Genomic DNA, 71087 nt, shown 5'->3' on the forward strand with positions numbered 1-71087 from the left:
GCCTCTCCAAGACTACATGGTGGTTTTTGCGACTGGTGACTTTGCCAAGAAGAGAGACTACATACTGAGCCATGCAACTGTCTGCTGGTTGGCAGGGAATCAGCCGCGCACTGAGCCACAATAGCTCCTTGACGCTCTCACTGAGGAGTTTGGGGTGCGTGTGGGGGACTGTCAGATCGTCAGGCACCACATGGAGGATTTCTTTGTCATCTTCCACAACTTGAGCCATCGCATGCCTTACAGGGGCAGGGATTTCCGGTTTCAAGAATGGACCGAGCGAAGGTACACGAAGGCTATGCACTTTGACTTTCATGTACGCCTGCGCATTGAGGGCTTGCCGATCCACGCCTGGAGTGAGGAGGTGGCAACACAGGTCATTGGTAGAAGTTGTGCCATTCATATTGTGGAGGAGCACACCAAGAGGAGGGAGCGTACCCGCACCTACGACTTGTGGGCATGATGCAACAACCCAAGTGTGACCCCAAAGATCATATGGCTCTCCATTGCAGATGAAGACGCTAAGTTGTCGCCTACACAAATCCCTCTTCCTCAGGTGGCGATACACCATGAAAAACCCACAAGCATAAAGAATGGATATGTATACAAGCTATTCATCTATCTGCACGTCATTCAGGACCTCACTTCCCTCACCCATCAACCCCGGCAATGGTAGCCCTATTGGATGCTAGGAGCGCATCCTGGACTGGCACTATGGGGAGCCTGATGGCGGGGTCGAGGCTGACCATGCACCAGTGGCACGCAGCTATAGGCCGAAGAACACAGCTGAACGTGATAGGGACGATGAAGATGGTGGGCACAAGTGCCACCAGAGCAAATCGCTCTGGTCCTGGCTCACACGCCTGTGCCACGACACCAGAGAGCTTATTGATGGGGGCCATGGTGAGCATGACAGGAGTGACACCACACAATATGGTCGTTGTTCCCGGTACGATAGTCCTTCACCGTCGAGAAGCCCCAGGATTAGGCGCACCATGGATCTAGTAGTTTCTCAGGCACATCATGCTCTGATGAGCTCACGCCGGGTGAGTTTAGAGCTCACGTAGGGTGCATTTCGTCTCTCTGGTGATTGTGGTGTGCCAACCCAATGGAAGCAAGAAGAACGAGCCCTGCCGAGAGGGCAACATGAAGAAGATGCTCCAGGACAGCAATGCTAACGTCCAATTCAAAGAACAACAGTGCTTCCAAAGAGGAAGTGATCGTGGCCGCGAGCACTCGCCAAGAAGGGAGTATGGAGAGGGATCCTCCAGGGACGATGGGTAGCGTCGGGCCGTCCGTGACGCCTCCCTTAGCCCGGCGGTGCGTCGCACTCAGGACTGCTCCTTTGAGAGGTTGGCACACCGCCTGTTTCACCCTCTGTGAGGGACAGTTGGCCAGGAGGGCAGTACCCCTCGAATGAGCACAAGACGGCCATGTTTTCTAAGCAGGGCGCCTCAAAGAATGATATGATGGAGGCGGGCAGCCAGAACATACCGTTCTCTACTCCGACACCTAGTGCACCAGAACGAGAGCATGACCTCCACCTGTTGCATGAGACCACTTTGCAGTTGAGGTCTAACAATCCTATGTGTATGGAGGCAGCCTTGGGTGTAGTGGTGCACTGCAATGTTTCCCCAGATGCAGTGGATGATTGGGCTGCTCCCCTAGCAACCACTGCCTCGGCCGAGTAGCTTAACACGCATGGTGCTGCCAGTGCGCTAGTGCAGGGAGGGGTCCCTACCCTAAGTGACGAGGAGATGGCCCCTGTGCATCACCTGGTCTAGGACAAGCTAACCAAATTTCTTGTCTCTATGCTCAAGCCAGTGCAGACCCCATTCTTTGCAATGCCAAACCCAAAGAAGACTGCAACAAGAGACGGAGAATGGTACTGAAGCACGCAGAAGTAGCTGTCTAGCCAACAAGAGAAGAGGCAACAAGACTGTTGAAGAGCTTGCCTAGGAGGTGCTGGCAAAGAAGACCAGCGCCCTCTCGCCCACTAAGAAGATGGATGAGGAGGTGTGACAACGCTACATCAAGACCTATGATGCTCCCCTATTGGAGATTGTGATAAAGGCCTTTCAAGAGCTGATCAAGGCAACCTACCACGGCAAACCACCGGCTAGCATAACCCTGGAGGAAGAGCGCTTCCAGCCTTGAAAGTGATAGTAGCGTGTGATGTCCAAGAAAGGAGGAAGCATCGCCCTGTGATGATTAAAAAGTGGCCCATGTTATGTTGTTTCTTAAGTTTGTAGCGTCACCCTGGGAGGCCTAGTATCTCTCAGGGATGCTTTGGTTTCTATTGTTGGTGCGTGAAATGGTGCCATGGTGGCAAAATTTCACTTGTCTGTGCCATTCTGGTCATGAGAGTCCTTGTACCAAAAATCTTATATGGGTGTTGGGTTCAGCTGGTAGTTAATATGGTATGGCAGGGTTCTGGTTTGGTGTACCACTAGGGTACCAATGCCTGTTGTCGATGGCTGCTTATTATTTGATGGCACAAAGAAACGCGAAAATCCTAATTTAGAATGTCAGGGGACTAAATGGCCAGGTGAGAAGAGATGCAGTCAGAGAAATGGTGCAATCAACACAGGCTACAATAATCTGCCTGCAGGAAACAAAATTGCAGTTTATAGATGATGAGATTGTGGCACAAACCTTGGGGATTCAGTTCACTAGAAACTACTCCTACCTGTCAGCTTCGAGAACCAGAGGGGGTATTCTCATTGCCTGCTCAGATAATTTCTTCGATCTGATCGCTTCGTCCAAATCGGCCAATACACTTTCAGTCACCATACAAATGAAAAGCAAATGAATGGAATGGGTCCTTACTGGAGTATGTGGGCCACAGGGAGACCAATAGAAGCTGCTCTTCATCGACGAGCTCAAGTCAATCAAACCTCTTGATAACATAGAGTGGCTACCAATTGGAGATTTTAACCTTATATATAAGGTGGCTGAAAAAAAACAACTCGAGGATCAACAAAAGGCTAATGGGTAGGTTTAAGGCGGCAATTGATGACCTGTAGATCAAAGAACTGTCACTCACAGGGAGGAAATTCACTTGGACAAACGAGCAGAATACATTGACCCTAACAAGAATCGATAGAGCTTTCAGCTCCACTGAATGGGAAGATCTTTATTGGTATGTTCCATATCAATAATCAGTACAGACCTCAATCTCAAGCCCTTGTTCAGCGCTCCAACTATCAGTCACCTCGTTCAACTCCACCATCTACTCTCAGGTCAAGAACAGCCCCGCTACTGCCACCTCAGGCAAAGAATGTTTTCACTATGGAGAGTTAGGAAACTATGTGAATTGATGTCCTAAGAAGAATCTAAATCAGTCCAACACCAACACCCCGAAGTCCACTCAGTTTCAATTCCAGGCGCGTAATGGAAATCCGATCCCTGTTTAGAACAACCGTGGATAGTAGAATTTTGTTCAAGGGAAGGTCACTCATGTCATCGCAGAAGAAGCTAAAGATGTTCAGGATGTGGTGTACGGTATGTTCCTCGTCAACTCTCAGCCTGCATCAGTTTTGTTTGATTTTGAAGCTTCTTATTTTTTCATAACTACCCAGTATGTTGCCAAGCATTGTTTACCTATGGTTATGATGAAACAACCTATGCTTATTAGCTCTCCTGGAGGAGAATTGAAAGCACAATATATGTGTCATAAGATGAAACTTAAAATAAGGGGGTAGACTTTCAAGCAAATCTTGTAGTTATGGAATCTAAGGGTATAGATGTTATCCTCGGAATGGATTGGTTATCCAAAATTGATGGAGTAATTAAGTGTGCCAGAAGAGCAATCCACCTGACCAATGGAGATGGAACCAAAGTTGAGCTCTTAGCTACTACCCTAGCAGTAGAGGATTGTTCTCTCAATTTACTTGAAGAAAACCCCATTGATCAGATCATAGTGGTTCATGAATTTCCCGATGTTTTCCCTGATGAATTTCCATATATGCCACTAGATCAAGAAATTGAGTTTGTCATTGAATTGGTGCCCGGTACGGCCCCTATAGCTAAAAGGCCATATAGAATATCTGTTAATGACCTAGCTAAGTTAAAGAAGTAAATCCAATAATAATTAGGTAAACGTTTTATTAGACCAAGTGTGTCACCTTGGGGAGCCCTAGTTCTTTTCATGGATAAGAAGGATGGTACTCGAAGAATGTGTGTACACTACAGAGCGCTCAATGATGTGACCATTAAGAACAAGTACCTGTTACCCCAGATTGAGGTATTTGTTCGATCAGATGAGAGAGCCCGAGTGTTCTCCAAGATTGATCTAAGGTCTAGATATTATCAGTTGAAGATTCGATCATCATATGTACCCAAGACCTCCTTCAGTACTCGATATGGATTATATGAATATACTGTTATGTCTTTTAGATTGATCAATGACCTAGCTTATTTCATGAATCTCATGAATAAGGTATTTATAGATTATCTAGACATGTTTGTAGTGGTGTTCATTGATGCTATTCTAATTTTCTCTAGGAGTGAAGAAGAACACGAAGAACATTTGAGAATTGTGCTATAGACACTCAGAGAGCATCAGCTATATGTCAAGCTTAGCAAGTGTGATTTTTAGTTAGATCAAGTCACTTTTCTCGGCCATATCATAACAGTTGGAGGTGTAGCAGTAGATCCAAGCAAAGTGAAGGATGTGTTGAATTGGTTACCGCTTACCAATGTGTCAGAGATCTGAAGTTTTCTCAGTTTAGTAGGATATTATCACCGCTTCATACAAGGATTCTCTAAGATAGCTCAACCTCTTACCTCTTTGCTACAGAAAAATATGGTTTTTAAGTGGATCCCAGCTTGTCAAGCAAGTTTTGAAGAATTGAAGAGGAGATTAACTATAGCCCCAGTGCTAGTTCTACTAGACATCAGCAAGAACTTTGATATCTACTGTGATACTTCGCGACAAAGACTTTGATGTGTTCTTATGCAAGAAGTTTAAGTCATAGCTTATGCGTCAAGGAAGTTAAGGAAGCATGAGGAGCATTACCCTACGCATGACCTGGAATTAGCAGCATTGGTTCATGCACTGAAAATTTGGAGACACTATCTCATTGGAAAACAATGTGAGATATACACGGATCACAACAGTTTGAAATATATATTCACCAAACCGGATTTAAACCTTCGTCAGCACCGATGGCTAGAGTTAATCAAGAACTATGATGTGGGAGTCCATTATCACCCAGGAAAGATTAATGTGGTAGCTGATGCTTTGAGTCGAAAAAGTTATTGTAACTCGATGATGGTTCAAGGTAGTCAACCCAAGTTATGGAAAGAGTTTGAGAAGCTTAACCTTGGTTTTGTGGCAGATGTAGAAGCAACTATTATGGAAGTTGATTGCACATTAGAGCAAGATATTCATAAAGGTCAACTTGAAGATGAAAAACTCAAGGAAATAAGGCAACTTATTAAGGATGATAAAGCACCAGGCTTTACAGAAGACAGTCAAGGTATTATGTGGTTCAGAAAGAGAATCTGTGTGCCCAATCAGAAAGCCATTAAAGAGTTAATTTTAAGGGAAGCCCATAATTCAGCATATTCCATTCACCCTGGAAGCACGAAGATGTATCAAGATCTCAAGGATCGTTATTGGTGGTATGTAATGAATAGAGATGTTGCAGAATATGTAGCCCTATGTGATACTTGCCAGAAGGTCAAAGTAGAACACTAGAGACCAACAGGATTGCTATAGCCCTTGAAGGTACTTGAGTGGAAATGAGAGGAAATTAAGGTCAAAGGGAAGTTATCACCAAGATTCATTGGACATTTCAAGATACTGGATAAAAGAGGAGAATTAGTTTATCAGTTGGAGTTACCATCTCAACTGGCAGATATGACTGATGTATTTCATATGTCTTAGTTGAAGAAGTGTCTTTGAGCGCCCGAAGAACTGTTGCCAATGGAAAACTTGGATGTTCGAGAAGATCTCTCCTATATAGATTATCCAGCGAAGATCATTGAAAGATCAGAAAGGATTACCAGAACCAAAGTGATACCAATATGCAAAGTGCAGTGGAGTCACCACTCAGAAGATGACGCAACATGGGAAAGAGAAGAAGATCTGAAGTCAGAGTTTCCTCATCTTTTCTCCAATCTGTTCGAATCTCGAGGGCGAGATTCATTCCAAGGGGGATAGGTTTGTAAGACCCTAATTTTCAAATTTGCAAGTTTCTAAAATTGGCTAGATTTTAATTTGATTTGAATTAAATAGCCTAGGTTTAAAATCTAATTTACAAAATTAAATTCCAGATGAACATAGGTTATATTTGATTTATATGCATTCATGCTGAGTATAGACATGTAGGGTTTATTTGGCTTTGTTTGAGCTAATTTTGCTTTGAATTTGAATTTCAAATGGATTTAGAAAGGAATGAAATAGAAAAAGAATAAAACTCTTCCCGAGCTGCTTCCTCTCCCTTTCGGCCCACCCAGCCAGCTGGCCCGGCCTGCCCTGCTCTCTCCCGCTCTCGGCCTGCTTTCCGCGCCCGACCCAGCTCGCCTTTGCGCCAACCCACGCATAGCCACCGTCGCCTCCCTCTCCAGAGCCTTCAGCTAAGCCGCTGACATGTGGGTCCCACCCGTTGGAGCCGTCTCCTACCTCTAGTCGGACTGCGGTGCCTTCACGAGACCGCCGCCGCGTCGAATCCATGCCTAACCCGAACCGAGGATCATCTAGAAGCTTGCCCAATCGAATCCTCATGATCCCCTTTATCTCTTGCCCCCTTATCCCCAAGAGAATCATGTTTAAACGAAGAGTTCTACTCGGGTATGTGTTCGCCACCGCCAGCTGAGTCCGATTCAATCTCCGTCACCGCCAAGTAGTCCTAGCCCTCCCTGACTCATTTTGGCCACCAATAACCTTTGCCCTAACTTAATTTCAATCTATGCTTTGTGCTTTCCATGGTGGTGGTGTATGAAGGAAGCAAAGAGAAGGATCAAAAGGACCACTTTAGGAGTGCACTTATTTGAATGCCTAGTTGAAGTTAGATTTTCTTTTTTCTATGGATGTTTGTTTCACGAAACCTATGGATGTTCTTTCTCAACCTTCCATGTATGCATTAACCAATATGTACTTCTGAATATTTGCTTTCAGCATTGTTTGATTAAAGAAATGGTTAATTTGGAGTTTGGGCATAAGCAACATGTTAATTGCTTGAAGCATTGTATGATATGTGATGAGAATATTCAGTGTACAGTAATGTTAGAAGCTGAATGCATGTATATTACAAATATTAGTACTATTTTCTTTGTGGCAAAAGGCTATCATCATGAAAATTTGGTTGTTGCATTAAACTATTACAACAAAAATAAATTGTTCTCATAAGCTACTGCCACAAAGGAAATATTGTTGCAACATGATATTACAACATTCAAAGTCATGTTGGAAAAGGTTGTTGCCATGAATTATTTTTATTGCGATAGCATATTACAACAAAAGTGTTGTTGTCAAGATAATTTCACCATCGCAATAGTGTGTTACCACAAAATAGGAGCTGTTGCAATGTAATATTACCACAAAAAATGATAGTTGCATTAGGCTATTGTAGCAAATTATTGCTTGTTGCAACTGGATGTTACCACAAGAAAAATGGTGTTGCAATATGCTTTTTCAACGGAAAACTCTTGTTGCAATATGGTATTGCCACGAAATTTTAATCATTGCAATAATATGTTGCCATGAAAAACAGCATTGCTATAAGAACTTTGTGCAACATTGATAGTCATGGAATTAATAGCCTAAAATTGTTGTAGTATTCCTATTTAAGACAACAATCTAAAAATCGTTGCAACATGCTATTACCACACCATTTATTGCAACAGCTCGCAACGAAGTTCACTTCGTCACAATAGATACCTATTGCAACAATATTGGACCTATTGCCATGAAAAATTTTGTTGTAAAAAGTAGGTTCCCTTTAGTGGGAATTTGACCCTCCTATATAATGGGAGAAATATCTCTAAGTCCCTCAATGTGGTTGGATTAAAAAGTGCATGTCCATATCAATGTGATTAAAGAGTTAATCATGAGTTGAGTAATCCACTACAAGATTGAGTGCATGGTTAAGCTATCACAAGGATGGCACGTGTCTCGCATTGAGCTTGTCTGGTATCGTGAGGCAAAGAGATTGGTGCATGTATATATTAAGATTCAGTTGATATTATCTTTATGTATATTCAGGAGTCAATAAACCCTGCTAGGGACCGATTTTGATATCAGTTTGAAAATGGATTTTCGAGTCATAGCTGTTTGTACATGAACCTAACATGTCACATACTTAATAGGTTAGAATAGAACACATAGATTGGATCCGTAAGAGGGTTTGATCGGATTGTGATCCATGAGAGACTAGAGTCCTAATGGGATTCTAACGTAGGAGCCTATAGTAGGATCTATATAAGGCAAGGACTACGGAGGGGTGTGTACGGTTGAGCCACTTTGAAATACTAGCCACGCCCTCTCCACCCAACCTCTCGAAACCCTAAGTCGTACGTTCAGTGCTAGCACATTGGTGTTCGACGTGCCACCCCAGTATGTGTGCATATCTAGAGACGTTGCAGCTATTGCGACGCTGATCGGCTCGACGGCAAGAATGTGAAACTACCGTTGATTTGACTCATGTTGGATTCTTGGCTGGAGATGAGAACACTCCTGATTAGGTAGTCGGAACGCTCCCGACAAAGAAGTTGAACTCGGAAGTTGATCCTGACAAGGAAATCGATCGTCTACGACAACCCTGTTGAGTTTGACTTCTTCTTTCACATCGGCGCACAAGAAGTTGGACTGATCTATTCCAATTCTTCTTTTGTTGCACTACGGGTCAACTGGTAACGATCAATGATCTCCTACTCATATGTTTTTCTGATTGAACACGATAGAAAATTTTATTTTACGTTATTATAGCTTACCTGTTCTCTAACATTTTTCTTGTGAAATCGCCTAAGTATAAAAGAGTTAATTAGCTGAAGATTCCGCAATGCCAGCCGAAGATACCCGGGTGATCTTTTTTGGCTAACATCATGTCGGTGACTGACATATATATGCATGTGCAATGCAGCTGGTCAGTCACCAATTCACGACTGCCTTGTAACCTTCAAGATGTGATGAGCTCGTTTTATGGAGAAAAAGCACATGTCTCTTTTTCCCAGAGTTCTCATCGGTCATTCATTTTTTGCAAAAAAAAACCTTAGATCAATGCGAACGCATATTTGTACTCGGTATTCTTTTCTAAGAAAAGAACGTGAGAACAACATTATGAAGAGATGCATACGGGTTCATCTGCATACCTAACTCTCTCTGATCACGCCCCAAGCCATAGAAACCAATCGAACGTATGTTTCTCGTGCACAGGCTGCTTACGTTCTTGCGCCACGCGGGCTCAATGGGCTCTGGATTTTCGATTTCGATTATACTCTTCTCCGGCAGCAGCCAATTGTTGGGCTGGCTTCCTTCTTTATCCCGCTGAAGCTGTACCTTCCTCTCGAATCTTTTTGCCTAGTACATATGTGAAGATCTCAGCGTGTTACGGAGTCATCCGTGCATGCATGAAAAAGTGGGTACGTGTGGACACGCATCCGAAGAAGATCAAAAATATGATCACAAGAACCAATTGGTGGTTGCGCATGGCGTTTTTGGGTCCCTCTGAGTCGTGATCCTCGTAGTAAGAAAGGTAGGTCGAGGCATGGACATGCTCGATTTGACGTCGCGTGCATGGCTTAAGAAAATGATGGATTGATGATGCAGACCTGCTGCTACTCCCACCTGCGTTATCTGCTACTCACCCTTTTCTGATTCCGACGGCCATGCATGCAAGCAGATCAACGCCGTGAGCGGAGGGGACGGCCGGCCTATCGAGGGATCATATGCTCGCTCGCTGGATGCTCGGGCTGGCGTCTGGCTGGTGTCCCCTGGAAGGGACTGGCCGGCACATCAAGGAATACGGCTACAAAAGGGAAACAGGCAACAACAGCTCGGGATCGAACAGAACCGGCCTTCTTCTTCCCCATCCCCTTCTGCTAATATGTATCTCCTACTTCTAAACATCTTCTTCTTCCTCTAAACCCCCTCTAGCTCCTATTACCCAGCAAGGCATCAACTACGATGGCTACATGTTGCTGCGCAGGCTCAGTGTATCAGACAGGCCCGTCAGGTGCACGAAGCAGCACCGAGTCCCTGCGGTGGCATTTCCCTATCGCTGATCACACGGACAACTTCTTCCGCGGCATGACGGATGTGATGATCCCGTTGTTCCTGAAGACGGCGCACCTCAAGGGCGAGATCCAGCTACTGATCGCCAGCTACAAGCCGTGGGAAGAGTCCATCTTCATGGCGCAGTCACAGCCACAGTCCGGGCTCTTCATGGGCGTCAACAAGGGCCACGTCGTCACCAAGCGCGAAGCTGAGACGGGAGCTGGCGAGTGTGCACCCTCTCGGGGCGCGCGCGCTCATGGACTAGGCACACGTGAGCCGCGACGAGGCTGGCAATGGTGAAGTTGGTCGAGGCCGAGCGCCCTGTCGTCGTGCCGGAGGTGCTCGTGTGCGCACTCTTCAACATCGTCACGCAGATCACCCTGAACAAGCGGGTGTTCGATGTGCAGGGGGACGAGTCCAACAGCTACAAGGACATGATCGTGTCGCTGCTGCCGGGCGCGGGCTGTTCAACATCAGCGACATCGTGACGGCGCTGGCGCGTCTAGACTTGCAGGGCGCACAGGCGAAGCTGCGGCGGATCCACCACCAGTTCGATGGCCTCATCACCAAGCTTCTGGCGGAGCACGCGGCCACGGTCGAGGACAGCGCGCGAGGACCACCATTACTTCGTCGACAAGGTCCACGCTAGCATGGACACCGGCGCCGACGACAAGAGCAGCGAGACCATCGCCAAGGTCAACATCAAGGGCCTCATCTTCGACATGTTCATGGCGGGCACGGACACGCTGTTCGGCCGCCGTGCTCTCCTCCACGCCAGTCACACCGCCTCCGGACACAGTCTTCGCTACTGGGCTGGCGTCGGCGTCTGCAGGCTGGCGTTTTCCCCTCCTCCCCTGGACGGGACTGGCCGGTCCATCAAGGAATACGGCTACAAAAGGGAAACAGGCAGCAACCGCTCGGGATGGAACAAAACCGGCATTCTTCTTCCCCATTCCCTTCTGCTACCGTGTAGCTCCTACCTCTAGACGTCTTCTTCTCCTCTAGACCCTCTCTAGCTCCTATTACCCAGCAAGGTCTGTGACACCCGTTCGTTCGTCAGGCAAACAGCCCACGTACTTCCTTGCGCCTTTTTTCTATAGCTATTTCTGATTGATTTGGCTGGCAGACTTTCTTTGCAACGTATTCCATACGAGGATTTAAAGTCCTAATTTTAGTTGGTTACCCCATATTTCAACTCAAATACAAATTCTTTTAAATTAAATCTATATCGTTATAATTAGGTCCACGACAATCAATGACATAGATCCTTTTCTTTTACCTTAGATTAAGGTGGTAATTTCAAAGTCTTGAGAACGAATGTGGAAGCTCCTTTTAACACTCAAATATTAAGATAATGGATAGATGATTGTGAAATTATTTACTTCCTCCGGGTTTGTGATTGATCCTTGGAGCGAGTGACCTTGCAGCTCATGCTGCCGGCGTTTTCTGCGTGCTGCGAAGAGCTTGTCAGCAGATGGACGCAGTGCCTTGATTCTGAAGGTTCGTGCGAGCTGGATCATGGATGTCTGGCCGGAGTTCCAGGCCCTCACCGGAGATATCATTTCCCGCACCTTGAAGGAAGAAGGATCTTCCAGCTGCAGGCCGAGCAAGCCGAGCGCTTCATAGGCACCATTCAGAAGATTGTTATTTATTCCAGGTTACAACTTACAAGTGAGTTACTCACTTACTCTATGGTTCCTTCCTCATACTCTGCTGCAGCTGCACAAATTCTGTTCTTTTTAGTGTATTCTTTCTGTAGTCATCTATTATGCAAAGTTCGAGATGTTGTTGTGCTTCCTGGCAATAGACACGCAACACATCACACTCACACAGGTATTGTACTTTGCTTCGCTTCCTGCCGGTTCTTCCGATTCTTTTTTTTATTTGTTTCTTCTAATGGTAATGAAATGAGCATCCTCCTGCTCTTTCGTCAAAAAAAATCTAAAACAACACAGCATAGACACACTAGTATCATTGAATGCGTTTGCATGTATGCAAACATGGGCACTTAAACTTGAACAATTGTAAGCAAATAACCATTAGGTCAGCTACTAGCCATCCCCTCTCACAAGCCCCTATTACCAGCTACGTGAAGGATAGTTTGAGAGGTTGTGAGCTTGTAATCATCGCTTTGTTGCTTTCCTATATGCGCGCAAAATGGAGTATGCCACTTCACAGTCTTATGTTATGCATGCCGTGTAAATTACGAATAGATCGAACCCTTTGGGCAATCTATCTAATGGTTTTGCTATTATGATATGTTGGTATCACCTCTTTAACAATATGTATGATTTCAAGCTCCATTTGTTGATGATTGCTTGATCTGATTTCCCTCTCTGTCTAATGGGTATTTTCCAATTCGTAAAAATAATTTTTGCATCTTCATGTCACATTGCCGATTGAAATTACTGTTGAAATCTGATTGTCCACACAATTTTGTGCGTTTGGCTCCTTTCCAGTTTCTTTAAACTAGCTGGTAAGCCTCTGCCAACCTGGGGAAATTTCATGAAGACCACTTCAATGAATGGCAGTTCGGAGAACGCCACTCTAAAGGTTGGTCATCAGAAAATATCACTCTAACGAGGTGATTGGTTTGTGAACTGCCATTGTTCCCTCTTTAGCCCATTTGCATTTTTCAGCCTAAAACCAATTGTGATATGACCTTTTTACCCCTCCCTTGCACAAGGGACATGCGAAGCACTCAGTAATTTGTCTTTTTTTAATTTCTTATTGTACAAGTAATTATTTGAGTTGAAATTTTTTTAAGATCTATATTATAACATCCTCTACATCATACATTTTTTTAGAATTTTTAATGACTATTTTGGTAATGTTGTGATTTTTTAAGCAATGGAACATAATATTTTTTATTTTTATATTATCTGTTGGAAGAATAATATGTTTATTTTTTTTAACCTGTCGTTTATTAGAAGAACGACATATATCAACCGGCAATATGTGTCTAGATGTGCGATTTTTTAAAACGGATACCTATTTTTACAGTTTTTTATTAAAAAATAAAAAAGTTTGGCAGGCACCCGTAGGGGAACGGGCCTGTTTCTGGTGGGTCCTCACTTTTTCTCCCATGAGGCCTATGTAACCATGCTTCTTCTCTTTCTTTTCTTTCTTTTTTGTTGTTTTTCTCCTTTAGGTTTTTTACTAACCATGGTAAATTTCAACAGCTAGCCGATAAGTTTTCTCCACTACAATTAATCATTAAATTATGCTATAAGCCATCTCAAAAATTATGTTGTAAGCATGTGAATCAGTATTTCATCCAAATTTTAGTGTACAATCATTTTCCTTTTAACACGACAGGAGGTACGAACTTTTGAGGCCATGTAATTGCATAAAAGTGGAATAAATAAATGTTTTAGTATGGTAGTTCTAAGTACCAGAAATTCTCCAAGAGATATAAAATAACTCCCATCGACATAGTGGGCACGTATAGAAAAGATAATTTCTTAAATCGAAAAAAAGAAAAACAGCATCTAACTTTAATTATAAAAAGTAAAGCAAGCTGTGTAATTGCATGGACAATACTACAGCTTACAACAATATAAAATTCGAAGCCAAAGTTCGTATAATATGCGGCCACCTACGGCGATACAGCACTGTCTCCAGATCTTGTCTCCCTCCTCCGCAGTGTAAACTTGGCCAACTGGGCCCGTATCCTCTGCCAATCCTTCAGGTATTCCGAACTCATATCGCCTTGGACACCGCCGACGGTGGCGACGAACCTCCGCCGCCGCGCGCGTGCGCGCTCCGAGCAACCGCCCGCGCCAGGCACTGCATGGCTGAACCTCGCTTGGCTAATTGGTTGCGTTGGTTGTGATGGATGGCGTCCTTGCGATCGATCGATCTGTTTGTTTCCGTCGTGAGTTATTGGATACGCACTCCGCTCCGTATAAATGGAGATTTGCCATTGAAAAGATTGATATTTGATTATATGTCAATGAAATGCATCGCCCCTTGCCCGATTTATAGAACCAGAGAACAAGCAAAGTAGCGTCCTTCGTAGGAACTGGACAGCGAATATGAATCGGACGAGTTGCCCGCTGCCAGCCTCGTCAGTGGAGGGACTCTTTGCAGCGCGCGATGGTGCTCGCGATGCCGTTTTGCTTCTCGATGAGGGAGTCTTCACGGCGCCGCGGACGCCGAGTTGCTCTTTCCTTAGGCTCTTCCATAACGCCCGCAGAGTGTTTGACGATATGCCACAAACAAATGCTTCCTCCTTTGACTTTGCCCCAGCACAACTACTTCATTGCCGTGCGCCTCCTCCACCTAGACCTGGCCAAATGGGTCTCTCGGCCGGGCTGGTGTGGATCTAGCTAGACATGGCCCAATTAAGCATGTTTAACTAATCTGATCATGTCGTCCCGACCTGCGTGTCGGAGGCTCAGCCCACAGCACAGCCTGTGAGAAACTAGGCTGGACGACGATGTGGTGAGGCGGCGACGTGTGGGCGGACAAAACGGGGCTGGGCAGCAGCAAGGGGCAAGGTGGCTGGGTTTTGCTGTACCGACATAGCGTACCTAAGTTGTGTTTATAGTAACAGATCTCGAGGCAACCCAATTGACCAACTCTACCTCCACCCTCACTGTCCCCTGGCCGAACTGCTGATGCGAGCCATGAGAGAGAAGGAAGCCTGCATGTGCAGGGCCACTCAAACAAGGCCTAGATACAAGCCTTCAAGCAAGGCACTAGAGTTGAATTTGTGCGAGGCCCGTGAAGAGAGAGAGTTGGGCAGGGGGTTTATTTTCCTGCTGCTTCACAAAGTGGGTTGCTAACATGTCTACCATGTCATGCCCACGTGTCAAAACCACTGTAAACTCAGACCAAAATCAGGATGGATTGGCTTCATGGGGGTATTTCACCCGATTTCGATACCTAATGGATGTCCTATGTCTGTATTAGAGTTAAAGGTTGAAAAAGACATGGCTAAATATTGGTCGTGCATGCTTTTGACTTCCCACACGATCAGTCGTTTTTGGAAATTTGAGTTTAATTAAATTATCTTTTTTGGAAAGCTAAAGTTAATTAATCTTTTTCCCATTCACATGCGAGCAGAACAAGCGCATATGGCCTACACATGTGTTTTTCCATTTTGAGCCTTGTGGGTGCATGTAAAACCAAGTGCAAGTGTGAACACATGAAAAGTATGATCTAATAAACTTGGAATGTTTATATTTGCTCAATTGTATATCTGATTTATAATCCGTTTGAACCATGATAATCCTTGTATTTTTTTAAAAAAAATAAGATCTGTACTTCCTATATTTTGACGTAAAATTCTCGAAGAGACACATGTTACCTACATCATGGTTAAAAAATGCCAAACTAATCCAATTAAAATACTTCAGTGTCTTGTTAAAATTGCCTGCATCAGATAATGAAAAAACATTCACTTATTCAGCTTAGATATTCACCATCATTTTAATGCATGTTCACCACCTGTTCACACCGTTCATACTCTCTTCACATTCACGTAAATAGTTCACTTATTCACCTAAGTTATGTAAGCAAGCTTTTTAAACATAGAGAGCAAGTATTTGAGAAATTGTGAGCAAGTATTAATGAACTTGGAAGCATTTTTTCAACCAAGTTGCTTTTGAAAAAAAGAAATCATCCAAATATATTCAAGTGGGGTCTGGTTTTGAAGCACTCATCTCAAGGAACACAATAGGCAATCGGATTTTAATTTGAATGCTTGGTTTGAAAACTACAGTATTTTGTAGTTTATAAATAGTGTTGCATGTGAATGACATTAGTAATTTTATTATTTTTCTTTTTCATATGCATGCAGCACCGCAAAGCAGTGCGTTTTAGTGCTTGCTGTGTTGCACCATTAAAGTTGTACGTGAGATAAAAAGGACGCATTGCATGCCATGCATCAAATACATGCACGTAAAGAGACTGCACGTTATATCACCATGAGCTGCAGACTTAATTTGATTCTAGATGTCCATCGATCGCAAATGCAACGACTTGGAAGCAAATCCTGCGCTCCTCGATCACCTTCCAAAGCTACCTACACGCCATTGTCCACGATTTCAGCTAGGCCAACTTTGCCTCCCTTTCTTTAACATCACAATAATCCACATGGGGCGTGAGATGGACCTTGTCGATGGATGGGAACAAAACGTCCAATATGTACCGCGTGCTATGCTAGTCACTCATTGGCCTAATGGTTTTCCCCTGCTCAATATAAATTTGATATCGACCGGATAAAAAGAGCACATGCGCTTATGTTCTACATATATTATTGTTCTCGTGCTTCAAGATAAGCCTTGACTGCTATCCACTATACTTTTCAAACCGTCACAATCGGATATAATATTTGTTTTCATGACAGAAAGTTTGGATTTGCATAGATAATCTGAGTCTATTTTTGCTAAACCGATTACCAATCCGCGTAAGACCATCTCCAGCAGATATAAAAAAAATCATCTCTTATAATATTATTACAATATCACTTAATACTATTATAGTATCTCTTATTTTTTCATCTCCAACAACTATCTTATTTCCTAACTTACATTACACTTCTCCTCCTTTTAAGTCCATAGTTAACCTCTGTGAACAATGTTGTGGAATGCTCTTACGGTCTGTAAGTTTGCCATTGGCTCCTTCTGTCTGTATTCCAGTAGCAGCCGATGCCATTTCTACTGGAGATGGATGTGGGATGGGAGGAGAAGAAAAAGTAGGCAAAGTGATGCGGCCTGGTTTTGCCGATGCCGCTGGAGTCGGCCTACACCTCAAATGAATTGCAACGGTTCCTTCCAATTGCAGAGCACCGTAGCACGTGTTTATAAACTTTGTATTATACTGACGCGTGATTTCCCAAATATTCTACTAGGCTAACCGTCAAATTCTTGTTTTCTAAGCAGGCCGGTCGTCCCTTGCCCCGTCCGCGCCTTTACCTGAACCAAGAAAAGCAATCACGAATGGAATAAAAAAAAAGTGGCGGTCACATGGCTCCTATGCCGCGCTGCTCTCTTCCCGGCCAAGAGCAAGCTCCAACAGATGCGCAGCAGGCGCTGTCAAGCACTCGCAGGCAAAGTTGCAGCTGAAAGAGACAAAGGTGCACGATCAGATTAGGTATACCCAATGCACTTGGCAATGTCATGCGCTTGGGCAATGTATACTCGGTGCACGATCAGTTTTTAGGCTTTGGGCTTGCGGTGGTCTAGACAAGTGTCTATCTCCCTTTTATTTTGAGGACTTTTACAGTACACCTAAATAAGTATATACCTTTTATTTTCTTCATCCGGTGACTTAGATTGATTCAATGATACTCTATCGTCCATCAGTATCATGGGTATCATTAAAGAGTATCATGGATATCATAAAGGTAGGATTGGAAAAAAAACTATGATAAATTTGTAAATTATATGTTTAATTAGGGAAGATCAAAATGTTAGTTTATTCTTCGGATAAGCTTTCACTTATTCTGTTTATTTTATTTATTAGGGTTTTCATCCTCTGTCGGTCGGTCGATGATGGGTGACGAAGGTCCGAAGTCCGATCAGTCAATGACGTAATTACCCCTAAGGGTATCAAGATAATTACAATAATACATACTAAAATAGACGGTTGGATCACAACAATGATACTCTCCATCATCTAGTATCATGATGTACTGTAAAGGTTGTCTTCATTTTTCGTTTCCATGGTGAGATTCCAGATATGCTTTCGTTCGGACCATTTGTATAAACACCCCCACAGTATAACTGTTGGGCGTGCGTTTGTACCGTGAGAATACCGGAGCCAAACTTTTCCAGGATCATCGAGCTAACTTCTTTGATTCTTTCCTCTAGGAAACCCTCAAAGTAGCAAAAAAGACTGGATCAATTAATTTTTTGACACATTTCTGAGTGAGTGATTAACAATTTACTATCTTAGTCTATTGTTAATGATTCATATGGATCCATATGTAAGTGAGAGAGTGAAATTACTTATCATAAGGAGCCAAAAAATTAATTGCCCGCAAAGAGAATAGCACGACGGCACACCACTTGGTGCGATCCAGCCTTATCAGGTTTGGTACGGTGATAGAGACCAGTTTGGTACGCACGAGTGTAAGAGTGTTGCAGGACTTTCACATGAACCATATTCTCGTAGAGATCTTGCCAAATTCTCGCGTTCCAAGCATGATAGCTTTATTGGAAGACAGAAATTTCATAGGAAAAGTTTAATTTTGAGTAAAGTACACAATCGACTCTTAAACTTGTTTAAGAGTATATCACATTAGTCAATGAACTCTTAAAATGTAGTTTTGTGCTTCTAAACTTGTTAAATGGTTCGCTCGAGGTCCGAATCTTCTTAATCAGCCTTTAATCGTCTACATGTGCCCTCTAATCATCCTATAACAATTAGTAACCCAGCATGCCAAAAGGTGGCTTAGATGCTGACAAAGTAGATTTAAACCTCGAGTAAACTTCGCATGTTTAGAGTATGAAAATGTAGTTTGAGTGTTCATGAGGTAACTGACACCCCAAGACAAGTTTAATGACCGTTGGTTGTATTTTACTTTTTATTTTGTGTAGGAACCAGGAAAGATTCTCACATTCCTGATGAAACCTTACGGCCTGTGCCAAACGTAGAAACTCCATGGGAACTGTCTGACAATTTCACAGGATTGAGGAGGGAAAATCATGTGTTCCTAATAGGCCATCTGATGCAATCACTTGAACTAAGCTGACATGGGAACGTGTCCCATTTCTTGTGCTTGAGCGTTTTTCCTCATCTAGCCGCCGAATTTCCTTTTCCAAATTTCATCATGCTGTTATACGCGTGCCCGGAGAAGACCACCTGCCGGGACTGTACATAGAACCCTACATGTGCTCTTTAAAGCTCCCACCAGCAGTGATAAAACAAATTGACGCTTATAGAAAGAGAGATCTGGATGTAAACAAAAATATGCCACCTCTGGCTGCTAGGAAGATGGTTTGCAAGCCGAATCAGAAGTGAAATGATCTGTAACTGTCTTAACAGAGAGTGAATTAGAACATTTAAAATTATTTGACTTCAAAAACTTCACAATATAAATCTATATCAATTTTATCTAAATACTTTAAATTCATCTAGTGTGTTTACTCTACCATTCAAAAGGTTTATAACCTATAGTTAATTGTAGTAAACTACTCTATGAAGGTAAACATGCAAGATTGTAAGAAGTAAATGTAGAAATATAAATAAGGTATAAAGAGCAAATTCGGTACAAGAGATTTTTATCCAATGATACCGATGGTATAAACACTACCTCTAGTTCACGTTAGAGGAGCCACCTAGGCTATAGCTCCCGTACAGCACCCGGTCACAGCCCTTAAGCCACCCATGCCTCAAATAGATTGAGTATCTAAGCCACCAAGACAATACCTCACCAAAGCCTCTCCTCCGGTTACTTACTGTCATCTTCACTTTGGATCTTGAGTCACCAAGATAAGGGTCTTTGAATCTACGTACAAGAGTCTTGTCACCGCTTCACACCAAGTTGAAGGGTCAAAAAGCTTGAGTCACCAAGGCCCAAAATGCTAGCGTACCACTTGGTATATTGTAGGACCATTCTTGATCCCTTCTCTAGGTAGCAACACCTAGCAAGAACTCTCTCTAGTCCTATTAGCACTAATCATTCTCTAATCTTGTGCTTAATTGCATTCGATGATCATTTTAGCATTTTTGTGGCATGGATGTCTTCTCAAGTGTCTATAAGCTTCCTCGGATTCTAGCATACTCAAATAGCCAAGTGGAGGGCATTTATAGTCTCAACCCCATAAACTAGCCTATGCTCTAATAGCTCCAACAAACTATGAATATCGGATGATCTAGTGTCAACAGCAGTATAGGATGATCTAGTGTCAACAGCAGTGCCAACACTAGACCATCCGATGTATGCAACAGTACAAACTAGCCGTTGGAACTCCACTCAAATCCATTTGTGAACACCGAACATTTTGGTGTAACCTTCAACTCCATCACCGGACCATCTGGTATGTATACTTGAGCCTAACCGAGCAACTTCTTACTATTCAATTGTCTGGCATGTATACATGATCACAGGACCATCCAGTATGTACAACTTCTTATAGCTTTGAAAACCTTCTAGAAAATACTCCGGTTAAGCCTTCGGTGTATTCTTCTATTCATCGTCGGACCATCCGATGAGTTCAAATCTTTTGCACTGAAAAATTTGCTCCTAGAAAATGCTCTGGTGTGCACTTCTCATTAACACCAGATCATCCGGTGTGTTGAACTGCAGGATATTCTGCTGAGACAAAATGCTCTGGTGTGCACACTTGCTGAGCACTAGAACATCCGGTGTACTCTTCTCCTTTTACTCCTCTGAGTTGAAAAATACTCCGACGTGTATAACAGCCAGAGCACTAAACCATCCAGTGATGTTATTTTTTCTGGAACTTCTTCAATTCAATCAATATTTGTCCCAACTGCGATAGCTTCTTCGTATATTGTATCCATAAGACCTACTAAAGTATATACTTGACAAACATATTAGTCTCATTGACTATATTGTTATTAATCATCAAAATCACATACATACCCTAAAAGGGTCATGTTCGCTATAATCTTCCTCATTTTGATGATTGATGACAACACAATCAAAATATGTGGCAAATACTAAAATATACTAATTGAAAAGCAAAAAACCAAATATAAATGACATAAGGCCTTACCTACTTGTTTGGATGCATGGTAAGAACAAACAATGATAGCAATTGTAAGAAAAAATATTTATCGTTGTTATAACTTGTCCTTACATTTATTTTGTACCCCTTTTATTGTGGTTGTTATGGAGATAATTATCCCCCTATTGCCACTATCTTTCTTGATCGACCCATGCAAGAGCTCCTTCATTTTATCCCCCTTTTTTCAATCTTGGCGTCCCTAAGCATTTTGTTTTCTCGCTTATTCTTCCCCTAGGCATGCCATTTTGCTTTGGTCACTAAAATTCTTCCCTAGAGCTGCAGGATCCTTTGCTGGAGTAGAAGAAGCAGGAGCTAACTCTGGAGCAGGTGCGGTAGAGGGAAGTAGTGGATCAGCCTCATCATCACCAAGAGATGGAAGGTTGCCATCTATAAAGATGCTCTCACTCATCTTCTGATCACATGCACACTCAAAAACAGAACTAGCACAGGGGTTGACTCATCAGAAGTCACATAACAAAATTCCATGATAGTGTTAGTGTCAATATTGTAAACCCTGTAAGCATAACTATGAAGAGAATACCCTAAGAAAAAACCATCGGAAAATCGCGACTCAAACTTGTTAAGATTGCCACGCTTTAGGATGAAGCACCAACACCCAAAAACTCTCAAATGCAAAACATTTAGCTTCCTCCTAAAGCGCAACTCATAAGAAGTCAAATTCAAGATCGAGCGTAAGAAAATCTGATTTGAGCTATGCTAATGGCCTCAACTCAAAACTTTCTAGGAGTCCTATGCTCATCGAGCATCATCCGAGCCATCTCAACCGAAGTCATGTTCCTTCTTTCGACCATGCCATTTTGTTGAGCAACGTGTGGGGTAGAAAACTGATGCTCAAAGCCATACTCAAGGTAGAAAGCATCAAAGAGATAGTTCTTTAACTCAGTGCTATTACCACTGCAAATTGCTTTCAATGTATCCGGGAGTTCTTTGAACAATCTCAAAACTAAGCTTTGAAAGTGTGAGAATACTTCATCCTTGCTCACAAGAAAGAAGACTCAAGAGTAATGAGAGAAATCATAATAATGACAAGAGCATACCACTTTCCATCCATCGAACAAACTCGAGAAGGATAAATAGTATCCATATGGAGAAGTTCTACCGGTCATTCAGTCATGACCAGATTGACTGGTGGGTGGGAGGCACCAACCATTTTTCCATGCTGTCAAGGAGCACAAACAAGATTCTTTTCAAACTTGAGTTTGGGCAATCATCGGATCAAGCCTAGGGCACTCAAACGAGTAAGTAAAGCAAAGTTCATGTGCCCTAGTCTTCTATGTCACATCCAAAGCTCAGAAGAAGATTGAGCAATCAAACAACAAGAAGAACCAAGAGGCTCAGAAAAATCAACTCCAAAAACTCTCCCAACTCGAGAAATCTTGCAAATCAATGCGGCAGAAGAATTGAGAACTCGAGAAGTATCGCGTTTGAAACGCACTTCTAAGTCCTCATCTAACAACTGAGATACAGAGAGAAGGTTGTATTCTAGATGCTCCACCAAAGCTACATTCTTGAGAGTGAAACTCTCATTTACCCTTACCATACCTTTGGCTTTCACCCGTCCTTTTCGATCATCTCTGAATGTGATGTACTCGTGTCGCTTCATGGGGGTGAGGTTGGAGAACCATGATGAATCTTCAGTCATGTGGCGTGAATAACTGGAGTCAATGGGCCATTTGTTCTCTAGGCCTCCGCCTGCTACCTACATATGAGAAGAATAATAGGTGGATGACTCAGTACTGGGGTTAGTTAAAAACCTCTTGGGAATCCAGTACTGGGTCATCCACCCTCAAGTGGTAAAAGCAGGTACATGTAAAACAGGTCTAGTACACTGAAGGCAAGTACAACGATAAGGAAAACATGGTTCGCCAAAGCGCTAAGATTCAAAACCTCTTACACGTGGACCAAAACCATATGAGTCATGGCAAAATCCACGTCGGGCAACATCTCTATGAAGAGATTGAAAAGCGCTAGCGATTTGTGAGTGAAAGTGAGGAAAATGCTCATGTACACCAACAGTGGGGCAGTACATATCCCGAGTGCTCCACTTCCACTCATGCCGCTCATCTCTCCTATAGCGAAAGCAAAACCCAACCAAGTGACCCTCTCTCTGGTAGTAGGTGCAGTGGTAGCATTTCTTGGGAACTCGAATGTCGATCACTCAGGGATCTTTTAGCTTAGGTTGTGGAGCTCTCTTGATTGTGGTGTGGGTTTCTTTTTTGTGGGTTAAGGAATTGGTTTTTGATGGGTTGTGTTGCGCCATTGATTTCGAACATCTTAGCTTTTAAGGTAGTAGGTGTGGTGAACACAGTCTTACTCTCCCCACTGTAAGACACCCTCTCAAAACCCAACCCAAGAGTCAAACCCACCTTATCAGCACACATTCCTGTCTTAGCCAAGATAAAAATCATTTTCCCTTTGCCCTTTGAGCACTTCTCCGCCAGAGAAAGGAGGTACTCTTCTCGGTCAAAAGCTTTTGAACTTGCCCTAAACCCAGCTGAGTTTGTCCTGAAAGATGGTGCAGATGGACTAATTTGGTTGCACATCCTTAGAACTCCCAGTACTCTCCAATCTAGGATCTAGCTCCTTCAGGCGCTTGTCTTTTAGTTTGATATCCTTTACAAGCAAAGGGTAATTCTTACAAGCACTCTCAAACCGACTGATGATTTGAGCATGCACATTACGAAGCTCAGCAAGTTCAGCCATGACAATCAAGCAACTCTCACACTCCTCAACATCAGATCTAGACCTAAGCAATACAAGTTCAATAGAGACAGACTTATAATTAGGCCTAAGATAGGTGATTTTCGAGATCGATCTGAGCCGCCATGATTATCTCGGTGGATTTGAGCTTGCTAAATAGCTCATCACAAGTTAACATGTCATAACTTGGAGACTCTTCAATGCTCGAGATCTTCACTTTCCATATGCTACGATCAAGAGAATAGAGAAGCTTGATCCCTCTCTCGTGGTGAGAATAGGGAAAATCAACAGTTAATCAAAGATTGATAACAATCTCATCAAAGCAAGCAAACATCGCATCCAAAGACTCTTCGCGGCCTTGCACTAACATTTGTTATTCTTGGTTGTATATGATTTAGTGTCTGATCTTAATCTGATTATGCCTTAATGAAAGACACTCAGAATATTTCAGATCTCCCGGACAATACGGAGATGCTGGACTATGTCAAACTCATTTCGACTTAGGCTAATGAACAAAATATTTCTAGCTTTGTTGTTGGCCTCATATTGTTCGATTTGAACCTGAGTCGTACGAGCAGCAGAGATCTCATAATTAGAATCAACTACTTCCCATATTGCACTTCCTTGACTTAGAAGATAAACCTCTATGCATACCTTTTAGTATGAAAAATCATGGCCATCAAACAAGAGAATCTTTCCACTTCTCTCCATGTCGCATATGGATCACAAAGCCGGTTAAGGTCAACAAATGATTAAATCAGCTCTGATACCAATTGTAGGAACGAGATTAGCGATTATATAGGGTGAATAGGCGTCTCAACAAATTTCTTATGAAATCGATAGTCTTCTCCTATTTGGATCACCCGATGCATCTCAAAACTCAAGCAAAAGCAAAAATCGAGAAAAGTTTTAACAAGAGAAAATCGAGGCAATATGACTCCACGGATGATATATGAATCATATGTTCCATTTAAAATCAATACATGTGTCTTAGCACTCGAAAGATCACAACTAGCAAAGAAACAAGAAAAGATGAAGACTGAGCAACGAAACTCTCTAAGTTGATTGTCTAGAGGCAAAAAATTTAAGACCCCATCATATAAGCATGTGTATGTGAATTTTATGCCTCTAGCAAAAAAAAAAAGAATAACCTCACAATGTGCTGAAATTTCACCCTAAAAACCAAAACAAAATCAAATCCAAAAAATGAAAGACTTCCAAACTTGCAATGGATAAATAGAGGGAAATTAGAAGGATATGAGCAAACTAACATGAAGAAAAATAAACTTCATTACAAAAGATGTTAGCCCTATTTTAGTAGATTATAAAGATTTTTACTCACAAAACTCTCATATAATACATAGGCTAAGCACTTCTCTTCCTATCCTCTAAAACCCTAGCACTAGGCTCTTAAATGAGTGATACAATAGGCTTAAGTGGCTTGTTCACCCTCTCTCATAACCCTACCCCTCTATTTATAGGCATAGGAAATTTGACCCCTAAGTTTTCTAATTTTTTTCCTAAAATACCTCTCTCTTGTAGTAAACTTCTATCTATCGTTGATGGTATTTTAGTCTATTTTCTTCTCCATTCATCGGACGGTTATGACACCTTTACGACTTTGCTTCGTCTCGGTGTAAGTTTCGCGATGGTGCCACATACTCCCTAAGATCTCCCACGGTTTTAAAGCCAAACCGCGAAACCCTAGCACACTTCTCAAAGCGTGACTAGCCGCCACTTGCTTCCACCTGAAGCAAACGCTCTGATAATGATGCGTATCCTCCGTCTTATGATCCTGATCACCGGTAAGTTTCTCTTGCTCCCGATCCCTCTAGCCGCCATGTCACTTACACCGACATCCTTTTTGTTTGACTTTATCAATGCCATCTTCATCCTCCGTTTCATGTTTTGCTTGACCTTCATGTGTGCAGTTAGGATAACCCTTAACTCTATCTAGCCGTCCTGGATTGTCCGGCATCAAGCACCTGCTTAGCCCCAATCACCCACCATCGACCGTCAAGTTGCATCTGTCACCTGCACTCATTGAAACAAGCAAACACATTTCTCCACACTCTAAAACATCTCTAGGTTAGCACAAAATAAAAAACTTCAACTTAGAGCACATCCTGCAGAAAACATGAACAACTGATGTTCCGGTGTGTTCTGCTCCTGAACACCGGACCATTCGGTGAGTGTAATACTATTTGTTCTAGGAAAACTTTGCTCTCTGCAAGAAAAGATTCAGTGAAAGCTTCCGATGATCTCATGTCTATCAGCAGATAATCCGATATGTGCCAATCTACTGAACCACTCTTCTGCAACATATCTACAATAAAAGGTCTGGTGCATTCTTTGATGTTCATAATCTTAGCACCGGCCTATCTGGCGTACATAATCAAACTTGGTGCCAAAAATCTCCTCTCTGCAGAAAATACTCCAACGCTCTTAAAGTTCATCACTGGACATCCGGTGTTTACTTTCATTTTTGCTTTAGCACTGAAAATGCTTCGGTAATACCTTCCGGTGCATTGATCTTTAATTTCGTCCGAAGAATTGTTCTCTGCAAGAAATAGTTCGGCGAATACACACTGCCCACACCAGAACTTCCGATGAATATCGGAACATCCGATGTTTATACCAAAACTTCCGGTGTGTAATTTTTGTGTACAGTGAAGAATTCGCTAATTTCAAATACTATCAACTCGAGTTAAACATGAAAAAAACAAATATCCACAAACACATGCTAACCAAATTCAATACATATCAAATATTATCACTACCTTATCGCATACAAACATTTAGTTTCTCACACTACGTATTTTTTAAATAATATAATTAGTAGGGCGTGTCCCTGTTTATAAAACTATACGTAGAGCCATAGCAGAAATAGCGAGAATATGCCAGAACTAAACTCGAACGGAGAAAAGAAAAGTATGCGGACGATCGAAACTCTAAAGCAACCCAACAATTCTATAAAAGCGTACGTATGGTGGCAGCTACCACTCGCACTCCCACTTGATCGGCCCGGGCTAGAAAGAAAAAAAAAATCATTCGATTCCCCAGTCAGCTGCAGAGCGCACACGGCTCCTGCGCCCAAAAGAATCCCGTGCGCTAGACGCTAGCTAGCCAGCACCCCACAGGCCGCGGCACAGCCACAGCCAACACGGCCATGGGGGCCAGCGTGATGGGGTGGCTCGGCGGCGAGTCGCAGGCGGCTTTCCCGTGGAAGCAGCTGCTGCTGTTGGCGGCCCTGGCCTGGTGCGCCGTGCGCGCGCTGGAGTGGGCATGGTGGCGGCCGCGGCGACTGGACCGGGCGCTCCGGTCGCAGGGCCTCCGCGGCACGGCGTACCGCTCCGTCGCAGGGGACGCGCCGTTGACCGAGCGGCTCAACCGGGAAGCCAGGTCCCGGCCCATCCCGCTGGGCTGCCACGACATCGTGCCCAGGACGATGCCGCTGTTCCATCAGGCCATGAAGGAGCACGGTACGTTTCTTTCTTGGTATCCTTCTTGGGGGTATACGTGATCTTGCTGTGCTTAATCATTATGCTATCTAAAGGAACAGGTTTTGATATTTTTGTTTGACCGAAATTCTTTTCTCGGACTGAACATTTGAACGTTCCTGCTCCTCGTAACAATAAAACGAGTGTGTCACTTGAAGAAAGACACCAGTATTTCAGTTAAGCCGCCTCCCAAAGTTATCTTATATTTTCAGATCTTCAGAGTTCTTTGAGCCAGTTTTTCCACTTCTCTTGAAATATCTAAGACAAGAGCTTCTGTAAGAATAGTACTAATAGCAGGAAACTTCCAGGTAGCACGTTCTGTTGGATACATACGTACTTTTAGGTTTAATTTAATTTTTAAATAAATCATAACAGAAACGAATATACTATCATTATTGTGTAACATAAGTATATATAACCTAGACACATATGTAACAGAACTACACATGTTTAATATACTCTATAATATGAACACAGAGTATTGCTCACCATGATTAAAATAAGATTAATCATCACTACTACAGAAAGAGTCATACATGCCTGTTTTCACTGCTGGTTCAAAAATAATGACAACGATAAAGTATCACTGTTAGTTTGTAAGCTCCAGACGCATATAAAAACTAAACCATCAAGAACTGGCAGCGATAGTGATACACGAACCATCAGTGATATTCAAATTATCACAGCCCATTCTTCGCTAGAACTGACAGAGATAATTCATCAAAAGATGTTTCTTTAATAACTGACAGTGATAATAGCTATCATGACCGGTTATATTTATAAACTGGCAGTGATACTCAAAAATTCATATCACTTCCTGCCCCTGACTACTTGGTTTCTCCGAAGCAACTTTAAAATCGTGTGCTCTCGATCACTCTCATTGCTCTCAATCAATCCCTCTCTCTCACTCTCACCCTATCCCTTTTATTGTCGCCACCGCTACTCCAACCATGGATCCACACGATGCTTCTCCCCCTCTAGCCACTCCATCGCCACCTCCACTGTATCCTTCTCCGATCACGCCTCCCACACCCACGCCGTTGTGTGGTGGCACAACAGAGAGATACAAACTCCTAATTGCGTATATCTTTTGTGACGGTGACCGACAGGTATATGTAGAGAAGACTATATGGTTAAGACATGCCATGATCGGATTTTTAACCGACATAGTTTTCATATACATTCGTTTGTCCATAAAGTAAAAGAATAAACTGCAAAAAGGAGGCCGCACATGCGCAAGCTACTGGACCCAATTTTTATGGACCATTCACGCAGATGTCGGGCACCCTTCGCTCCGGCCATGACGAGACGAGCACGCGTGTGTTCTGCTAATTCTCTCATCCACACATACTAAATGGGTAAAGGAGATAACTCCTTTTAATTTGGTCTTCATCCAACTTTACTAGCAATGTGGAGCTAAAAATACACCCTCATCTCCATTTAGGATATGTTTGATTCCTTTGTCTACCCTTCACTAGCAAGGCTAGAGGACAAATAAACATGTTTGGTTCCTTTACTTGGTATGAATTTGGGCAAAGTGGATAATGATTTCATTGCTTTTGAGAGAGAGCCCAATTGGCTCTCCTCATCTAGCAAGATTTGTTTAGAATTCTTCTTAAATATAATATGTTAAGCCCATATATCTAACATGGACCACCTATTCCCTATTGGATATTTATAACAGTTCCAATAAAAATGTACTCACCTTGTTGTGACCAGAGTTCAAGTCCGACAATTCTTGTTTCATTGGTCACTCTTCGCTTATTCAATTTGCGACAGCAGTCCCCAAAGAAAATGAAATAGTGGCACAACAAGTCAACACACGACACACTAACAAGCATGACCGGATATTGATTGACAATGACAGGTAAAACGTCGATCACCTGGCTCGGGCCGGTGCCCAGGGTGACCATAACCAAGCCCGAGCTGGTGAGAGAAGTTCTGTCAAACAAGTTCGGTCACTTCGAGAAGCTCAAGTTTGGTAGTCTTCAGAGGAGGCTGCACAACGGCGTGGGCAGCCACGATGGCGAGAAATGGGCCAAGCACAGGAGGATCATCAACCCCGCATTCCATCTCGAGAAACTGAAGGTGACCTGACATGCCTGAATTTGGCAATGCAATTGCATGGAAATCTGAATTCCTAGTACAGAATATGACAATGACCTATCTTTGATTTTCAGCGAATGTTGCCGGCTTTTGCCGCATGTTGCACGGATTTAGTGAAGAGGTGGGAGGGTTTGGTTACGGATGGACAGGCATGCGAGGTGGATGTTTGGCCCGAGATGCAGAACCTGACAGGGGATGTCATCTCCCGCGCCGCATTCGGCAGCAGCTACCTCGAAGGCAGGAGGATTTTCCAGCTTCAGGGGGAGCAGCTTAAGCTCGTCGTGCAGTCTATGAGCAAGATGCATATCCCTGGATACTTGTGAGTTCTTTCTTACTCCTGCTTGCCTATGTCAGTCACGCTGTTGGAAAACGAAAATTGGATCGCACACACACACACTCACGAACTGGACGAACAAGAACACGCGAGGTTTTTGCTACTTCTGTTATTCACTCTGAACAACCTTCGTGCTTACAACTGAAAAGCTAACAGCCACTTATAGCTGGACTCTGACTTAGTTCGTGCCATCCCACGAACCACAAAAACAGGAAACAAACCATACATCGCACGTTACAACTCACGCACGCACGTACTGCCTAAAGACGCGCTCGCCTCCTGACGACGCGCTCCTGATGACGCGCTCCTGATGACCCCAATTGTAGCAAGGCGAGCGCTGAAGGGCCGCAACCAGGGATAAGACTAACAAACTCCCCCTTAAACCTGGTGTGGCCCAAAATCTCGAACACCAAGTTGGTGCCGCATTGGCGCTAGTTTTACCACTGGCAGGGCCTTTGTCAAGGCATCTGCCTTCTGCTCATCTGTTCAAACAAACTCCACAGCGATCTCTCCTTTCTCAACGCAGTCACGGATGAAGTGATACTTCGTGTCAATATGCTTGCTGCGTCCATGGAAGACTGGGTTCTTCATCAGAGCTATGGCAAATTTGTTGTCAACAAACAGCTTCACTGTTTTGAGCTTCTTCCCGGTCAGCTCTGCGAGTAAACTTCTGAGCCACAAGGCATGACATGCTGCAACTGCTGCGGCCATGAATTCAGCTTCACAAGAAGATAGCGCTACTGTCTTTTGCTTTTGTGAATTCCATGAAATCAGGCTGTCATTGAGATAAAATGCCATGCCTCCTGTGCTTTTTCTGTCTACAACATCTCCCGCTAGATCACTGTCCGAGTAGCCCGTGATTACTTCTTCATTTCCTTGCTTGAGGTACACCAGACCATAATGGACCGTGCCTTTCAAATATCTCAGTATATGCTTCACTGTTTTCTGGTGCAACACAGTTGGCCTGTCCATGAATCTACTTGCTACTCCAACGGCAAATGAAAGATCCGGCCTGGTGTGAAGAAGATACCTCAAACACCCAATCACACGTCGATACTCAGTGACGTCAACACCTTCTCCCTCAGTGTCCTTGTGCAGCTGCAGCTTAGGCTCCATGGGAATTTTTACTGGATTGCAGTCTGTCATGCTGAATTGATCTAGTATCTTCTTGGCATAGGCAGACTGTTTGATGATGATCCCTTCTTCCTGCTGCTCTACCTCTATCCCAAGGTAGTAGGTGAGTAACCCAAGATCACTCATCTCAAACTCAGTCATCATCTGCTCCTTGAACTTTTTGATCATGGAGGGATTTGCACTGGTGACAATTAGATCATCAACATAAATTCCCACAATAATTTCAGTGCCTTCCTTCCCTCCCTTGTACACTGCTTGCTCTTGTGCACATCTAGTGAATCCAAGTTCCTTCATACTCCGATCAAGACGCGTATTCCACGCACGTGGCGCTTGCCGGAGTCCGTACAAAGCTTTACTGAGCTTGAGCACCATGTGCGGCTTGTCCTTCACCATGAAACCTTCTGGCTGGGATACATATACCTCCTCTTTCAACTCACCATTGAGGAAGGCTGATTTTACATCGAGATGGTGAACCTGCCACCCATGATTAGCAGCCAAGGCCAGCAGCATTCGCACGGTGTCAAGTCTGGCCACCGGTGCAAATACTTCATCAAAATCAATCCCATGCTTCTGGACGTAGCCCTTTGCAACCAATCTTGCTTTGTGTTTGACAATCTCACCACCTGAGTTCCTCTTAAGCTTGTAAACCCACTTAAGTCCAATGGGTTTCTGCCCGGGTGGGAGTGTAGTCAGTGTCCATGTTGTATTTCTTTCAATGGACTCAATCTCCTTCCTCATGGCTTCTTCCCAAGCTGGCTGTCCTGCAGCTTCTTGATAACTTGACGGCTCCCCCGTATGAGCAAGCAAAGCTTCATCGTCGGTGTCATCATAGTTCAACTCCACCACAGGTGTTTCTCGCATAATGTCGGTGAGCAACCTGTAGCGGATTGGACCTTCCTCAGTGTTGTCATGCCCGGAAGATAATGGCGACGTGGTAGCCGGTGCCGCAGGAACATCTCCCTCATGTGCTGCAGGGGGGTCCCTATACAATGCCACTCTGGCACTGTCGGGAATCGATGATGAGGTCTCCGGGCTCAATGACACCGGCGATCTGTCGTCTCCAGTGGAGCGTGTCGAGGATGAGAGCACGGGGATCGCGCTCGGCGACGCTGGCATCACAGGAGTCTGACCACCTGCCAGAACTCCGGAGCTCGATGCAGTTTCACCAGTATTTAGCTCGTTGTAGTCTGGTTCCTCGACTGAGAACTCAGTGGGTTCATCACCACCAACATCTGCAGACCACCTCCACTTCAAGTTTTCTTCAAAGATTACATCACGACTTACAACTATCTTGCCGTGACGTGGATCGAACAGGCGATGCGCTTTGCAGCCATCTTCAACGCCTAGGTACACCATTTGCTTGCTCCGATCATCAAGTTTCTTTAAATGCGGTGCCACAGCCTTGACATGTGCCACACACCCGAACACCCGTAGATGCGCAAGCTGTGGCTTCCTCCCGTTCCATGCTTCAAACGGAGTGCGCTCCCCCATGGCCTTCGTCGGCAGGCGGTTCAAAAGATGCACCGCATGCCGCACCGCCTCGCCCCAGAATCTCCCCGGGACATTCATGCTCTTCAAGAGTGATCGTGCCATCGCCATGACCGTCCTGTTCCGGCGCTCCACCACGCCATTTTGCTGCGGCGTATACGGCGCGGTATAGTGTCTTGTGATGCCTGCCTGCTCGCATACTTCAGCGAATGCAACAGACAAGAACTCACCACCTCGGTCAGTTCTTACGGTCTTGACGCGTCGACCACAGGCATTCTCAGCCTGTGCTTTGAACTTAATGAACTCTGAGCATGTCTGGTCCTTTGACTTCAGTATGAAGACCCACATCCAGCGTGAGAAATCATCTACGATTAGCATGAAATACCGATTACCAGCGGCTGTTGATGGCTTGATTGGTCCGCACAAATCAGCGTGCAGTAACTCCAGCGGCTCCTCCGCTCTGAACTGCGCCATCAATGGGAATGGCCTCCTTGCTTGCTTTGCCACTAAGCACCCATGGCACAACTGGTTGGGGCGCGAGATCGGCGGTACTCCAGCCACCATGCCTTTGCTGCTCAGCATCTTCAATGCCTGGAAATTTACATGGCCAAGGCGTGCGTGCCAAAGCCATGCTGGATCCTCCATACTTGCCAACAAGCACACTGGGCTGGCAAGCTATAGCTCAATACGGTAAAGACGGTTTGCAGCACGCTTTACCTTCATGATCAGGCGAAATGGATCCTTCTGGAACACCTCCAGTTCATTGCCATCCATCACAACCCGGTGTCCCGTCTCTGCGAGTTGCCCTAGACTAACCAGGTTACTGCACAAGCTCGGAATGTAATATACCTCATGTAACAACCACTGTTCTCCATTTTTGCAAGCGAAAAGGATGGAACCCTTTCCCATAATTTTCACCCGGGAGCCATCTCCAAACTTGACATTGCCTGTGACATCTTCATCAAGCTCGTAGAATTTTAGCCTGTCGCCAGTCATGTGATTGCTTGCGCCATTGTCCAAGTACCACATCTCGGCGGCAGCCACGGTGTGCTCCATGTGCTGCAGCTCCGGAAACACACCATCCTCACTAAGGTACGCGGCCTCCTGTTGTCCAAGGCGCGCTGGCCCGATCTCCTCGGTCTCAGCGAGTAGCAGCGCGGGCTCGGTATCGTCGGCCTTCGCCAAGTGCGCCTCGGACTCCTTCTTCGGCGCCTTGCACTCGCTGGCGTAGTGGCCATACTTCTCACAGTTGAAACATTGAATGTGGCTCTTGTCACGCGACTTATTGCCAGAGCCACCAGAGCCACCCTTGGTCGGTGACTCGCCACGTCCGCCACGGCCACGGCCTCTGCCGCGCCCGCGACCGCCCCGGCCGCGACCGCCGCCATCGGATGATCTGCCCTTTCCTGAGGACTCTCCTGCCTCCTTCTTCTGCCGCGCCTCCCATTCGGCTCGAGTGAGGAGCAGCTGGCCGTCGACGCTGCCGCCGCCGGACGCACGATTTGTGCGCTCGTCGTAGGCCTTCAACCGGCCCACAGCCTCCTCGAACGCCATCGTCTTCAGATCACAAAATTGCTCCATGCCGGCGATGCAGTGGATGAAGCGATCCGGCACGGAGTCAAGCAGCTTCTTCACCAACGCCGCGTTTTCCAATAATCCGCCGAGATTGGCATAGCGGATCGACATCGCCGAGATCCTCCCGGCGAGCTGATCGAGGGTCTCCCCTTCCTTCATGCGCAGCGCATCAAACTCGCCCTTCAGTGTCTGCAACCGTGCCTCCTTGACGCGATCTGCGCCGACGAACCGCGTCTTGAGGCAGTCCCAGACATCTTTCGCTGTCTTCTTGCTCGCCACCTGCAGCAGCAGATCCTCCGGGAGAACTTGGAGAAGGTGCGACCGCGCCTTCTTGTCCTTCTTCGTGTCGACGGTCGCCCCGGTCGCCGGCTCGATTGCCTCCCAGACTTCCTCCGCCTCCATCATGGCTTGCACCCGGATGCACCAGCTGGTGTAATTCGTCGCCGTGAGCTGCGGGTATTGGAACAGCCTGCCGCCGCCCTCCCGCTGCACTCCGCCCGTCGTGACGATCGACATCGAGCTGAATCGTGGGTATTTGGGCATGCACAACCAGGCTCTGGTACCAAATGTTGGAAAACGAAAATTGGATCGCACACACACACACTCACGAACTGGACGAACAAGAACACGCGAGGTTTTTGCTACTTCTGTTATTCACTCTGAACAACCTTCGTGCTTACAACTGAAAAGCTAACAGCCACTTATAGCTGGACTCTGACTTAGTTCGTGCCATCCCACGAACCACAAAAACAGGAAACAAACCATACATCGCACGTTACAACTCACGCACGCACGTACTGCCTAAAGACGCGCTCGCCTCCTGACGACGCGCTCCTGATGACGCGCTCCTGATGACCCCAATTGTAGCAAGGCGAGCGCTGAAGGGCCGCAACCAGGGATAAGACTAACACACGCAGCAATTGGCATTCCTCGTACGGTAGCACTAAAGCATTTCGTGCAGCTACCTGCCTACCAAAACCAACCGAAGGATGAAGCAGATTCAATCAGAGATCGAAGGGCTCCTGAAGGGCATCATCGCGAAGAGAGAGAACGGCTTGAGAACCGGCAAGGCGACTAGCGATGATCTTCTTGGCGTGCTGCTGGAATCGAACATGGAGCACCGCCGGGGTGCCGGCAACTCGAAAGCCGGAATCACCACTGATGACGTGATCGGGGAGTGCAAGCTGTTCTACTTCGCCGGCATGGAGACCACGTCAGTGCTGCTCACGTGGACGATGATCGTGCTCTGCATGCACCCGGAGTGGCAGGACCGCGCGAGGGAGGAGGTGCTTCACGTATTCGGCGCCAGAACGCCGGACTACGACGGCCTTAGCCGCCTGAGAATCGTAAGTACATGTGAAGGCTCATTTCATCCGCAGTTTCTGAACGATCTTAATGCCCGCCTCTTGTGAATTGTGATTGCGATCAAATTGCAGGTAACGATGGTGCTGTACGAGGTGCTGCGGCTGTACACGCCGCTGACGGCGCTCCAACGCCGCACTTACAAGCCGATGGAGCTCGGCGGCTTCAGGTACCCGGCGGGCGTGGTGCTGATGCTTCCTCTGCTGTGCATTCACCACGACAAGGACGTGTGGGGTCCCGACGCCAGCGAGTTCAGGCCGGAGAGGTTCGCGGAGGGGATCTCCAAGGCGTCCAAGGACGTGCCGGCGTTCTTCCCCTTCGGCTGGGGGCCGCGCACCTGCATCGGCCAGAACTTCGCGCTGCTCGAGGCCAAGATGGGGCTCGCCATGATCCTGCAGCGCTTCGCGTTCGATCTCTCGTCGGCCTACACGCACGCGCCGTTCCCCGTCGGCATGCTGCAGCCGGAGCATGGCGCGCAGGTCATGCTCAGGAGGCTTCCCTGAGCTGCCTGCACTTGGATGTGTTAACCTGCATGTACAGCATAATCAGTGGAGCTTGGGCGAAGGGGCCGGTAAAGTTAAATAGGTTTGATAATAAGAGTCTGAATTAATAAAATATAAGAGGTTGAATTAATAAAATTTAAAAATTATTATAAAATATAAAAAATATACTATAAAATAAAAAAATTTGTTGGACTGTAAGAATGCTCCGCCTCTCTCCGCGGAAGCAAGTAACAGTACCTATCCTTGCAAGTCACGGTTGTGAATATTGTAAGGTTAAACGTGTCGATGACTTAGTTACCAGTCAAGACTTCAGATCCGCAGCAAGTCCCTGTTTTCAGTATGCACTGGTCAGGATCATGACTACAAGTAACTGGGGTCATATTGAATTGGTCCTCAAACAAGAAAATAAATGCTCGTTGAATTCACAGGCCCCATTTGAGTTACGATCGTATGGTCATATTCACGTGGTGTCTAATTAGATATAAATATGAATGATTTATTTTAGTTCAACTTAATTAATTAATTAAAAAATTATCGTATATTGTCTGGTTAATTAGTTAAATTGAACTAGAGTGAATAAAAAATGGATCATGCCCATCCGTACATTTAACAACCACAATAGGCCCTGGTTCTATCCAAAAAAATATGAGACCGCCTACGCATACGCGCACGCAGGTAATCAGCTACCCTTGTCGTTAGTGCTGTATGATGGGACAAATTCCGCGTGTATGCGTTAACTCTGCACGTATATCCTACTTATATATATATACTACTTCATATCGCGGAAGGAAACGGAGACCATCCGAGGCCTCAGGCGCCTCCCCGCGACACGTGTCCCCGCAGCCGCGATCGAACGGACGCGGTCGAAGGAAACGAGCCCCGTGGCTCCCTCCACGCGTCCAGCGTGCGCGTCTCACGACGCGCCGCGTGCCCCGCGAAACGACGGTGGTCATCGGTCTCCACGGAAAAATCGAGCCCCAGCCCCGCGTTCTTATCCGGTCTCCGACCGGTCTCCACGGAAGAAATCGAGCGCCGCTCCTCTCCTGCCGGCCCACCGCCCCCGCCCTGCCCCGTCGCCCCTCCTCCGAGCCGCTGCCCCTATCACGCCTCGCCGGCTGCCTCCCCTCTTCCCGCGCCAGCCCCAGCCTCCGCTCCTCATCCCACCTCCTCTCGCCCCCGCGCATCGCCGTCTCCTCGTGCCCCACCCTGGCGGCCCACCGCCCCTGCCCAGCCCCGTCGCCCCTCATCCGAGGTCGCCGAGGTCACCAAGAAGTGCCGGACTGTGACATCCCTTCTCGAGCTCGCCGGAGCGGTGCCGGCAGTCGATAAGGGCACTGTTGAACAGATCTGAGCACGGGAGGAGCGAGAGGACGCGGCGGACCAGCACTCCACAACGCGGCGTCCAGTGCTGGGCGGTGCCCACTGGTGAGGACCCAACACCGTCGTCCAAAACCACTGCAACCGCCCAGGAACCAGCGGAGTCCACTCTGCCTAGGAACCAACGGCAGGCCGAGGCCGTGCGGGCGCTCAAGGCCGGCAGTGGCGCTTCCAAGGCCGAGGTGGACATGGTCGTTGAGGCCCTCAAGGTGCTCAAGGTCAAGGTCGGTGCCACCACGCGCCTACTCAGCAGTCCGTCCGCTTCGGCGGACTATTAACGCGGAAGGAATCCGCTACGGCGACCATGCTGTTACCCTCGCCCCCTCCGCTCCAGTGACCCAGCAATCACGTTTGGCGCCGTTGGCTCCACTTGTCGTCCCAGCCATCACGTCCGACTACGTCGGCTCCACTCGCCGCCGCGAGATCTGCCTCCTTCGCCGCCACCGCAGCCTTTAGCGCCTCCGACCCGGACGTCTCGAGCCCTGTCGATGAGTTGCTACGCCAAGTGCATGTGCGGTTTGAGGGGAAGCCGCGCGTCGCACCACCAGAGAGACCGTGCGCGTCGTCGCTGACGGCCGCGACTGCTGAGGAGGTCACCGAGCTGGTACAGCTGTAGCACCCAGCGAGCGCGGTGGACAGGTTCGTCGCCTGACCAATTCCCCATCGTGCGCTGAAACTCCTGTTGCCCACCGCTGGCCAAGCCGCGGCCCAGCTTGCCACCGGCGAGCTCTCAAATGCCGGCCGTCGTCGCCCTCTCTCTCTCTCGATTTGGATTGGTCAGCGCATGGAGGGTGTTACAGCCCAGACACGATGAACACTCGAGCGAAGCATAGCATCTCCAGTCTTCCTTCCCATTCCCAGCCAGCCAGCTCGCTCCCTCTCCTCTCTCCTTTCCTTCCGAAGAGAAGAGAAATGAAAGGGGGCTGCTTTGGGCAAGGAGAGTAGGCAGTGACGCCAGATCTGGGCCGAGGAGGGGGAGGCAGGCGCTGGCAGCAAGAGGAGATGCCGGAAGAGAGACGGTAAGATGAAGTCGTCGCTGCGGAGCCACCGCGGGTGAGCGACGGCGTCATCATCGACGCCATGCTACTCCCTCTGTGTCCTCAGCATTGTCAAGGCTAGATACTGCGCCACCCCCTTCGGTATGTGCCCAGTGACGACTCTGCTTTCTTGACCCATGTCGTGTGTTTGGGACCTGCCTTGCTCATGTTGCTTGCTGCTATGGGTGTGGCCACAGGCAAGGCTGAGGACCAACTCCAGGAGCGGATGAACTCCAGCATCAGGATGGAGACGGAGGAGTCCCCGGCCAGGATGCCAAGAGGTGACCGCTCACCCTGCTCTGCTTCCCAAATTGAGCTCCCAGAATTGCTATTTTCAAATTTGAAGTGCGATTTATTGTTCTTTTAGTAAGTTACAATATTCTGCATGACATATATACAGCTAGGAAGATAATATGAACAACCCTGGAGATAAGTTGTGCCCTTTCCAGCTTAGTTAGTGTTTCAAGGTAAGCATTCAGATAACTCAAGGTAAAAACTTCCTTCGGACTGACGTTCATATTTTGTTCCTATTCATTATATTTTTTATCTAGATTTTTTGCAAAATTTGTATCAAAGGGATACTGGTCAACACCATTATTCCAGGGCTCTAATGATAGAACCCTACCATTTAGCTTTCTTTGAGATCGACACCATACATGATTCTGTGACTAAGAATATTAAAGGCATGAATATAGTTGCAAGAGATCCACATGTATTTATCAACTATATTTCTAATTTTCATACATGAATAGCTAAAACACACTTAACGATCTGATTTGATTTGTTACTATGTATTATCACTGATGTTTCCATGGCATCTACCCAAGTTTACCCCAAGCATTTCCATTAAATTTAGGTTCTCGAAGATTTTTTTTATGCAAGCATTATCTAAGTTATCCAATTTGCTTTGGCCCATTGCTGGATGTCAAGAAAATAAGTTGTGGCTTGATACCATGGTACTTAACATGCACTTGATGCAAAAGAAAATCATATCCTCTTGGAGATGCCTATTCTAGATGTCCTGCGAAATCTGTTGAACCTAGGTACGATTCTTATGTATAAGGATTACAAAGTGTCTTTGTGTGTATTAACTTACTCATGTCTAATACTACAATCTCTTTATGTAGGTACCCTTTGCCTGTTGTATGGGTTGATCCTTTAGAATATGGAATAGATGATGCTACTACTGTTCAGTTTGTGTTCTTTGGGAATTTTGGCCAGCACCTGGAACGGATACAGCTTCTGATGCTTGTGGATACAACCGGAGTTTCATCTGGGTTTATATCGCCAGAAATAACAAGGTTCTATGGCCATAAATATATCTAAAGGGCTGGTGTTTCATATGGTTCTCTGTAGAGGGACATTATATCTTTTTAGATTAATTCTATCATAGCCATGGAAGTCCCGGTCCATGTTTTTCTGGTATAGTGCACTTACTTATTTCTGAATTTAGTTTCACAATATTGCTAGCACAAACAGATTCTGCATTCTCCTCCATATGAATGTTGCCATCTCGCTCTGATATATAAAAAAACTCTTTCAGTATATGGTTCATGCTTCTCGAGATTAATGTGAGATGAACTTTAATAGGGTTAACACTTGAGCTAGCATCACTGACCCATCCTGCAATTGCAAAGGCTGCTCCGCCGTTGGCACAACTTGCACTGATGGATTATCCTTTTCCTTGGTATTTCTTTGCTATAAAATTGCCAAGCGTTAGCTACATAGTTATTTCTCATTTACTTAATTTGTTTTCCTACGATGTTTGACCGCCTTGGTAGCCTATTTTTGCTTTGCCCTTTCCGGATCCCATCTCGATGTTAGGTTATGCGCCCAATTACTGTGCTTGCACTGCTCCATATCAGTTTCCAAATGCTTTCCAGTGTGCATGTTCAAAGTTCAAACTGATGTCGAGGAACTCAGGGAAATGACCAAGAGAACCGATTGTGCTACTGTTCCCTGGTGTGACAATCAAGAACTTTGAAGGTCCATCCATCGGGAGCCTGGAATTCGGAATATATTGTTGAGGCCTACAGTGATATTAGACATATCACTATGCATTGAATGTGTCGAGGAGATCAGATGATGTGGTTACGACAAGGCTCACTTAGCAAGGAAGTGCAACCTGTACATCGTACCCGAATGCGCCTATTCCAGAGGTCTGCTCTACAAAACAAGTGTATGTCCTATTGCCGTCGTTCGATTGGTATGTGCAATGCATTTTCAGATCTATGATGTATAAACTTAATTAAATCTATGACATATAAGCTCAATATGACCTGGTCGTTTCTTATTGGTTCCATTACAATTAGCTATATATTTGTGTCCTGCTCTGTCCCTCCCTCCCTCTCTCATATGTAATGTAATGTGCATCAACTTAGAGGTTCGCTCAACAAATGAAAAATTGCCCATGAAGAAAAAACCTACAGCCTTGTGTTCATTTTAGTACTTTCTTTTTTGCTTCACCTTGATAAATTATGTCTTTGTCACCCTGACATGCACGGGCGTGCTACGGGCGCGGCGTAGCGCGCCTGCCGTCCTAGTATATCATAAAGGCCAGGGATCGGCGAGCTCTCAGGTCTCTCCTTCGCTGTAGCTACCATTGCTAACGTGTGGGTTCCAACGCATTGTAGCAGCGCTGTGTACAACTGTATCTACTGTTCCAAGATATTTTTAAAAATAAAAATATATTTATTCTATTATAAAAAATAACAAAAAATATAAATCGCTCATCTATTCTCTCGAACACATGGGATTAGAAAAATCCAGCGTCTTACTGATAAACTCCAGTCGTCGAACAAAAAATTCTCGTGATCTCAATTTTTTTCTTTCAGATTAGTACTTTTTACTTGTTTTCTACAAAATAATTTTAGACACAAACACATATTCTGTGCTGCTATTCAATTACCTCTGTATGTAATTTTTCCTTTTGCACCTCTCTCATTTATTTTCTCGTACATATGAGACTAGAAAAATCTAACATCTTCCTCCGGAAACTCCAATCACCGACCAAAAAATCCTTGTGACCTCAATTTTTTTCAATTTAGTACTTGTATTAATCCTTACTAAGTACATGTTTCTTACGAAATAATAATTTTAGACAATAAACATGTATATATTATGCTACTATTCAATTATCTCTCCATGTCGTTTTCCTACCCGCACCTCCATTTGCATTATAGTATGAATGGACGAATCATAACAAGCCAATCTGGCTAGTATAGTCTAAACGAACCTCACCATCAGCTGACGTGTAAACCACAGCTACACTAAAGGGAGTGTCGCTTTTAAATGGGACAGGAATAATTGTAGAAGTCATCCATAGTGAATACTGCATCGCACTAGATTGCACTTTGCCACTGGCTGGGCAGGCTGACAAATCAGTTCACATCGTTATCATACACACACTTGGTCCTAGAATATGAAACCGTGAGACAGAGACAGGCCTTCTAGTGGGCCTGCTGGATCCCCTCAAATGGGCCGACGTCGTAAGGCCCAAGGCCTCCGTGGCGCGGGCCCACGGCGTACCACTCGCAGGCGACATGCTAAAGAACAGAGAACTGCTCCAGCGTTTTTCCTGTCGTCCTGTACTGGAAGGGGCACAGCGGACGTCCAGCTTTACGTGACGTGACCAAAGCAGAGGATCCGAGTCCGCATGGTTCGCCTGCGGGCATCGATAACACTGTAGGCCGCAATTCATACCTGCATGTGAAATACTTGACATGAACATGCAAGATTTTGACCGTGGGGTAGATTGGCAATGGAGGTACGCGCGCCATTGCTGGGACATGCATGCTTGAATGGTTATTCCGTTGGGCTAGTTCTTCGACCTAACTTCTTAAAATTGGATTTATGACGTGTCAGCCCAGAGGCTTCACAAGCCTATCTGGCTAGCATCATGCTTCCGTGTATTTTTCGGTCTAAGCGATGGATCACCGAGGGAGTCTGTTGTTTCTCCCAGATGTGACAGACGAAACATGACACGAAAATGTCTGGACCGAAAGAGGAACCAAACTCCAAAACCGTCATCTCACCATATGCTATCAACCCACTTGCACTTGTTTCTTCTCATGAGCACACATCAGATCAACAAAAGACGACAGCCAGGCCGGCGATGGTTGGTGCATCACCGGCAGCGCCACCATGGATCTTGCTCTGCGCGCTAGGTGCCCTGCCGCTCTGCGGTGGGTCTGGCGAGCTCTGGAGCGGGCCTTTCTAGGTCCGCGGAGGTTGGGGGCACGCCCTGCACGTGCAGGCCCTCGAGTTTTTTTATTTATATATATATTTTAATTAAAAATTTAAATAAATAGAATTTTTTAGAAAAATTGTAAAATTAGACGTCTAAGAGGGTTGCAGCCCTTCTCGAAGGCGGTTAGGTCTCCTTACTGCCTCCTAAGAGAACGGTGGTTTAACCGCCTGCTCAGAGGGCTACAGCGACCTGCTCGACCGCGTCGAGATGGCTGCCCGCCCGCCTCCCCCTTTCTCTATAAAAGGGCGAAAATTGAGGGTAAATCCTCATTTTAATCAAAAAAAAAGAAAGCTCTGAAGAGGGAGGAGAGGAGAGGAAGAGAGCGCGGCGAAGCCCTACTGCATTTGATCCGCAGATTTGAAGATCACTTTTCGGTAAGTTCTTGTATACTTTTTATTGTTGTTAATAAGTACAGTAGCACTATATGACATAGGGTTTAGATATGTATGACCTAGGATTTAGAAAATGCTGTATTTAGTAGAAAATTATCAATATTACTTACGATATGGTAGGATAGCAATTAAATACAGAATATTATTTGTAGTATGGTAGTTTTGAATATGTAGATTGTACAGAGTAATAATTGTAGGGCAGCATTGTGTGACATAGGAACTAGCACTGTATGATAACGGTATGACTTAGGATTTAGGTTTAGAAAATGCTAGTTTACTGTGAATATTAATTCGGACATGGTATGATAGCTATTAAATGTAGATTGTATATATTAATATTTGTAGGTAAGCTTGGTTAGGGGTATTATTGACGGCGAGAATTCAGACCTAATCAACGAACCGATAACCGGTCGGTTTACACGGTTACCGACTGCATTTAACGATTTATTGATCGATGTTAACGATAACTAAATTGACATAAATTCGAACAAATTGGTCATAAATTGACTGTATTACAGCAGTAACTGACCACATTACTTGAATTTCGGTAAAGTTCAAGGAATATCAAAAAAAAAATCAGAAAAAAATATGGCATGAGACTTGTTATGTTTTGTTTGATCAGGAAATGTTTTGGCATGACCTTTACTATATTTTGGATATTTTCAAGGAAACAAATAAATACTAATAACAATACGAGCATGACCATATAATTGTTTCATCGAACATATGCATACATTATATAAGTAGCACCTTAAATTAATAAATGTGTCGAATATCATGGTATGTAAATAAAAGTAGTTGCAGAAAGTAAATTATCATCACCTTCAGTACCACTAGCTTCTAACGGGGGACGATTAAATTCGCCCACCGTGCCTCTCCTCTTTCTTCTCCCTCTCCGCCTCACTGCGTCACCGGCCGCCATTTCCCCTCTTCAGGAAATATCCCTGCGCGCCCCGGACGGCCTCCGCTTCTCCCGCTCTCTCCTTTCTCTCTCGCTCTCTCTCCGTCCATGCTCGCGCGCTCATGCAGCGTGACTTTCGTGCCCTGCCCGTGCGTGGACGGCGCAGAGCGCCCACACCACGGGAAACACGATGGGTGCCGCCCCACCGCCTTGCCGCTGCGCTATTCGTTGATGTCCACCCGACGTCACGTGCTCACCGCTTCACTGCTCTCTCTTCCTCTATAAATAGCGCATCTCGCCCCCCCCCCCTCCTTTCCTTTTCCTTGCTTTCACTGCCGCCACTGCCATTGCACACCATCGTAGCTCACCGTCATTGATCCGTTGTCCACAAGCCGTCGAGGAGCTCTAGGGCCACGCTGCCGTCCTAGTGCCACTCTCCGTTGGCTAGAAGCCTGACGGGAGACCGTCTGAGCAAGAGCCGAGCAGAACCGTAGCCACCCCTTCGATGAGTTTCCGACCACCACTATGTCAGTCGCCGTCTCCGAGCGTGGTGCGTACTCCAGACCCCTAGCACTCCCTCGAAGGTAGCTGGTTGCCGCCCCCGTACCTCCTTTTTGTGTAGCCAAACGCCGCCATGCTTAAGGCCTTCTGTCGCTATCGGAGGATGAACTCCTCGAGCGGGGATCCTGAGGGACCCCATTTGAGATTCGGCCGAGGGGGGGGGTGATTCTGAATCTACCTCGTACGTGGATTTAATGCGAATATGTGAGATGTAGGCGGGATGGATGATCGACTGCTAGTGGGAGTAAATGCTCGAGGGATTTTAGACAGGTTCGGGCCGCACGGAGCGTAATATCCTACTCTTGTGTGTATGCTATTAATGCTTTGGGAATGCCTCTCTCTGGATCTCTGTATTACAAGGTTTTTTTTGTCTAAGTCTAGAGCTTCGGTCTTCAAGTGCCGACCTCTAACTGTGTGCTAGAGCTTCTTCTTCTTCGATTCGTTCTGGCTCATCTTTCTCCGGAGTGTACCCCCCTTTTATCCTGTTCGGAGAGGTTTGGCGTGCCCAGAAAGGAGGGCACGAGTTCCCATGAGCCATAAATGGAAAGCAACCATCATGGAGCTGCAGTTTGACGTGACAAGGGGTTGAAAATACGCCCTCGGCCAGTCCTGTCGCCCATTACGCCAACTTTAGCAGGTGCAGCAGGGGGGCCCACCGGGCAGCCACCGAGCAACCTTGCATGCCCGCCCGGTCAGAGCAGGTCTGACACAGCAGGGTGACAGGCGATATGCCTCGAGCCCAGCGATGATATCTTCAAGCCGCGTAGGGTGACGTGCGATGGGACCCGTCGCATTAAATGTCCCCACGCCTTCCCGCCAGGCGGTGGCAGGGACTGACGTACTCAGTACGACAGGCGTGGGGGGAGTGGTTGTAAGTGACAGGCCACGCTCCCTCTTAAATGCAGCATCGGGTCTCTCACCAATTGACACCTCACAGCTGAGCCCTTGTGGGGTCCACCGGCAAGAGGCTTCTCAGGTCCTCGAGGAGCTCTGGGTGCTCGGGGACTACTGTTTATAGCCCCGAGCGCCCTCTCCCGGATATGTCTCTTCTCGGGTCCTTGGGGAACTACAGGTACTCGGGGACCACTGTTCATGGCCCCGAGCACCCCTCCCGGAACTGGCTCTTCTCGGGTCCTTGGGGAACTACGGGTACTCGGGGACCACTGTTCATGGCCCCGAGCACCCCTCCCGGAACTGTGTCTTCTCGGGTCCTCGGGGAACTACGGGTACTCGGGGACCACTGTTCATGGCCCCGAGCACCCCTTCCAGAACTGGGTCTTCTCGGGCCTCGGGGAGATGGTCTCTAGGGGAAGGCGCCACGTGGCATTTGCTGTCCTGGCCTCGGGACTCGGGGACCCCTGGTTCCCATGTCACCAACAGCAGCCTCTGGGCCCATCAGCAGGCGATGGCCCAGAGACTGCGGATGGGGCCCTATTTCTTCGAGGTTGATCACAGCATCGGTGCCACATGGCTTGTCATCAGGCGCCAAACCCTTGCGGTCTTTGCAGTCTTTTTGGCCCAGGCTCTTGGTACAACCCAGGTGGGAAACCGAAAGGACGCGTGCCCTTCCGACTTCCGAGGGGAGTGATAACGAGGAGGGAGGCGCTTGTGGCAACCGCGCGGATCGAGGGTGGCGTGCCTAGCAACCGCGCGGATCGAGAGAGATGCGCCTCACAAATTGCACCGAGGAATGTGCCGTTTGAATTCCCCACGATATATAAAAAGGAGAGGGGCAACGAACCGTTACCCCCACGCCATTCTTGCGGTTGCCATCCTCTGCCTTCGTCTTCCTTGCGCACCGGGAGCTCTCTCTTCAGCCCACGGCGCACCTTGCTTCTAGCCTCTCCCAGCACACTCCCCACCCCAAAAAATGCCGAGGGCAGGAAGCGGCCGCCGGGACGCGTCAAGCTCCAACAGCGTCCTGCCGAAGTCCCGCCTCATGAATGAGGAGGGGGCAGAGAAGGTCCGCAAGTTGATGGTCCCCGCTGGTCAGCGGGAGACGTCGGTAGTGACGTCGGCCAACTTTTCGCCCTCCGCGCGCAGGCCGGGGCGGATCGTAATCTTTGTCTCTTTCGTCACCGCCGGGTTGGTGCCGCCGTTCTCGACGTTCCTCCTGCAAGTGCTGGACACGTTCGACGTCCAGCTGGCCCACCTGAGTCCGAACTCAGTGGTCATCCAGGCGATCTTCGCCCACTTCTGTGAGATGTTTGTGGGAGTGCCGCCGTTGGTCGCGCTCTTCCGGCACTTCTTCATTCTTCGAGCGGCCGGGAAGAATAAGGGATCTGACGAGGTGGAGGTTGTCGGCTGCTGCAACTTCCGCCTGCGGGAGGGACTCGACGACGTCTACATCCCGCAAGTGTTGCACGACAAATGGGACGACCGGCACCGGGATTGGGTCTACGTCGACGTCAGTCCCGATGACTACCTCTCATTGCCCCAAACATCGGCGGAGCCCCACAGGCCGATCTGGGAAGCGGCCCTTGCGGAGGATGAGCGCATGAGCCCGGTGCTGAACCGCATCGAAGACCTGCGCTGGGCGGGGCTTACCTCGCTAATGGTGGTCGCCAATTACCTGCGTCGCCGTCTGGCCCCTCTGTGGGAGCGTGCTCGCTTCGCCTGGATGTACACCGGCCCGGGCGACTTGACGAGGACCTGCATCGGCGAGGAGGGGGACCTCGATGAGGGGGCCCTAGCAACCCTGCTGAAGGTGGTGACCGGCATCGACGACCTCGCTCGGGTGGTCCTGCCACGCGAGGAGCTGGCGCTTTGCGCAGACCCGGGCCGGGCGGCTCTGCACGCGTCAATGCTAGCCTTCGACGCCTAGGGGCTGGTGGACCGTCTGGGGCGTCGGGACCCCGGGACTATACAGATCCCCAGGGTGGATGACAACGGAGGGTGGGGTGCCACCGCCGAGGACAGCAGGCCGGCGACCCGAGGCGACAAGGGGAAGCGTCCCCGGACGTACATCCCTCAGCCATCCTCATCCTCATCGCCGTCACCTCCGCGACAACGGCCGGCAGTAGGCGGCGCGACGGCGGGCAGCCGAGGCGGCCAGTCTTTGGGAGCGGACTCCGGGATGGAGGCTGAATCTAGGGCGCAGCAACCCGGGGGCCAGAGCCCGGCTAGCAGTGCAACAGCTGGCGACCGGACCGACCAGCCTTCGGAGGCAGGCTCCAGGGTGGCCGCCGGGGCCGGCCCACGACGGTCCAAGGGCCAGAGCCCTCCCCCAAAAAGGAGGAGGGCAGAGCCCAGGCCTGAGCCAAAGCCGCAGAGCCGAGATTTCTGGATCCCGTAGTCCCGATGGCAGTACCGTGGGCCCAAAACCACGTAAGCTCCCTTTCTGTCTCGAGCACATTTTGCCCGGATTTTGGCTAGTTACTAACCTGTTCTTGTTTCAGGCCACCCAAGGACTCTGCCGGAGGCCAGAAGCCCCCGGAACAGCCGAGGCCAGCCCCTGTCCCTGGGCCGAGAACACCGGCGGACCCTGAGCCGAAGGCTCCAACCAGCTCTGAGCCAAGAGCCCCGGCCGGTCCCGAGCAGAGAGCCCTGGCCGACCCTGCCCCGAGCCCTCCGAGGAAGGAGCGAATGGCCGCAGGGGAGGTGGTCGCAACAAGGGCAGTGCCGACGCGGCCGCCGTCGGGGTCCCCGAGTGCCTCTGCAGAGAGGGCTCGCCCCCGGCCGTCTTCTGGCCAGGCCCCGGAACCCCTCGCCGAGGTGCTGGGAAGCGCCCGGGAGGTCATCGGGTGGCTCTAAGCGGCCATTGCGGCAGAGTGGTCCAAGCTCGAACAAGAGCGTGTTGCCCTAATCGATGAGAGGGTCCGGCTGGAGGAGGCCTGAAAGCTGTTGAAGACCCGCATAGCCTTGGCGCACGCGGCCTACGAGAAGTCCATGCGTGAGGTGGTCGAGGAGCGGGAGGCACTGGAGGTGGCCCGCGATTAGGCCGTTGCCACGCTGGAGAAGGCCAGCCGCTTGGAGCAGCTCACAGCGGAGCGTGACCAGGCGTCGACGAGGTGCGCCGCAGAGCTGCTCGCTCACGAGCGGCAGGTGGTTTCTCAGGAGGAGGCGGCCAGCAAAAGGGAGGAGGTCGTGTGGTCTGCCCGGGCGGACTTGTCCTTCCAGAATGACAAGCTCGAGCGCGGCCGTGCCGATGTCCTCCGCTGGGAGGAGCAAGTCGCGCTACGCGAGATAGACGTCGACATAACGTCACTGGCACTTGACGCCCAGGAGCAGCAGATCGCGCGGCGGGAGGCGGATGCCGACTTGGCATCGTCAGCACTCACCACCCGGGAGGAGCTGGTCGCCAAGCTGGAGACCGACCTGGCTGCCCAAGAGCAGGCCGTCAAGGCCCGGGCCGAGCAGCTGGAGCGAGCCCAGACCGAGGCGGCCGCCCAATGCCGTAAGGTCTCGACTATGAGGGGCATCCCTATCAGCGCCGCCGACGGCACCAGCCTCGAGGCCCGGCTGAAGAATGCCGAGGACGAGCTCGAGATCATCCTCTCAGAGCGGACGAACGTGAAGCTGATGATGCGGGACATCCTTCAGCAGGCATGGGACTCCGTGGAGGCAGCCGGGCTTGGGCGCGTGTTCGTGGGTGACCAGTCGCTGGATAAGGAGTCCCATGCCTGCTGCCGAGACCCCGCCTTCCCGTTGGAGCCAGCCCGGCAGGGCGTGGTTGAGGCAGAGGAAGCCGCCGCCCGGGAAACCGTCCGCGATGTCGCCACCGAGGTGGCGGAGTGTTTTGTGCGGGAGCCGGGCCCGAGCAGCAACAACAGCAGCGACGCGTGCTCTCCTCCTGAGCCTATAGATTGTTAGTGTTTTTTGTTTTTTGGAATGTTGTAAATATGGGAGTGATCCCCTCCTGAACGGTCCTGTTAATATAATAGAAACCACTCTTGGGAATGTAACTCCGCTCTGTACTTGTTCTTTATGTTGCTTGCTTTTTGCTTGATGTCCCGAGAGGCACTGGTCGGGTCGAGCCCGGCAATCTTCCCCCAAGAAGTTAGGTTACCCCGACCACTCATCGTTCGTGTAGTGGGACCACCTGAGCATCTAGCCCCCGAGCCCCCGCGAGTGCGCAACTGCTGAGTCAAGAGACACAAACATGGACTTCTTTGCTCGGGAGACAAATCCACCTGGCACGGTGCACATCATGACCAGTGAACACCTTTTACCCAGCGACCTCTCAAACAAATAGTTTGAAGACGCGTGCGGGCGGAAATGCGACCAAGAGTCCCCATGGTTTGGTGGTGTCCGGGGTAGGACGGACCAGGCCGAGCATTGACAGCCCGCCCCTAAGGTCTAGGCGGTCCCGACCACTCATGTTCGAGCGGTAGGATTACCCGAAAATCCCAGAGGCTCGGTAGTGCTCAGGGTACTGCCAAGACGGGCGGGCACCACAGCCACCATAAAGGACCTAGGTCAGCCATCGCCGCCTGTACGGTACACCGACTACTGTCTGTTTTTGTCGTTCTGGAAAAGCGAGCACATGGGCGGGGTTTTGCGCGCGAGGAGACTATCTCGCCGAACAGATTAGCATGTGAGGGTGCCGAGGATAACTCGGGAACAATAGTTTATTGCGTACATATGAAAGGAAATTCATATCACTTTAGTAACTCACCGGGTAGGTGTCTGCCTTCCGGCCGATCGGGCTAGGGAAGGGTAGATGTCCTGAGCTCGGGGCGCCCGTGAACATGGGTTCCCCTATGCAGAGCTCCTAAACCCTAGGACATCCTTTTAGCACTCGAGCACTGCAAACCCGGTAATAGAACCAGGGCCTAGGCGGTCCCGACCACTCATGTCCGAGCGGTAGGATTACCCGAGGACCCTGGAGGCTCGAGCAGCGCCCTAGGCACGGAGGCCCTTGTAGTCGGGCTACTTGGTTCTCGAGCATTGATCTGTAAGCTTGAAAAATAAGCAAAGATTATTTGCTTGGTGCGCTCTGTTAGTGCGGTACTCATTATAGACTGCTCTCGTTTTTGACCCGAGACCTCTCAAATACCCGGACCGGCGAAGTGTACAGACAGAGGCATAACCAAAAGGTCCAATGGTTCGGTGGTGCCCAGGGTACGACTGACCAGGCCGAGCACCGACAGCCCGCCCCTAGGGTCTAGGCGGTTCCGACCACTCATGTTCGAGCAGTAGGATTACCCGAGAACCCCAGAGGTTCGGTAGTGCTCGGGGTACTGTCATGCAGCCGGGCACTAGCCTACCACAACAGACTTAAGTCAGCAGTCACTGCCTACGCGCATATTGACCGGGATCCCTTTTTATCAGCGGGAAAAATGAGAGAGCGTGTTTTTCTCGCACAAATCGAGCATCTCACCAAACAGATTAAACATATGGATTCCAGAGGAAAAACTCGGAATATGAGTAATATGAGCATATATTGACAATTTGTACAGAAGTGCTAACTTACATGGTTGGTGGCAGCCCCCGGCCAACTTGGCAGGGGAAGGCCCCTGTCCTGGTTGGCCTGAGCACAAACATGCCGACTTATGGATAAAACTTGCGTAGATGCTCGATGTTCCACGCATTTGGGAGAGGTTGCCTGTCCTCCGTGGCCAGCCGAAACGAGCCTTATCGCGGGGCACCGGTCACGATGAAGGGGCCTTCCCACATGGGGGAGAGTTTATTCTTTCCTTCGCGGGTCTGGGTGCGTCGGAGAACTAGATCCCCAACTTCGAGTGTCCGGGCCTGGATGTGACACTGATGGTAGCGCCGCAGGCTCTTCTGGTATCTGGCGGCTCGTCGCCGACGCTACTCCAAGTAATCAACGTCGTCGCGTCTTCGCTGTTCCAGTTCGCCCTCTGAGTAAGCATTCACTCGAGGGGAGCCGAGCGTGAGCTCGGAGGGGAGGACCGCCTCGGTGCCGTAGATGAGGAAGAAAGGCGTCTCCCTGGTGGCCCGGCTTGGCGTGGTCTGGTTGGCCCATAACACAGCATGCAGCTCGTCGATCCACCCTTTCCCATGCTTTGCCAGCACATCGTAGGTCCGGGTTTTGAGCCCCTTCAGTATCTCGGCTTTTGCACGCTCGACTTGCCCATTGCTCCGAGGATGAGCAACAGAGGCGAAGCAAATATTGATTCCGAGGTCCTCACGGTATTCCCCGAACAGGGCACTCATGAACCGGGTGCCATTGTCGGTGATGATCCTGTTCGGGACGCCGAAGCGACTTGTGATACCGCGGATGAATTGAATTGCCGTGTTCTTGGTAACCTTGACAATTGGGACCGCCTCCGGCCACTTGCTGAACTTGTCGATGGTGACGTAAAGGTACTCATAGCCCCCGATTGCTCGGGGGAATGGACCCAAGATGTCCAGCCCCCAGACCGCGAAGGGCCAAGACAGGGGGATGGTATGGAGAGCCTGAGCTGGCTGGTGAATCTGCTTTGCGTGGAATTGGCATGCCCTGCAGCGCCGAACCAACTCGGAAGCGTCCTGGAGAGTTGTAGGCCAGTAGAAGCCTTGCCGAAAGGCCTTCCCGACCAGCGTGCGGAACGATGAATTGCCACCACAGTCGCCCTCGTGGATCTCAGTGAGGAGCTCACTGCCTTCTGCCCGGGTGATGCATTTCAGGAGGACACCGTCCGTGCCGCGCCGGTAGAGATCCCCATCTACTATGGCATAGCGTTTGGACTGCCGTGCAATCCTCTCCGCAGAGGTATCATCCCCGGGAAGGATGTTTTCTTTCAAGTACCCTCGGATCTCGTCGATCCACGAGGCATCTTGAGAACCACCGGCAAGCGCAGCGCACTCACCGGGCGGTGGCACCCTGACGGGACCTCCCACTGAGGGTGCTAACTGGGTTCCCCCAACTAGGCTCGAGAGTTCCCCTTCATCTTGGTCGGCAGGCAAGACGGATGGCTGTGTGAGCCTTTCTTCAAAGGCTCTGGCTGGGACGAGCGCCCGGGCAAAGGCCAGGTGGGAGAGGTCATCGGCCAGAGCGCTGTCGCGGTGAGGTATGTGCCGCGGCTCCAGGCTGTCAAAGTGCGCTCCAGCCTCCTGACTTCCGCCACGTACGCCGCCATCTGTGGGTCTGCGCACTGGTATTCCTTGGATACTTGGTTGACCACCAGTTGGGAGTCTCCTTTAATGAGCAGCCGCCGGATCCCAAGGCCCACCGCTGCACGGAGGCCAGCGATGAGACCCTCGTATTCCGCCATATTGTTGGTCACTCGGAAATGCAACTGCACGACGTACTGGAGTACTTCACCCGTTGGGGAGGTGAGCACCACTCCAGCCCCCACGCCTTTCAGCGTGAGGGAGCCGTCAAAGTGCATGACCCAGTACCCGGACCCATCTTGCCCGGGATATGCGGACAACTCTTCATTGTCGATTTCGGAGACCGGCGTCCACTCTGCCACGAAGTCGGACAGAGCCTGGCTTTTGATTGCGTGGCGGCTTACGAAGTGCAGATCAAATTCTGCGAGCTCGACTGCCCACTTGACAATGCGCACAGTGCCTTCTCGGTTCCGCAGGATCGGCCCCAGTGGGTATGTGGTTACCACCGAGACCTTGTGCGCCTGGAAGTAGTGGCGCAGCTTCCTGGAAGTGATGAGCACTGCATAAAGTATCTTCTGGGCTTGGGGGTATCTTGTCTTGGCGTCTTGGAGGACTTCACTGATGAAGTACACCGTGCATGCAGATCGTGGCTGCTGCTGGGAAGCAGCAGCGACTGGGGCCTCCTGAGCGAGGGGCTCCATTTCCTCACTGGAGCTGGAGCCGGAGCGCCGGAGACGATGGCCACTAGCCATTTTTCCTGTAGGAGAAAACAAACAAACAAATTCAGGGATGCTTCCCTCGTACCTGGCGCGCTAGCTGTCGGAGGGTTAACTCCTATCGCAGGGATCCTGAGGGACCCCTTTTTAGAGATTCGGCCGGGGGGATGATTTTGAATAAGTTTGCCGGAGAAATAAATGGGTACGAATGCGATGGCTGGTGGGGTAGAATGATCCGGTGTGGAATGAAGTAAATGCACTGGGGGTTTAGACAGGTTCGGGCCGCATGGGGGCGTAACACCCTACTCCTGTGTGGATACTATAAATATCCTGAGAATGTCTCTCAGGAATGTGCTAGTTACAAGAATGTATGTCTATCCTAGAGCCTGGGGCTCCTTGTTCTTCGGTCTGTGTGTATCTATTGGCTTTGGGTGCTCTTGGACTTCTCGCTTCTCTACTTCCTTAACTTCTTCAACCGTGCAGAGCTTGCCGAGCTTTCAAGAGTTCCCAGACTTCTTTCGCTTTTCTTTGTCCGTGCTGCCGGCTGCTTTAAATACCCACCGACGGTAGCGTGCCCCGAATGGGAGGGCACGAGTTCCAAGGCACCATAAATGGAAAGGGAGTCATCATAGCCTCTGTGCGAAGTGACGGGGGTTGAAAACGCGCCCCGCGCCCGGTTATCAGTCGTCATGATGGCACTGGCAACGGGCGCCATGGAGAGGGCCCACCGGGCAGCCACAGAACGGCCCGGCGTGCCCGCCCTGTCTTGTTCGCCTGCCATAGCAGCGCGGCAGACAGAACACCTCGGGCCTTGCGATGTTATCCCGAGGCGCGTCGGATGGCACGGGATGGGACCCGTGCATTTAATGTCCCAACGCCCTTCTGCCAGAATATGGCAGGAACTGACACCGAGCGTGGCAGGAGCAGTTGGAGGTGACAGGCCACGCGCGCTCTTAAATGCAGCCTCAGGCCTTTCACTAGCTGACACCTCATCGCTGGACCCCTGAGGGGGCCACTGACGGAGGGGCTTCCTGGGTCGTCGGGGAACCGAGTGCTCGGGGATCACTGTTCACCTCCCCGAGCACTCTCTCCCGGGCATGCTTGTACGGATCCTCGGGGTACTGAGTGCTCAGGGCCCGCTGCTCGCAGCCCCAAGCACTCTCTCCCGGAACTTCCTTCAGTGGGTCCTCGGGGTACTCGGGTGCCCGGGGGGCTACTGCTCGCAGCCCCGGGCACACCCCTCCCGGTACTTGGTTCTCCTGGTCGTCGGGGGACTTGGGTGCTCCGGGGTCATTGTTTACCTCCCCGAGCACTTTCTTCCCATCACTTTGTCTTCGCAGATCATCGGGGAACCCGGGTACTCGGGGACCACTGACTGTGGCCCCGAGCGCCCTCTCCCGGGACTTAGTCTTTTTTACCTTGCAGAGGTGACCCCGCGGGATGGCGCCACGTGGCGGATTGCTGGCCTGGCCTCGGGATTCGGGGACCCCTGGTTCCTGATTCACCGACACATTGCATCTGAGTTGAATTGATTAAACAGTTAAGTGATATCTCCGAAGAGACGTATTCCATAGCGACATCTCCGAAGAGGTGTATTTCATCCTAAACATGCTAGATATCATGACGTCGTTCGACGTTAATATTGATAACGACAAGTAAGTCCTAGGGTGATATGTATTCTAGATAAGACATTAAGGTATGGCGATTATTTGACAGGATTTAACTATTGCAAACAGTTGAAAAGCGTAATACATAGCACATGCGATAATAAGTCATGTTTTAAGTTGATCAATAAGATTATTGAAAACATGGGTTCAAAATGATCAAGGAGATAGGACTTGCCTTGATAAAGGTAAATTTTTGAGCCTACGCAGATTAATAATGAAAAGTGCACGACAACTAAGCAACGAAACACCAGAACAAAACCAAAGGAATAACAAAGCGAAAGAAGAGCGACGGGGAAACGATGAAAGCTAACCTAGCTAAAAGACGATTGACAACCCTTCGCTAACCAAAACTGACGTATGGAGCCTAGCGGGGTTATCTAGTGAAGCTAGGTCAAGTTCTTAACCTATTTGTTTTGTTGACTTAAGAGAAAGCAAAACAAGTCATGATTAACTAGGTGAGCGTCTAATAGATTAACTGTTAGAAGCAACAATTAGGGTTTCTACGTGTAGGTGAGTGCACGTGTGTATATGTATGTGTCATACTTACGTCAATATGCAAGTGAGCATGTATATATAGTAAGTATAACTCTAGGTGGTTAAAACTATACGTGCTTAAGTGTCGTGATTAATTAATCTAACCTACAGCACTAATCCAAGGTTATCTAGTAATTATTCTTAATAACCTATAGCACTAAATGCCACTCTAATTAAGCTATATTTTATTTCTATCATAAAATCATTTATGTAAGTAATTAATTAGATTAAACTATTCTTTAAATCTAATTATTGCTTATTAAAAGGGTAATTAATTACTAACGTTAAATTATTCTATTATATTCTAAAGACTGGTACTTATTTATCTAGCAGATACATTGGTTAACTTATTACATAAAGTATACTAAGATTAATGTATAGCCTATAGCATGAAGTAACAATCTATTCTAAACGTTTAATTAAAAGATTAATTCTTTAGTTATTCTAAAAACTATTCTTTAATTAACATAAGGATTAAACCTATACTTAAGATATGTTAACATATCCAACTAAACCACCATTATAACCTAAACATGGTTATTGAATTAGCTAAACTCAACTTTATTTAATAAAAAATGACATCTAATTCTAGGTTAAATGCTGTGTGAATAAATACCGGACGAGAAAATAAAAAGAGCTTCAAAAGTTAATAATTTGTCATGGAGATAGATTATGATTTTAGAGGAATATCGACGAAAGAATCGCGAAAATTAGAGTTAAAACGGAGAAGATATGGCTATCGGAAGTTTTGTCAGAAAGAAAATCCTAGAAAAAAAGGGGCACTATTTTGCAGACTTGGTCCACGGGACTTGTGAGTTGTGAGGGTGCTTCACGGTGGACTGGAGCCACGGACTGGTGTCCGCACTGTGTGGTGGACTCGATCCATGGCTTGGTGGACTGGAGGGAGTTCAGGTGTGCGGTCCACCATGGATCCGAGGCTAGTGGACCAAAGGGCTCATTCGGTCGGTAGAGCCCGTGTGTCGGTGGCTCTCACTGGAGTGAGGCTGGATAGTGGGGCCCATGTGTAGGAGATAAGGGAGGGGGTGGCTCTGTGTGTGCAGCTCGAAGGGAGAGAGAAGAGCTAGAGAGGGGCAACCGGGAGAGGAGGAGGCTGGAGGGCGATTGGCTAAGCTCGTCGACGGCGAAAGAGAGGGGCAAAGCCAGAGGGAGGGAACCAGGGAAGAGAGAGGATGGAAAGAGAGAGGTTAGCCATGGTGAAGTCCGACGGGCTTTTTCTTGCGCATGCAGGATCGAGGGAAAGGGAGACCGGGGTGGTCGGGACGGCACTCTCCCGGCTACGCGCGCAACAGTGTGGTGTGGCGTGGCTACTCGTGCTAGTGAGCGACGACATGGGTCAGCGGCGCTCGGGATGGCATGATGCTGCGTGATGGCATGGAGTGGCTACACGCACACAACGGCGGTGCGCATGGTGGCATGCTCTGTGGTAGTGCGCTTGGAGGCAGCGTGGCACGCATGGCTATGCGCGGTGGAGCGGCATCGGTGGCTTGAGGCTGGGTGGAGCTTGGCTCGACGGTGTGTGCTGGTGACATGAGCTATCGATGCGGTGGAGGCCAGACCAACATGGAAAGAAGAGTAGAGGGAGATGGGCACGGTGCTCACCAAGGGTGGCCAATGCTCATAGCGATGGGATGGTGATGCGGTGAGAGCAGAGCGCGGCGCTCTAGCGATGGTGCTAAGGAAGGGCACTGAAGCATCTGGCCCCTAATTCGTATTTTGGCAAATCACCGATACCATGGGATAAATTTTGTGTGTCATCCTTTGAGCCATTTACTTTTATGTAATTTACTTTATGTAATTTATCTGTCTATTAGATTGTTGCATGTCACTCTAGGATTGCAAACCTTGATATAGCTCTTAGTTGTTTTCATATTGCTCTAGTGATTTTTTGTTTGTTTCCGTAAGTTTCGTTGATCGCTTAGTAATTAGTTTTAAAAACCATTTATTTAACCCCTCTAATTAGTATCTTAGATTCTACAAATGGTATCAGAGTCTAGGACCCCTTTTTATAGCGGATTTAACCATCCTAGAGTAGGATTATGGTCAGTGACACTCATGTCAATGTCGGGAAGCCTCCGTTTTTTAAGGGGTCAAACTATACCTATTAGAAGGCTATAATGACTGTATATCTTAAGGCTATAGACAATAAATTATGGGATATAGTGGATAAGAATTATGTAAATTTTGATCCTACTAATTTTACCGTTGAAAATAGGAATAATGCTCAAGATATGAATATTCTTTATGGTGCTTTAGATCTTAGTGAGTTTAATTGTATTTGCAAATTTGAGACCACTCATGTGATATAGGAAATGCTCAAAGAAATTCATGATGATATAATCATAGTTAAGGATACAAAACTTTTTATTTACAAAAGTAAACTTGAGAAATTTACTATATTTTCCAACAAAAGTATTGAAAAAAATATTAAATCATTTAAACAACATAATAAATGAGCTAAATTTACTCCACTTTCGGAGATATGCAACTCTTTTATACGACCACGCAAAGTACAATTCTAAATTTGGGAAATTGAGCTTCACACGGATGGTCTCGAAACATGAAGAAAGAGATTGACACGATTAGCAAGCTCTCTAGTCTTCTAGAACCAAATCGTATGGACACAAGTCTGCGAAGATATCCATTGTAAAACCAAGGGGCCCCAGGTGTACATCAGCACATGCCATACGTGCACTCTTGAGCCACCGATAGAATTGTCGTCGTGGATACGGGCACGTCAAGTACTTCCCTTTCCAGCCATTGAAACTCCTGTGTGGCCGTGTCAGCTTCGAAGGTGTTGCTTCTGTCCTGTTCAATTGGCTGTCCAACAACAATGCTCGGATTTCTTAGGGCCCAAGCACGGAGCCACGGACGTATACGGTGACATCTGTTATTAAGTAGCAAATCGACTAGAACATAAAGAATAACAATTTGGACTCAACTATTAGCATATGACGTGAGTACAGGCAGCAGAAAAGAATTCGTACTGCCAGTATAAAGAGGAACCAACAAGAACATATTTTATTGGCGCCATAATTTCTGTTGGGGTGATCTCTCGTCCTCCACTTTCATAGGATAACTCAAAGTCTATCGATGGTTACGTATTCGGATGATTACAGGGCTGTTTCAGATAATGCAGACGAAGATCGCGAAGTACCTTCGATCGAAGACTCAGAGGTGTGCTCGCGGTCCTGGCTATCCGCATCGACGAAGGCGACAGCAGGCCTTTGGTCAGAAGCCAAAGACTACACTGGTAATTTTGCTGATCGGAATGAGCGAAGGTAGCGGCACGTCTTCGGACTGGGACCGAGAATTAACTCATAGCGCCGAAGGGAATAAGCGAAGCCCGTGGTGAACCTCCGGGCTGATAGCTGAGAAGCCTTCGGCGGAATCTCGGGGTTACCGAAGACCGTGACTGGACGTCGAGGCACGCTTTAACTGCCCGGGGCAGAGTTGTAATTATGTAAATACGCTTGATTGTACCATAATATCCCCGAATATTTTAAGAATGTAGTAGATAAAGGGACAAAAAAACTGTAAACTCTGCGTGAAGTGATTAAGTACAGGCTATAAATAGGGTCATACTATATCCGAGACGGGAGCAATTAATTGAGACAGTTTACCCAAAACACATATCACCTTAAAAACCCTTCGACTTTCTCTATAAACGAAGGTTTACCTTATTTGGAACATCAGTTCCAACAGCTTCTTCCTACTTGATTCTTCTCTTGCGCAGACCTAAAATTCGGCAGAGCTCTGCCATTCATTATAATACGAGAGATCAAAACACACACAAGCCAGCCTCACCGGCTGGGACTGAGATAACTACAGGATCGTAAGCACGATAACAAAGAGATAAAAGAACAACTTAGTCAACAAAAGAAAAAGAGCAACACCTCATATTTGATCCTGGTTCACAGCAAGCCTCGCCATGGCTGCCTCCTTTGCCAAATAATGAACCACCGCGGTTGGAGCGAAGTAGGCTCCTTCAAAAATTCATTTGGACGGCATAAATAGCGGCAGCAGCCAGCGCATCCTCCTTGTCTTGATTCACAAAAATAGAGGGAGGACTGATCTGAACTGAATTTTTATTAGTAGACGAATTAATTAGCGACGTGATGGCCACAACGTGCAACTTCTCCGTTCGTACACAATCTCCCTTTACTCATTTCAAAGCTCAAAATCTAAACTACATAGAACATGTAAAATCACTATTCTGTTGTATATATACGTTTCAGGCCAACATGAGCAGAATGTTCAGAGCTTCCTCAACTTGATCTGAGCACCGTGTTGGGGGTGCAGGGTTAAGACGGTGTAAGGCGCGTGGGTGTAGGACGGCGAGAGCTCAAAGGAGAAGCGCTGGAGGATGGTGCACAGCGCCATCTTTGCTTCCAGCAGTGCGAAGTTCTGGCCGATGCAGATCCTGGGACCCCCGCCGAATGGAAAGAAGGCGGCCTGATACTTGGTCGCGTTGGAGATGCCGTCCGCGAACCTCTCCGGATTGAACTCGCTTGCGTCTTTCCCCCAGACGTTGGGATCATGGTGAATGAAGAGCATGGGCAGCAGAAGGTTCACACCTGCAGCATAGTTGATGCCACCGAGCTCCATTTCCTTGTATGTCCTCCTGGTTATAAAAGTCACCGGTGGGTATAACCTTAGGACCTCGTATAGAATCATGGTTACCTGAGCATACATAAAACAAGTTCAAGATTGTTGCCGCAGTTATACGACATGGAAAAACACAAGCTTTCCTATTTATTCCCTAAAAAGGTTCCGATTTAACAATGATCGGTGAGTTCTCTCCACCATGTTTCGGCAGCATATTCACAGATTCACATGGATTCAAGGTATCAATGTTAGCATATCTACGATTTAACCCAACCATTTTAGAAGTAAAGTAAACCAGTAGTTTTCCACCAGAATCACAAGCTCAGGATTATTAGCTAGCGTCTAATTGAATGAAAATAAAGCATTTCAAAACTTATCTACTAAATCCTACTTTATTTAGTTTCCATTTAACAAAGAAATTAGATGCAACTTTTAAATTTCACGATAAAATATAACATTGATTTTGTACTTACAATCTTCAGACGGCTCAAGCTATCAAAATCTGGTCTAGCTCTTCCAAAGTGGCTCAACACTTCTTCTCTTGCCCGCTCTTGCCACTCTGGGTGCATGCTTAGCACGATGAACGTCCAAGTAAGCAGGACAGATGTTGTCTCCATACCTGCGAAGTAAAATAACTTGCATTCCTCAATCACATCTTCTGTTGCCATTCCTAGATTCGCATTCCCATTTGATTGCCTCATGTTTGACTCCAGTAATAAGCCCAGCATATCATTGTTAGTACTTCTTTCGCCATTTTTAATAGCCTTCTCTCTTTTGCCAATTATTCCATGCAGAATTTTGCGGATCTCTCGATCAATTTCTCTCATCCTTCTGTTATTTTTGGTGGGCAAGAACCTGCATATGTTCAACAGTGTTACTACAGAACAAATTCATAATTGCTACAGCAAAACTGCGGCTACGGAAAGGAGAACAATTGCATTCTCTTATGCTGATTTCTTTTATCCAGTCTTTTCTCTCCCTACAACACTTGAGCAATGAATTTTAGGAGTAGTTAAAATGTTAATAGTGCTCAAAATATTCTTGCACGGAAAAACATCATTCTGTACCTCGCCCTTTACTAGAATTGATATAAGGTTACAAAAACATGGATAGGAGTAATTACTAAAATATTCATATGTAGAAACATGTAGGCGCTTGACAAATGCTTGGACATGTGACTTCACATGTATAAAATTTCTCTCCTAATTAGAGGAAAAAGAACAAACCAATATCCTGGGATAAATATTGTTTGGACAGATTGTATAAAACGTTCAGCTAGTTCTCCTTGCAGCTGGAAAATTTTCATCCCCTCCTGATAGCTGCTACCAAACGCGGTTCTTGAGATAACATCTCCAGTAAGATTCTGGAACTCAGGCCAGACGTCTATCTCAGAAGATCCCTCAGAAAGCATCGAATTCTCCCATCTAGTAATCATTTCGACAGAACAGGTAGAAAATACTGGCAGCATCCGCTGTGAATGAAACATCATCATTAGTCTACTATGGAGCGCATTATCCAATATACGACATGCTGCAATTTGAATTGAGAAAAAGAAAGTCATCTAAAGAGAAAGCAGCAAACAAATACCTTTATCTTCTCAAGATGGAAGGCAGGATTGAGAATCCTCCTATGCTTTGCCCATTTCTCGCCTTCATGATTTACAACCCCATTGGCTAGCAACTTTCCGATACGGCTACTCTTTGGTTTACCAAAGTGGCCAAACTTGTTAGACAAAACCTCCCTCACTAATTCCGGGTCTGAAACCATCACCCTTGGCGTCGGACCAAACCAAGTGAATGACATTTTCCCTGCATTAGAGTTTAAAATGTTTAAGTAAGAAGACTAGCAGACTGCATCCAAAGCATTTTCTTAGGAGGTGGTTGTCACAGGATATCATAATCGATAATTTTGTTACTTGCAATCAAAGTGCATGCTCTAAATGGATAGTTGGCCCTGTCAAGTGTCTAGTACACGCACACAAGTATCCCTGTATTCTTTTCAGAACATGTTGGCCCTGTCAAGTGTCTAGTACACGCACACAAGTATCCCTGTATTCTTTTCAGAACATACTGCGCGCTAGTTGATATGAGGGGAAATAATTGCAGCTCCTTTTCTCAACCTGTTTAGCCATACAATCTAGCTATTTTGGGCATGGTAACAGAATCACGTGACCTAGATGATTGTTCTGCTAAGTCTGTAACCCAGGCTAATCCCCAACATTACATCACGTTCTGATTACTGAACTTCCAATCTACTCCGTAACTTATGTGTGCCCCTTTTCGGAGTTCACGACGAACATATCGTAAGGGTCGCAATAAATCATGTTGCCTCAATACCAAAGCTACCAATTTTGGCATAACAAAAACGGAGACGAAAGGAATAATCTTTGGATGGGGGCAATGATTGGAGTGCATAGAAGTTACCGTATTCCTTCATGGAGTTGTGGAGCATGGGCTGCACGCGGGGGGCGATGTCGTGGCAGCCGAGCGGTAGCGGCTTCGTGCGAGCCTCCCGATTAATCCGAGCGTTTTCCCTCAGGTCGCCGGTGAAGAGGCGGTACCTGGTGCCCTTGAGGCCCTGGGCCCGCAGGGCCCGGTCCAGCCGCCGCGGCGTCCACCATGCCCATTCCAGCGTCCAGGCCGCCAGCCACAGCATCGCCGCGGCCGCCGCCGCGCCAGCCAGGGCCCACGGCGAGGCCTCCCGCAGCATGAGCAGAGCTCGGGTCGCCATTGGCTTCGTGGTGCAGTGGAATAGGAACAGAAAAGCAGAGAAGGGAGCAGGTGATGTACTCCGCTTAAATATAGGACGGCTGGGCCGACACGTCTGCATTTTGGCTACTTCACCTTTTGTACTTGAGTTTCCGTGGGTTTGAAAACAAAATTCATAAAGATTATTTTCTTTTTGCGAAATTCATAAATGTTACGTACTTCATAAACTTCTTCGAATTTACACATCTTTAGTCTAAAACTAAAACATGTATGTTGAAAATGACCTTTGTGTTTATTATTGCTGCTATTATTATTCATAAAATAGTAGTTACAACTAATGGTTTCGACAGGTTTTGGATTTCATTTACGGGACCAAAATCACAATTGGTGCGGTTTGGAAAAAACATCACCCCACTTTCTCAAATTTTATTCGTAAATTTTATTCTTTTAAGGTTTTGCAAGGTTAGATGTGGTGCATGTATAAAAAAAAAACGGAAAATCTAATCCAATCGGCGCATGCACGCTCACGATGACGACTGATCGAGAGCTAGCAGTACTCCCTGTGGGGTGGTGGACACAACCGGTGGGTAGATCAAACTTTGTACTTAGGACGATTTTTCGGAGTAAAAAAATGGTCCCATTCAACCATTGATATGCACACAACTTGATCTTTCAAAAGATTATATTGCAACATACTCTTAATTTAAAAGTAACACCTTTTAAGTATATCTATGATACCTTGAAAAACAATGGTGAGCTCCTAACTAACGCCAACTTATCTCTGTATCTAAAAATAGTAGGTGAGGTATAGAGTATACATTAAGTTAAAATTGATGTCGGCTTCACTCACATAATTTAACTGGAGATTGAGTTCTAAGGGGACTACGTCCCTCACGTAAGCGCTCTGATCGGAGGCGTAACTACCACATTGGTTATGATCTCACCCCATACAACACTATATAATTGACTAGGAGAGTTCGACTTAATCGCAGCTATTCTGCACCAAGCCATCATCAAGCTAGAGACATCTATAGGCTCATGTCTATCCTAAGGCTTTCACTGTGATGATTAGATGTTCAATCTAGAGGTTACCATTAATGAGAAAAGATTAGAACCTACACAATACAATAATACTCAAATCATATCTAGGATAAAATATAATCCTAAACTCTGTCATTATTTGAGAGAGAAAAAAGCAATGATTGATGTTGCTTATTTGGTTGAGCCAAGATAATTACAACGCCACATATTAATTGTAGCCATAGTTTGTGTAGTTGTACGACAAATAAAACTATATTTCATATCTAGTCACTACTACAAAACAGGTGAATAGTGTCGATTACAAAACCTCATTAGTGCCGGTTTTAACCTGACACTGATTATTCGACACCGATAGTTCGTGACTATCAGTGCCGGGTATGGAACCGGCACTAAAAATTACTATCAGTGTCGGTTTGTGGATCGAATCGGCACTGAGAATAGCGACTAGAGGGGGTGAATAGACGTCTCAACAAATTTCTTTCGAAATAGATAGTATTTTTCTATTTCTCACTCAACGCACCTCAAAACACTCGAGCGGAAGCAAAAGAATAAAAAAGACAAAGCAAGAAGATTAGCTTCATGGCAACATGACTCCACGGATGGAATATGAATCATAGATTCCATTCAAGACCATTCTATATGTCTTTGTGTAAAAAACTCGCAACTTTCAAATAAACTAGAGAAGATGGTTATCGGATAAGGTTATCCTTCAAGATGATAGTCTAATGGCAAAGGGACTCAAGACCTGCTCAAATATATGAGTATATGAGTGTTTAAGTCACTAGCATTAAGAAGAACAACTCTGCGAAGGTGAAAAACTACAACTGAAAGAAAAGATCACCGGGCAAGGAACCTCTCCAAGTTGATGATCTAGAGGCAAAGGTACTCAAAATCCATGAGTGTACACTCGTATGTGAATTTTTATACCTCTAACAATAAGAAGAGCAACCTCACAAGGTGCTGAAAATTCAGCTCAAAAACCAAAACGAAAATCACAAAGAAACACCGAAAATATGCAAACTTGCAAGGGAACCAATAGAGGGAAACTAGAAGGAGGTGAGCACAATAACATGAAGAAAAATAAACTTCATTGCAGCAGGGATCATCCCTATTTTAAACGGATTAAAAAAAATTCTCACAAAACTCTCACATAATACATAGGCTACGCACTCATCTTCCTCTCTACTAAAATCCTAACACAAGGCTCTTATATGGGTGGCATAAGGGGCTCAAATGGCTGATTCAAACTCTCTCATAGCCCTACCTCTCTATTCATAGGTCAAGGAAATTTAACCCCTAAGTTTACTAGCTTTTTCCCAAAATACACATCTCTTATAGTACACTCCTACCTACCACCGAGGATATTTTGGTCAATTTTCTTCTCCATTCATCGGACGGCGGCGGCGCCTTCACGACTTAGCTTCGCCTCGACGCAAGCTTCGCGATGGTGCCACGTACTACTCCAGTCCTCCCACAGTTTTAAGATCAAACCGTGAAACCGCCTACACGCTTCTCAAAACGTGACTCACCGCCTTGCTTACATCTTAAGCAAGTGCTTTGATGTTGATGCGTGTACTCTGTCATACGATTCTGACCGCTGGTAAGCTTCTCTCACTCCCGATCCCTCGAGCCGCTTAGTCACTTGTACCGGCATCCCTTTCGCTTGACTTTGTCAACACGTCGTCTCCATCCGCCTTCAATACTTTACTTGAGCTCCACGTGTCCAGCTAGGATCACCCTTGACTCCGCCCAACCTCCTTAATCATCTGGCAACAAGCACTCCGCTTTGCACGATCATCCTACCGTCGACCGCTAAGTTGCATCCATCATCTGCACACCATGAGACAAGAATATCTCCAACTCCAATTCCAATTCCAATTCCAATTCCAATTCCAATTAATCCATAATCAATATGCTCAAATAAAATCTAAAATCAATTCAAATCACATCAAAGCTCATGCAAAACCGAAGATAATCAAACCAAATAAATGATAATATCAATCATTTATCACAAATAAATCAAGACACATTTCAACTTGATTTCTCATTTCTTATAAAAGCCAATAAACAAAAACCATAAACCGCTTTCAGAAAAACCGCTTAAAAAAACGATAAACTTCAATCGTACCAAGTATGATGCCATCGGGGAGACCAGAGCTAGGTGATCTCGATCGATGATCAGGGCAGTAGTATTACCCGCAAATACGCGGGCCACAAGTATAAAATAATTTAGCTGGTGCGAAGGAGTCACGCACTGCGTCACGGGCCGGCAGGGCCATCTGAAGGCGTGCAATAGAGTCATACTTGTCAGGTGAGGTTGAGATGAGATGACGAAAGCGCTTGCGTAAAAGCTCTTGTCCTGCCCTGCATGTATGGCTGTACACCCCTGCCTCCGTGGACACTTGATGCTTCGGTGAAGACCAAAGCAGGCTTCAAGCACGCTGCACGGTGAGTCGCCGAAATGGCTCCATCGCGAACATACTGGCACTGAACGAGACAGCCCGATCAAGACCTTTAACCGGGCCAGTTCTGTGTGCATGGTAAACATACGCATGGCCTTCGGGGCATGCGTGTACGGTGTGCGAAAGGGGAAAAGAGGGGGCAACCACATGGGATCGCAGCACAAGAGGGAAGTGCTGCAAGTGTTCGGTTCCTGGGTTCACCTTTGCCCTACGTTTTGATATAACATGATCGGCAAGGACTCGTTGTGAATCCAATGGCTTCCTAGCAATAATCGATGTCCATGATGAGCCGTCGACGTCGAGGGGGAAGACTGCAAAGTGACGAAGTGTCTGCCTAAGGTGCTTTTTTTTTTTGAGAGGGTCCGAGATGCAATCTGTGAACAGAAAACGACACTGTGCCGATTATTCAATGAGCAGAAACATGTAAAAAGGGCCAATGCTACAAAACCCTTGGACTCACGAAAGCCCAAAGCCCGTTGGACTTATGTTTCCGACAGCCGAAGGCAAAGTACTGGACTTTCTCCTGAAAGGAAGTACGGTATGACAATCATCTGGATCATATTGCTCTGGCTTCCTCCTCCTGTCGCTCCGGGTGCATGCTTAGCAGGATCATAGTCATAAGCGGACCGACTAATAAAGTGAGATAGGATGGTCGTCTTATTTTTTCAATGGTGAAACCTCCACACCGATAACTCTGTACTGTATTTTTCATCTTGAACGATTCAATCCTATCTATATTTTTAAACTACATTCGCTATCATAGTCCAAGTAAGCAGGACCGATGTCTCCATTCCTGCAAAGTGAACAACTTACACTCCTCCATGACGTGTTCAGTTGTCATTCCAAAGCTGGATTGGCCGTTCTCGTCGGCGTGTCTCATGTTGGACTCCAGCAATAAGTTCAGCAAGTCGTCTTTGGTGCTTTCACCATGTTTCATAGCTTGAATTCTTTTCGCAATTAGTCCTCGAAGAATTGATCCGACCTCATTATTGATTTGGCGCATCAAGTGAAGCTGGAGAAGACAGAGTGACTGTATAGCGCACTTTGACCAGATGGTGATGCGTCAGGTCGCTCCTGTTATATAGAAGTGTCACTGGTCTAGTTGATCCCTTGTGTCCATTTGTTTAAGGTTCTTGTGTGGTCAGCTATGCGGCAGGCCATACCTTGCTCGTAAGGAGCTTCAATGCTTCATGGAGAAGAAACTCTAACGGCGACCGGATTGGACAAAAGCTACCGAAATGGAGTACAGGACAGACACCCACCATGTGGCGACTGCTTCCTTGTTCGTTTCGTTTCTGCGGAACCGGTTACGATTTTTTGGGAACCCAGAAGGCCAAGTCAGACCATGCAGCATTGCATGTCATGTTGATAAAAACGTACGGCCATTGTGTGATCCATACATAGATCGAAGTGTTTAGTCAGTGTTCAACTGTTCATTACTTTCATAAATTGAAATATAAATTGTCATAGAATCCTACTGATCATTTTTTTTTATGCCACCAACATATACAGAGAAGTGTACCTTGGTTAACATATAGCATAACTCAGTTAGGATCCATATAGTGAAATATGTTCACTCGGGTTTAAGTTTTAGACTCGACACATGTGCTCTTATTTTTTAAGGAATAATACATATATACATGGATACATTCAATGATCAAAGTGTGTATCCGTGCTGTAAGGTTATACCTCTAATTTTGTTAAACCTATTCTAGAACGCACCCACATAAGTGTGATGTGAGTGAGTACATACATTCGACTTGTACTTTAAAAAAACATATATCAATACATATAGCATTGATATCACTAGAATCATGATGAAAATCTGTTTTATATAAAAAGGCGTACAATACATGTTGGCCCAAAACGTGATAACCCTTTTAGGTTCAGGATCTATTTAGATTATAACTATATTTTTCATGTCTAAATTTAGCCAAGTATGGCTAATAAATTTTTTATTATATATGTGACAAAGTTAGTAAAAAATTAAGTGTATGATATGTGGACTAATATGATAGTAAAGTATGACTTGTTATAGTTATAACAATCAACCAAATAGTTACTAAAAATCTATAATATAATTAAACTTAGACATGATAAAGTTAAGCTCAAATCAAACATGCCCTAGGTAATCAATTCTAGGCAGAGTGTTCATCAATCATCAATTGATCATCAACCATATTTCTTAAGCCCAAGCAACAACATTTTTTTGTTATTTATTTTCCCATGCAACATGCTCGCGTAACGCAACAATAATATGCAATGAATCAAGTTGTGCGCGCTGTATGGTCAGAGGCTGAAAACTCTTTTTCACTATATCAAAAAGCAACAACAAAATCTTATACGGCCTTACAGAGATTATTTAACAGGCATGCGTACCTGCAAACGTCATGTGACTAGTTTATTTCAGTGCCCCCTTTTATATTCACTCTAGAGAAATGAGAACAACGCATGCCCTCACATAGGAACGTCTTAATCAACGCGATTAGCCCTGTTGGCCTTTTCGGCGAACTTGTGCCACAGATGCAAACAGCGAATCTGGCTTCCACTGGTCTCTTGTGTTGTGCATCTTTTTCCACAAACCAACCGTGGCCGCCAAGAAAACATAGACAACACCTACAAATAAAAAGAAAAAGAAAAACATGTGACGCCAACGAAGCACGCCAATCACTGGCCGGCGACACATCTTAAGCTAATAAGAAGAGATATAAGTAGATACTTAATAAATAGTTTAGGATTATTATTTAGTTTATTTTTTTTAACTTAATTAGACGAGGGAGGGGCAGAACTTGCCATAGGCCAAGCCCATAGCTGTTCTATTCAAGTTTGGGTTGGATTTAAAAATAATTATCATTTATAAAGTAAAATCCAATGAAAATTTAGATCCAGATCTTAGGTTGAAGCTTAGACTGTCATGAATTTGGTCCCGCTCCTATATAAGAGTGATTTTTAATTCATTCTTTTAGTCTTAAATCAATCCAACGACCTAACCAATACAAACTTGCATGCCTCCTGATAAGCGGTTCGATGTCTATTTATACCGCTCACTTGCTAAGCTCGCAGCCCACTGCGCTGCACAGTCGCCGTTGCCGCAGCAGAACACTAATCGGGAAGGAACCCGATGGACGAGGTCGTAGAAGCAGCAGCAGTAGTTTCGCCGTCGCCGTGGAGCCTGCTCCAGGGGCTCCTTGCCCTGCTCGGCGCGTGCGTGGCCTACCGTGCCGCCGAGAGATGCTGGCTGCGGCCGCGGCGGCTCAGCCGGGCGCTCCGTCGGCAGGGGCTCGGCGGTACGGCGTACCGCTTCCCGGCGGGCGACCTCAAGGAGAACGCCCGGCTCAACGCCGAGGCTCGGTCCAGGCCCATGCCTCCGTGCCACGACGTTGTCCCCCGCGTGATGCCGCATCTCCACAACACTGTCAATGAGCACGGTACGTCGACTGTCTCAGACGATCTCCTAAAGCTCAGTAGCTTAGTATTAATAGAAAATCTTAGACTGAATTTAGTTGGATTTATCGAATTATGCTTGAATATGTTTGCTACCGACGTGAACATTGAGATTGACGTCGTTTGACAAGTGTTGTGAATTATTGGATGTTTCTGTGGACGGAAGTGCCCACGTTGGTGACAAACTTTTTTGTGGTGTTAACATGGCAAGTTTTGTCCTTCTTCCATATCCGACTTATTGCTGTCTCCAGACTTTTTAGTAAACAAGTTCAGAAGTACCAGCCAACAAATTGCAGATATTCCCTCAAAATAGAGGTCTCCTATATTCAAAAGTTTAAAACTAAAATTTACAAACTTGCTTTTCTAAAATTTGCTCAAAATTATTCGCAAATTGTTCTTATTTTTTAGGAGATTTTCCCAGTTGTCACTAATGTAGATGTGTTTCGATAAAATGACATACCTCTCTTGCTGACACATAAGACCACTTGTATCAATGACAGGTGGGTCAGAATGGTAAATCTTCAAAACACATTTAAATTAGTAGCATATAAGCAATTTTATATTTTTATTCAAAATATGTAGCAGCTAAATCTAATATTGTCTTTGAATAATTCTAATTTATTCATAAACTTTATAGAACATCCAATCTAAATTGTGTTAACTTATTTCTTAAATTGCTCACGGTTCTAATCTAATTTGCTCATGATTTTTTACAAAGTTACTTACATGACTGCATTTAAAAGACAAACGAACAATGTTTCTTTTATTTTTGCAAAGGGTTGAAGTAGGTTATAAATAAGTATTGTAGGTTTAGATATAAAAAAATATAAAAATAAAATAAAATACTTATGTTCGTTTTTTTTTTAAGTAGACGTACATGTCATAAGTCCAAAACATGCCCATGCAGTTTTTAAATGTGTCGAACTTTGTAAATCTTCATCGCTTTGACGATACAAACATTGAACTGCAGGCAATATTTGCATCACTTGGTTCGGCCCGATCCCCAGGGTGGTCATCGCAGAGGCAGAGTTGGTCAGAGACATCCTATCTAACAAGTTCGGTCACTTCGAGAAGTTCAAGAACAAACGTCTCGGCAAATTGCTGGCCCTTGGCCTTGCGAGCTACGACGGCGAGAAATGGGCAAAGCACCGGAGGATCCTGAACCCTGCATTCCATCTTGAAAAGCTTAAGGTGCTCACTCCTAGTTTCAAGTTATCAAATCCTGCTACCCTATAAGCAATCAGTCTCAGTTCAGTACGACTACATGCACATGTGTGCTTACTCAAGTCATTTTCAGCGCATGCTGCCGGCGTTTTCTACGTGCTGCACCGAGCTGATAGATCACTGGGAGAGTAAACTTGCTGGTTCCGATCGATCATATGAACTGGACATCTGGCCGGAGTTTCAGAACCTCACCGGAGACGTGATCTCCCGCACGGCGTTCGGCAGCAGCTTCATGGAAGGACGGAGGATCTTCCAACTCCAAGCAGAGCAAGCAGAGCGAGTTACCAAGGCCTTCCAGTATATGTACATCCCAGGATTCCTGTGAGCACCCTCCTATCTGTCACGGACATCTCCGGTTCTTTGAAGGCACGTATGCATGCACATCGACAGCATACCATTTCTTAAGTATACCTCTTGCAGGTTCTTCCCGACACAAAACAACCGGAGGATGAACGAGATCAACCGAGAGATCGAAGGGAATCTAAGAGGCATGATCGAA

General features: G+C 46.6%; 4 protein-coding genes and 1 long non-coding RNA gene across 8 annotated transcripts in view; 3 read left to right on the plus strand and 2 right to left on the minus strand.

Moving 5' to 3' along the window:
* Nucleotides 1-26653: 26653 nt before the first annotated feature.
* On the plus strand, nucleotides 26654-35960 carry LOC133908276 (cytochrome P450 CYP72A616-like). The gene is made up of 5 exons (XM_062350272.1): nucleotides 26654-27128; nucleotides 29014-29234; nucleotides 29327-29571; nucleotides 34745-35129; nucleotides 35220-35960. The coding sequence occupies exons 1-5, from the start codon at nucleotides 26816-26818 to the stop codon at nucleotides 35646-35648; spliced, it is 1593 nt and encodes a 530-aa protein (XP_062206256.1). The 5' UTR covers nucleotides 26654-26815; the 3' UTR covers nucleotides 35649-35960.
* On the minus strand, nucleotides 32884-33942 carry LOC133909721 (uncharacterized). The gene has a single exon (XM_062352281.1). The coding sequence runs from the start codon at nucleotides 33940-33942 to the stop codon at nucleotides 32884-32886; it is 1059 nt and encodes a 352-aa protein (XP_062208265.1).
* Nucleotides 35961-36621: 661 nt separating the features above from the next.
* Nucleotides 36622-40490, plus strand: LOC133908278 (uncharacterized). 4 transcript variants are annotated; one of them, XR_009908178.1, is made up of 5 exons: nucleotides 36622-38164; nucleotides 38260-38343; nucleotides 38463-38551; nucleotides 38919-39105; nucleotides 39190-40490. It is a non-coding gene; the product is annotated as an uncharacterized LOC133908278 (long non-coding RNA). The 4 variants fall into 4 exon arrangements; XR_009908181.1 differs by having other exon boundaries at nucleotides 38463-38529; XR_009908179.1 differs by lacking the exon at nucleotides 38919-39105.
* An 18682-nt stretch (nucleotides 40491-59172) lies between these two features.
* On the minus strand, nucleotides 59173-62490 carry LOC133908283 (cytochrome P450 CYP72A616-like). The gene is made up of 5 exons (XM_062350276.1): nucleotides 62133-62490; nucleotides 61297-61517; nucleotides 60936-61180; nucleotides 60183-60564; nucleotides 59173-59784 (listed from the first exon to the last, which is right to left on the minus strand). Exons 1-5 carry the CDS (start codon nucleotides 62437-62439, stop codon nucleotides 59359-59361), a joined length of 1581 nt encoding a protein of 526 aa, XP_062206260.1. The 5' UTR covers nucleotides 62440-62490; the 3' UTR covers nucleotides 59173-59358.
* A 6484-nt stretch (nucleotides 62491-68974) lies between these two features.
* The window catches only part of LOC133908284 (cytochrome P450 CYP72A616-like), a 3087-nt gene continuing 974 nt past the window's right edge, over nucleotides 68975-71087 (plus strand). The window contains exons 1-4 of the mRNA XM_062350277.1: nucleotides 68975-69348; nucleotides 70335-70555; nucleotides 70662-70909; nucleotides 71009-71087. The exon at nucleotides 71009-71087 is cut by the window's right edge and continues 294 nt beyond it. Coding sequence (XP_062206261.1) covers nucleotides 69042-69348; nucleotides 70335-70555; nucleotides 70662-70909; nucleotides 71009-71087 — 855 coding nt within the window. The 5' untranslated portion in view covers nucleotides 68975-69041. The remainder of the gene's footprint in view (nucleotides 69349-70334; nucleotides 70556-70661; nucleotides 70910-71008) is intronic.

This window comes from Phragmites australis, chromosome 2 (genome assembly GCF_958298935.1).
Source record: "Phragmites australis chromosome 2, lpPhrAust1.1, whole genome shotgun sequence".
NCBI classification, from domain to species: domain Eukaryota; kingdom Viridiplantae; phylum Streptophyta; class Magnoliopsida; order Poales; family Poaceae; genus Phragmites; species Phragmites australis.

What these genes read in the sequence shown, in the direction of transcription:
- LOC133908276 (XM_062350272.1), top strand. Translation starts at nt 26,816, where the DNA reads ATGGGGGCCAGCGTGATGGGGTGGCTCGGCGGCGAGTCGCAGGCGGCT. An exon ending in ATGCATATCCCTGGATACTT is followed by an intron (nt 29,572 to 34,744) that starts GTGAGTTCTTTC and finishes CATTTCGTGCAG; the next exon opens with CTACCTGCCTACCAAAACCA. An exon ending in GCCTTAGCCGCCTGAGAATC is followed by an intron (nt 35,130 to 35,219) that starts GTAAGTACATGT and finishes ATCAAATTGCAG; the next exon opens with GTAACGATGGTGCTGTACGA.
- LOC133909721 (XM_062352281.1), bottom strand. Translation starts at nt 33,942, where the DNA reads ATGAAGGAAGGGGAGACCCTCGATCAGCTCGCCGGGAGGATCTCGGCG.
- LOC133908283 (XM_062350276.1), bottom strand. Translation starts at nt 62,439, where the DNA reads ATGGCGACCCGAGCTCTGCTCATGCTGCGGGAGGCCTCGCCGTGGGCC. An exon ending in CAACTCCATGAAGGAATACG is followed by an intron (nt 61,518 to 62,132) that starts GTAACTTCTATG and finishes ACTCTAATGCAG; the next exon opens with GGAAAATGTCATTCACTTGG. An exon ending in ATATTTATCCCAGGATATTG is followed by an intron (nt 60,565 to 60,935) that starts GTTTGTTCTTTT and finishes GAACATATGCAG; the next exon opens with GTTCTTGCCCACCAAAAATA.